We start from the raw sequence: 71074 nt of genomic DNA, 5'->3' as shown, positions 1-71074 counted from the left end.
TTCATACCACATTTGTATCATCTTTTTAATGTAGATAAAGCCCATCAATACACAAACTAGTACAAATAGAAGAAGTGATTAGAGTAGCATTTTTGATATCATAGGACATGATTATTTTCCACTTTATGAGATGAACTCTTTGAGTTCAAACCTCTTTTATAATAGTTGTTAATCAAAATATAAAGAACCATATTGATGCTTGACAACAAAATCTTGCAATTCTTTATTCTTTATTTTTACGATATAGCATTAGAGAGTTAGGCAATTGAGAATCAAAGAGAGGCCACTAAAATTAGGAAGACAAATTGTCTATTTTACTTGCTTGATTTCGTCATAGAATAAAATTTGATGAATTGTCTCATTAACAAAACAAAGAAAATATGTCAAGTCCTGCAATATTCAAACATCTAGATACATCTAATGAACTTATTTTGTCGTGACTGGTAGCACTTTTTATACCGCCAATATAAAAAGGTCTCCTGTAATACCGGTATACGTGGTACAATTCTTCCTAGCAATATATATTTTTTAATTTAAATTAAGTCCATTTCATATTTTTACCATGACTAGTCATGCAAAATCTACTTCTAACTTTGAAACAGATGAAGACATGGATAAGAAGATTAGCAATATTCCGGGGATGGAAGGCCTTTTACGGCGCCGATACCTGCCAAGCTTTTGCAGATATCCAATTGACCACCAATTACCAAATTTTTCATGGAAGAGACCCAGAGCTATTACTCGTGCTTCTACTTTAATAGTCAACACCTTCGACGGCCTCGAAGCCTCAATTCTCTCCCACATAACCACTCTTTTTCCCCAGGTTTACGCAATAGGCCCTGTCCACGCTCTTGTCAAATCTCGCGTCGGCGATGGCCTGTCATCCTCTGCCTCTTTACGCCAAGAAGACTGTCGTTGCATGGTGTGGTTGGACTCTGAACAAGTGAGATCTGTTATATATGTTAGCTTTGGCAGCTTGGTGATGCTGACACATGACTAATTGTTTGAATTTTGGCACGGCTTGGTCAGTTGCGGGAAACAATTTATATGGGTGGTGCGGTCAGATACGCTTTCGGGGGAGCAAGGAGAGCACGTGATTCCGATGGAGCTGGAGGTGGGTACCGTTTCCCCAAAGATAGGGGTCTTATAGTGGAGTGGGCCCCCCAAGAAGAGGTCCTGGCTCACAAAGCTGTGGGCGGGTTTGTAACCCAATGTGGGTGGAAGTCGATCCTTGAGGGCATTTGGGCGGGAGTGCCGATGCTTTGTTGGCCTCGACTGGCGGAACAACTGGTGACTAGTAGATGGATTGGTGAGGTTTGGAGGATTGGAATTGATATGAAGGACATGTGTGAGAGATCCATGGTAGAGAAAATGATAAGGAGAATGATGGAAGAAAGTGATGAAAGAGAGGAAATTTGAGGTCGGTAGAAAGATTTTCTAAGTTAGCCAGGGGTGCTGTTAGTGATGGTGGGTCTTCATACAACAACCTGGACAAATTTATTCAAGACTTGAGAAACTTGTGATGATTTATGATATATTAAAAGGAATGGCTAGGATGAAAGACTTTAACGGAATGAGTTTGATACCACGACACTCCAAACTAATAATATAACGTTGTGTACGGGCTAATTTGGTATTGCAATGTTTAAAAAAAAAAAAAAAAACTACTTATGCTATGCTATGAGAATAAACAGCTGTAAAATAAAGTTGTTAAATGTTTGGTAAACTTTTTTTCTTTTAAGTGCTTGTAACGAAAAAAATAATGTATGAATGTTTTGTAAACTTTGATATAAAATTTTTGTGAATATGTTAAATGACTAAAAATGATAGGTTATTTAATATGATATAGTAATTGCCAAATAGAATAATGCAGAGGCAACAAATTGTAATTTTGTAAAATATGTAAGAGTATACTTGCCATTTGAAAATTTCATTAAATGGGCATTGTTCATTATGCTTTAAAAAAACACTTTTATTAGAAGCATGATAGACCCTACTTCTGCTTAATTTTCTATGCCTTTCTATTGTCACTGACAACTGTTTTTTTTAAAAGTACCTTTTCTTTTACCAAATAAATTTGATATTCTAGATTTTTTTTAATAAGTTGTTGTTTTTAAAAACACCACAACCCCAAACCAATCTTAAAACTCATTTCACGTGACTTTGTCAAAGTGTTGTTAACGCTCAAAATTTGCAAGTTAACAATCTTAAAAAAATTACCTCTTGGTTGGCTTGGAATCGAAACTAAAATGAAATGGACTCGGGATTTAAGGGGTTCACCCCTTAGCGCTAGCGCTAGGCTATATCCACTATGATGCTCATATTATAATGATTTCAAAGGTTACAAATAGCGCTCGGCTAAAGTCGTATTCTATTTCTCTTCAGTCACCTGACACCTTTACTAGATTGAGGTTCCCACCCCTTTATAGCACTTATGGCTCGTTTACGTATCCGTAATCAAAATAGGAGGAATTGGATTGAGGAGGAATTTGATTGATGAGGAGGAGTTAGAATTGTATTCCAGTTGAAGCTGTTTACTTAAATGTTCTGGAATCGGAGTAGGAATGAAATTGAGTTCATATAAGTTGTTTACTAGTTCACCTGAATGAGAATATAAATCAATATAATCACTAAAATGCCCTCTTGATCTTTTTATTTTTTTTCATCTATATTTTTTTTAATAACATGTTCATTAGTTATTTTAAAATGGCCTCATCCACCTCCTTAGCACTGCTATGACTTTTTGCTTGTAACCTAGCCAAATTCATCTTCCTAGTTCCCACCCTGTAGAAAAATTTAACATTTTAAGAACCTAGCCAACAGTGTTGGCGCCTTGTTGTGTTGCTTAATGAGTTTGACTCAGTTGCTTTCCACCATCGTCAAGTGATAGAGCGCCAATGCCGAGTCGTTGCGTGTGTGCTCACTCTCTGCCCTGACGAGCACGTGCATCAGCAGAGGCAACGCTCCAAGCACTCTGATTGCCATCTTGTTGTCTTCCTCCAACGCCAAGCTGACTAGCCAAATTTATCTTCCTAGTTCCCATTTTTTCGTGTGGGTCCCACATGTTGTTGATTCCTCCAAATCGTAGTAAACACAAGAATTATTCATAATCGGATTAGGATTCCTTATTTTCATTCCAATTACAGGTGCGTAAACACACCCTTAGCATAGAAAGCCTTGGGCTCATCCGATCTGACTTTTCTAGCACTTGGTGCACCACTTACATTAACTAGTGTACTAAATTTTTTTTTTTTTAACCATTATTGAATATTCAATGGTTTAGAGACATTTGCTTAGTAGGAATTACATGTCTGCTTAGATCGATATGTGCCAAAGGACATGCTCATCCTTAACTAGTCAACGATTTCGTTCTGAGCACTGGCTTGACCACCTTTACGTCCCGTCGTAGACTCCTGCTTTTGATTGGTGATTGACACGTGGCTTGATTAGTGTTTGAGTAGGCTTGCTCCTAAAGCCTTGTGCTCTAAAGTTGTTAGTCTTTCCATGTGTCCTTGGCAGTCGAAAGGTACTCTCAGATAGACCAGGTTGGTAAGCGGTCATTTATAGCGTTCAGACATGCCCCTTTTGATTCTACTAGACCTTGGGCTTCCTATTCTCCATTGAGCTTTGACTTTTATTGGGCCTTTTGTGGTCTTTTTTTTTTTTTTCTTTTTTTTTTTTCAGCCTACATTATTTTGAGGGTAAAACAAAACCTTGTGTTAACAAGTGTGTCCCTGAATGTGATGGTAATTGTGAACTTGTTTCATAAAAGTCTCACTCGATTGCTAGGGTTCATATGTGTTTGCAAGCAAGGGCTAAAGGAGCACAGTATTGATGGAACAGTATCTTGTTAATAAAGTATTACATTATTTCAACTGTTATGAACTTTCCTAGTTTAAGTGTGATTATATAAATCCTAGATTAGATTTGATTCTAGTTATTTTTTCCTATATGGACTTGTATTCCTTGGGATGAAGGATTTCTTCTCCATCTTATTACTATAAATAAAGGCACTATGTATGGGGGAATAACACACACATTCCTCTATACGATTTTACAAACACATCTTTCTCTCTTTTCTCTCTTTGCCGCTGGCCCCCTTTCCTTTTGTCAGACAAAATAGGCTACAACACGTTATCAGCACACTTCTATCGCTGCCCTTAGGAATCTGACGAGGAGATTTTCTGCATCAAATTAGTTCATCCATATAATCACGCAATCAGGTTCTTCCAAAACAACAATTTTTATGTCGATCTTTTTGCAAACCTGATAGCATGAACATTCACCATAATGCATGACCCAACTTTATATTTTTGGAATGTTAGATTCTACATAAATTGTGTATGCATTATATCCATAATTGTTGAATTATGTGAATTTGATATTGCCATGAATTGCATCATATAAGTGCTCATGCATTAAATTATATAAATATACATTGAATTAATCTGAAATTGAAAAATTATAAAAGATTTCTTTTAGGGTTTCATCGACACCGACCCATGTCGATGGGCCACCCTTGAACCGAGAACCCACTCTAGAGTTACGGCTCCAAGCCCAAAACCCAGACTCGACACCCAGAAGGCGTTGCCCACCCTGACATCGTCGAGTAGCATGTCCTGCAGCCATGCCCAGCCACCTCTTGCTACTCCCCCGACAACCTGAAGTTGTCCCTGTCGAGTAGCATGGCCTGCAACCATGCCTAACCATGTCTGTAATTCAATTTTTGAAAATTCTAGGGTTTTTCCTATGTTGAGAGTTTTTCACTCTCCATTCAAATTATAGGTTGTTGTTGAACCCATGGCCTTCATTGTGACTTTTTGCACCACGACACAGCCACCTGAAGCAGTGGCACTAATCTTCTTCCCCGGCGAGCGCACCAAACTACGACTGGGGTGTCTTTGGTCCCAACTTAAGCCCAATTTGGGCTTTGATTTCTCGGCCTACATTTTTTTTCTTTTTTGGGTTTGCCTGCAGTGGCCCAAACCATTAGTTCGGCCTGTACGAAAAAAAGGGATTTTTTAAAAATTGGGCTCGCCTGAAGCGGCCTGGCCCAAAAAAAAAAAAAAAAAACCATTCCAGCCAAACCTTAGGCCTAGATCGCACGACTCAAATTTACTCAACCTACCCGTGGGCTTTGGCCCATGTTTTTGGGCCCCGAGCTTAAATTGTTTATTCTTTTAGACAACTTGGGTTTTATATTTTTTCACCCACACTTTAAATTTGGCTCGGAGTCCAAATAATTAATTCAATTATAATTATAAACCTGAAGTTCTATTTGCATATTTTCTTGTTGCATATTTTTATGTATATATTTACGTTTGTCTGCAGGAACATATGAACCTGAAGTTCATAATTATTTCGAAACCTGAAGTTTCTAAAAACATGCCTTGCTTGAAAACCTGAAGCTTTCCTTAAAAACATCACCCATGAAAACCTAAAGTTTTTCATGCGTATTTAAACCAATACATTTCTATTAAAACCTGAATGTTCTACTCCTATGTAAATGGATTGATATTTTTCTCCATTGCACTAACCACATCTTGTCCATCTATTTTGTGATAGGAATGTGTTGAATTTGAACAAACTTGACTTCACTGCTTTAGAGGTCTCTGGAAGGAACTACCTTAAGTGGGTCCAAGATGTGAAGCTCCACCCCACTGCAAAGAATTTGCATCCCACCATTGAAGATGAGACAGACAACCTGGTTGGCGAAGCTAAGAAAGCCACTGTCATGATCTTCATCTGAAGACATATTCATGACGCACTGCAAATCGAGTAGAGGTTTCACGAGCACTATGGGTCACTTTGGCTGATCGTTTTGATCACCAAAAGGACATCTTCTTGCCTGAAGCAAGGCATGACTAACAACATTTGTGCTTCCAAAGACTTTAAGTCTGTGAATGAATATATATCTGAAGTTTGTCAAATCCGATCACTTCTTAAGCTTTGTAACGAAACTTTGACCAAAAAGAATCTTCTGGAAAAAACATATTCAACCTTCTCTGCTACTAATATTGTCTTGTAGCAACACTATAGAGCTCAGAAGCTCACTAAGTTCTTGGATTTGATCTCTGTTTTACTTTTCGCTGAAAGATACTTTGCATCACGAAAAGACACTTTGCGCGACGCAAGTTACTTCTTCATCGCACAAACCCTGCTTTCACTGCCTTGGCGTGACGGTTGACGCGTGATGAAGGTTTCGTTAAGCTAATTTTCAAGCAACGTTTTTGACTTTGCACGACGAAAATACCTGTGTCGCGCAAACTGTTTTTTGTACTAGTTAAAGGTGTTCGATAGGAGAGCAGAACCTCGAGGGAGGGCTTGAATCTCCTCTATCATGAATCGAAAAGTTGGGTCGTCCTTTGGAAGTCTGCAAAAATTTAGTAGATCCTTGTGTCGTAAAAGATCTCCCATCTCCAGAATTTCGCTAACCATCTTTTTCATGTCCTCATCTGTTAATCATAGTAATTAAAATGACCTTTATTTAGTTTGATGTCCAAGTAGGGGTTAGAGGCAGAATGAAACCACAAAACACATAATCTTCTAATCGAAATGGATCTCATATATAAAGTGCACACTCTCTATTAGGCAGGGCATTATTTTTGGGTATTTAAATAATGTATTAAAAAAATATTCTAATGAACATGAATATAGTCTTTTAGGTTTGACGGAAAAAGAAAAAAAAGTCTTCAGTATGTCATTTTATTCCATGCATGTTTGTATTCATTCCGATATTATTCCAATAAAAGAACACATGCATGTTCATAAGACGACTATAATATGTGTATATCTCTAGAAGAGTTTTCTTTGAAATACTTTAGGAATGTGATATCTCAAAATTTTAGAGTGAAATCAATGTAATAATTATACTAAAATAAAGAATAATGCATACCTCCAAAGGGAAGCTGACCTTGTTGAATGAGGTCAGGAATGTAACAAAATGACCAGGTGCCGGCTGTGCTAAAGGCATGCTGAGCCATCATGGGAATCCCTGTGGATGCAAATTTCCACCTTCTCTTTCTTGGACAAAATTGCACCTACAAAACAAATCACACCTTTGGTCAAGGCCAAAATGCCTCACTCACCCATGATGAATGGGGGTTTTGGCCGAAAAATCTCCGATACTAAAGTTAGAATTTTGAGGGAAGAGTGTTTGGAGAATTTTGTAGAGTTTTGCAAGAGACTTGGAAGTAGTTTTTTGAGAGAATGGAGAGCTATTTATAGGGATATGGCCGGCCCTATTAGGAGAATAGGGACTGGCCATTTGTGGTATTTTTGGGGTGTAATTTGTAGTTAATTAGCCATTAATAGATTAATTAGTTAATAAATCCATTAATTGACTAATTGACATAATTTAAAAGAAATGTTTTAGGGGTTATGGAATAATTACCTTGTGGAGAATATAGGATGAGGATGGATGAAATAATTTTGAATTTGTTACCTATTTTGGGCACTTTTGACTTGGTTGTGGGATGATTGCCTGCTGCTCGCGCGTAGGAATCCCGATATGCCTTAAGGGTATTTTTGTCTTCTTCTATCCAAAAATCCACGTGTCGCCTTGTGATTATTTTTAGCTCCACAAATGCCCCCACACCTGTTGGACTGCTCGCAGAAAGGGGCGACAGGGGTAGAGATTTTCTTACTTTAGGAAACTTTAGATTGCTTCCTATTTTGATGTGGATTCATTCTTTAATAGGAAATTAGATCCTTCTAGGAAAGGGAAATAAATTTCTCACAAAGCCTATTTAAGTCCACCTTAAGTGGGTTATTAAAACAACTTTGAAGAGCGATTTATTCTACCCTACAAGAGAGAGAGTTTAGAGGATATTTGTTCCCCCTCATTTAGCAATCTTCTACATCTTACTCGTGCAAATGACCGTCTTTCGTTGATTTCTTCGTTTTCTCTGTGCCGCACTAATGTAAGAAAATTTTCATTTTTCTTGTCTTCTTTGTGGATAGTCTTGTTGCGGGGCAGTCGTCAGGGTGGTGTAACACGTCGGCTGGTAAGGGCCAGGAGTCGGCTTGGCATAGGCCAAAGATGTGGTTTGGCATGGGCCATTGCTTGTGTTGTTAGGCTTGATTGAAGCCAAGGATTGACTCAGCATGGGCCGAGGAAGTGGTGTGGCATGGGCAACGGTTTGGGCTGCCAAGTTTGGGATGCTTACCAAAAATGAGGAAACTGCTTGAGTTTGATTTCTCAACTGTCATAGATGGAGCAGTCAAGGATGGAGCTGCCAAGATCGGGGTTGCTGAAGATGAAGTGTCAAATGAGTGAACTGTTACGTTTAAAAGTGGCTGCTACTTCCTAACCATTTTTTTCCTCGTTGATCTTCAAGCATTCGATCTTTTGAGCTATGTGGCCTTCTTGCACTAGAGAGCTTACCCAGATGGGTGTCGGAAATTTATTTTACCCTCTCGCACTGGAGAGCAATTAGTTTACCCTCTCGCATTGGAGAGCAATTAGTTTATCCTCTCGCACTAGAGAGCAAACCCATATGGGTGTCGGGGAATTGGTTTACCCTCTCGTCACTGGAGAGCAATTAGTTTACCTTTTCGCGCTAGAGAGCAGACCTACATGGGTGTCGGGGAATTAGTTTACCCTATCACGCTGGAAAGCAATTAGTTTATCCTTTCATGCTGGAAAACACACCCTTGTAGGTATCGGGGAATTAGTTTACCCTCTTGCATTAGAGAACAATTAGTTTATCCTCTCGTTATGGAAAGCAAACCCTTTTGGGTGTCGGGGAATTAGTTTACCCTCTTGCACTGGAGAGCAATTAGTTTATCCTCTATCATTGGAGAGCAGACCCTTTTGGGTGTCGGGGAATTGGTTTACCCTTTCGCATTGGAGAGCAATTAGTTTATCCTCTCGCGCTGGAGAGTAAACCCTTTTGGGTGTCAGGGAATTGGTTTACCCTCTCGCACTGGAGAGCAATTAGTTTGTCCTCTTTCACTGGAAAGCAGACCCTTTTGGGTGTCGGGGAATTGGTTTACCCTCTCACACTAGAGAGTAATTAGTTTATCCTCTCACACTAGAGATCATGGAAATCATTATCGTGAGTGCAGCTGAGAAAAGCTAGACTGTTGGGACAACTGAAATAATCCTTAGCCTGCCCCCGGTTCTTGGTAGTTGGGCTGGTGTGTCATTCTAGTACTCGTTTACCCCCGACGTGCCATTAGGCTGAGCTGCTACATTTGTTAGAACAGAAATAGTCTTTATATCTAGCGATATATATGGGGTAGTCCTGTCTACTCGATCTTGTCATTAAAAGATGACTCGCTTATGTTGGTTATGTCTCATCGGAGTGTCTCGTCAATAGCTTCGCTGCGCAGGAAATTACGCAATCGCTAGGTCATGAGTCTTTCTATTTCTTCCTGAATTTGCCTTTGTTGGGGGTGGCAGAGCTCTCTGCTACCCCTGGTCGTAACATGCTAGTCTAAGCTATTCTTCCATGTGTTTGGCTCGTCTATGCCACCGTTGCGGTGGGTGTGGTATGTTCCTATCAGGCGAGCGGGTAACTCGCAGGCTACTGGTTGAACTTGAGTCGAATTAAGTGACTGTTTCTCTCCGTCCGCTGTGCTGCCTATTCCGATGTGAGGTGGAAGATGCTCCTTGCGGGCCTTGCCGCAAATGAACACTTCGCCTAGAAGGTTGCTCATGTTAATTATTGGAGTGTGGCCCCAACCGTGAGTGTATGTTTGTTCGTGGACCTAACTGAGAATGCACTCCGTTAAAACGCTCGGTTTATGACTGGTCGAGTGGTTGTTTGCCTAGACGCTGGTGGAGAGGTTCATCTGCCCTTGTCCTTCTTCGGGACACTTCATCCGGGACACGTTGAATCTCGGTGTGTTGCAATAGTTGATTCACCATGGTTATCTGTTGTGCAAGGGCACTCGTCAACTCTATAACTTGTCGAGACAGATGTTGTTCGCCATTTGGATTGGAAGAGCTTGGAAGAAATATGCCTCCTTAAGCAATGGAAGTGTGGTAGGCTCCAGGTACGAGATTTGAATTGGGAAATGTCAAATTTGCGGAGAAACGTGGTTAAAATGCCCCCGGCTCGATGGTTGGTCTGAATGGTTAAGATAGTCTTAGGCCGATTTGGGCTGCTTGGAATGTCGCGGAAGCAGGCTGGGCCACAGGAACAGGCTGGGCCATGGGAGCAAGCTGGGCCACGAGAGTGGACTACTCGGTGAAAGCAGGCTGGGCCATAAGAATGGGCTGCTCGGCGGGAGCAGGCTAGGCCACAGGAGCAGACGAGGCCACGGAAGCAAGCTGGGCCACAAGAATAGGCTGGGCCGCGAGAGCAGGCTGGGCCGCGGGAGTAGGCTGCTCGGCAGGAGCAGGCTGGGCCACGAGAGTAGGCTGCTCGGCGGGAGCAAGCTAGGCCACGAGAGTGGGCCACTCGATGTATGATGCATGCGGATGTGAGGCTTGGCAACGCGTTGGGCGTGGAGTGACATGGCTTGGGTTGTGAGCTGCCTTAGATGGCACGGCTCGGGCCGTGGTGGTGACACTATGCACCTCGACGCATGTGGCTACCATGGTAGCCACCGCGGTGGTTCTCGTGGTGGAAACTCGTGGTGGTGGTGCCGCTCCACCTATTGTCACATTTAGCCTCGTGGATCGCCGTGGTCCCATCTCTTGAGTGTTGAAATTTTCATTTGTTGAATTTTCTAAATTTCTAACCATTGTACTTCTCTTTTACGTTTTATCAAAGAATTTTTGCATATAAAAAATTCTAATAATAAGAACATACGAGAAATCTACAAATTGACAAGAAAATAGAAAACCTTGGATGCGAGAGTCTTTTACGAGTGTGGGACTCAACTCTCAATGAAAGCACCAATTTGTGGATGCAAATTTCCGTCTTCTCCTTCTTGGACAAAATTGCACGTACAAAACAAATCAGGCCAAAAAGCCTCACGCACCCATGATGAATGGGGGGGGCTTTGGCTGAAGAACTTTCGATGCTAAAGTTAGAATTTTGAAGGAAGAGTGTTTGGAGAATTTTGTAAAGTTTTGCAAGAGACTTGGAAGTAATTTTTTGAGAGAATGGAGAGCTATTTATAGGGATATGACTGGCCCTATTAGGAGAATAGGGACGGGCCATTTGTGGTATTTTTTTGGGTGTAATTTGTAGTTACTTAGCCATTAATAGATTAATTAGGTAATAAATCCATTAATTGACTAATTAACATAATTTAAAAGAAATGTTTTGGGGTTATGGAATAATTACCTTATGGAGAATATAGGATGAGGGTGGATGAAATAGTTTTGAATTTGTTACCTATTTTGGTCACTTTTGACTTGGTTGTGGGATGATTGCCTGCTGCTCGTGCGTAAGAATCCCGTATGCCTTAAGGGTATTTTTGTCCTCTTTTATCAAAAATTCACGTGTCGCCTTGTGATTATTTTTGGCTCCACAATCCCCATCTCCTCCGCCACGTCGATTGCAAAGTTCATACGATCATCTGTTATCAATACAACCCAAAGAAGGAGGACGGCTAATAGTAGTAGAGTCACAGGACTCGTCGTCGTAGTTGCTGCTTTTGGTTAGGGAGATAAGCAGGTCACGCAAAAGCGTCTTCGTTACGGATCTGAGTGACGAAATCATGCTGATGTGGATTAAGGGGTTACCGGTGCGTGGATCAGTGGGTGGCTGTCCGGGAGTGACCGGAAGTGGAGAGTTGGAAAGCGGGCAGAGAGGGCTTGGCGTTGGGGGATGTGGCGGTGGGGTGTTTTCCGTGCTGAGGAAGGTGACATGGATACCGGCATGGCAAAGCAGTTGTTCCGAGTTTAGCATTGGGGTGACGCGACCTTGTGCTGGGAGCGGTAACAAGAGTGTGTTTGCTCCATCTTCTTCATTGTATCTCGATCTTGATGGATGGGATATATAGTTTTCTTCTGCAAGGATTGAACAGATATGGATGCATGGCTTTTTATACGATAAAAAGGGTTGTCACGTTAATTATAAACCTTAGATTGTGTTATTATTGTAATCTTCTTTGGGGAAAGCAGTGCATTAATATTAATAATAGTAACACAATGCCAGATTTACTTTACTCACCAAATCTGTATGCATTTACTTCGTGATTTTGTAAAAATATACCTTATTTATTTGTCAATCCTTCTCACGCCCACATATTTCTGCCTTTTCATAAAAAAATTAAATGTTAAAGATCGACAATTGTGACATACTTATCGTTACTCTTTTATTGGCGACCCCACTATATATATGATTGCCAATCCTTTCTCGAGTTATAATTGAGAAGTCATTCCAACCTCATATGTGTATATATATAGACACAGTCACACAGTGCATGTACGGATGCAGATGGAGACGGAGCGATCTGAATCTGCAGCACACGTATTATTGTTGCCGTTCCCAGCACAAGGCCACATCACTCCGATGCTGAGCTTTGCGCAACTGCTAGGCCATGCTGGCATCCATGTCACCTTCCTCAATACAGAACACAACCACCGTCTCCTCACCCAACGCCATGCCCTCTCCGCCCGCTTCCCAACCCTCCACTTCGAGTCTCTACCCGATGGCCTCCCACCAGACTGCCCCCGCTCCATTCCCCCCATAATCGACATGGTCTCGTCGCTCAGGTCCGTAACCAAGCCACTTCTGCGTGATCTGCTCATAACCCTAACCAAAAAGGACGAAGAGTCGTACGGCTCCACCAGCACTCGCCGTCCTCCTTTGAGTTGCTTCATAATGGATGAGATCATGTGTTTCGCAATTGACGTGGCAGAGAAGGTCGGCGTTCCCGCCATGGCTTTCACCATCATCAGCGGTTGTGGCTACTGGTCTTACTCCTGCATTCCAAATCTCATCCAACAAGGCCACGTCCCCTTCACAGGTTACACACCCTCACTCTTCTCTCGTTTCTTTTCCAAATTTCTTTTTTACTTCAATTAAATTTTAAGAAAACTATTTTTTAATCCTTGTCTAAGATTACTTTTTGAATAAAACCTTGTCTAAGATTAAAAACTAATTTTAATCCTTGGCATTTAATTGTAATTTTTTAATATTAAATAGGTTGTAATAATAATTATTGAGTTTTTTGTTTGTAGGTTATATATTGATTCCCATAAATAATAAAAATGTTATTTATCATTGTTCCCACAATAAGAAAAGTAATATATTATCATATATTTTTCATTGTGCATGAATTTCTCCATATATATGTATATGCATATTACGTACATATGTATGTTTAGATACTATAGTTACATACCGACATATTTGTACAGATAGATTCATACCGAAACTTACGTACCGATACTTTTGTACCTATGAGTAAAATAAGGTGCCTAAAGTTATGTACTGATACATTCGTACCGAAACTTATGTACCAGTATTTCCATACCTATGAATAAAATAAGGTGCCGAAAGTTATGCATAACTTGCTTTTGTTTTGTTGTTGAATTTTTTTAATAATAATAATTTGAATTTTGAATGAATTTATATCTATTAATATAATTGAAGCACAAAAAAAAAAAAAAAAACATTAATTATGAATAGGTAAAGAATTTCGAATGGTAGGTTTATAAATAATAATAATGTCCTATAATTACTTAAATATGGTAAGTTTTAAAAATAAGGACTTATATTAGATTTTAAAAACCATTTAGGTTAAAATCTAAAAACAATCTTATTAAAATCCTAAAAATCCAAAACCCCTTAAATTTTTGCTAGAGTTGGACATCGTGATGCCACATGTCAAAACGATAAGACCATCTCCAACCCTTGGATTAAAAGCTAAAATTTTTTTGGATAAAAATTTAGGTTTTAACCCAGAAATTTGTTTTCTGCTCCAACCCTTCTGCGTTGAATTTTTAGTCTGAGATCATTAAAGAATGAATTTAGGATTCTTAAAGTAACCTTTTTTTAAATAATTATGTGACTACCCTAATTTAATTTTATGAACATTTTAACCTCAAAATATTTAGATTCCGATAAATATTGAAAAATTACTAAGCTGACACCATAAAACTCGTGGAACAGTATGAAAAAAATATGAAACACATACAACAATTTCTTTTAATTACTTTAGTTATTGAATTTAAATTTGGACCATTAGATTTTTTTTTTTTTTTTTTTTTTACTGTTGAATTTGTTCATATTAGATCTTAGCCGTTGGATTAAATGAATTTATAAATATAAACTAAAAAAATTACACATATATAATGGGCCAATCCCGCTAACCAAGGAGAATCTTGGCCTAAATTTTCCCCAGAAATGAGTTATGGGTTAAAACTCATATTTGCCCCAAGGGTTGGAGCAAGTTGGGATCGGTTTAAAACCTAAAATTTGAGTTTTACTCCAAATGTTGGGGTAGGTCTAAGGGTTTTAAGGCTACGTAACCCTAAAACAAAATCAGAATCGATAATGATATATATGTAGTGCTAGCTACATGTCTAATGAGCAATGTTACACTTATTATATTTTGTATACCACATTTGTATCACCTTTCTAATGGAGATAGAGTCCATTAATATGTAAGTGTCATCTCTATTAGAAAAGTAGTACAAATAGAAGTGATTAGAGTAACATTTTTTATATCATATGACATAATTATTATCCATTTAGTGGGATGAAGAGTTCAAACCTCCTTTATAATAGTTGTTAATCAAAATATAAAGTACTATATTGCTGCTTGACGACAAAATCTTACAATTCTTTGTTCTTTATTTTTACGATATGTCAATTGAGAGTTAGGCAAGTGAGAATCAAAGAGTGGCTACTAAAATTAGGAAGACAAATTGTCTATTTTACTTGCTTGATTTCGTCAAAGAATAAAATTTGATGAATTATCTCATTAACAAAACAAAGAAAATATATGTCGTGTCCTGCAATATTTAAAAACATTTAGATACATCAAATGGAATGAGGATCTTCTTTAGATTCTCTTTGTGAGGATTTCAAGGATTCATAAATTATGTACGTTCATTGTACATCGTGCCATCAAAAATCATTTAAAAATTTTTTTTATTTAAAATTGAATACAAATAGTACCTGACGAAAATTGACCGCATGATATACGATGAATGGATACGATTTATGGATCCTTGTTCCAATCAAATGAACTTATTTTGTTGTGACTGGTAGCATTTTTTATACCGCCAATATAAATAGGTCTCACATAAAGCGGTATACGTGGTACAATTCGTCCTAGCAATTTTTTTCCTTTTTTTTTTTTTTTCCAAATGAAGTCCATTTCATATTTTTAGCGTGAGTAGTCATGCAAAATGTACTTCTAACTTTGAAACAGATGAAGATATGGATAAGCAGACTAGCGATATTCCGGGGATGGAAGGCCTTTTACGGCGTCGAGACCTACCAGGCTTTTGCAGATTTTCAATTGACCACCCAGTTACTAAAATTTTCATGGAAGTGATCAAAGCTATTACTCGTGCTTCTGCTTTAATAATCAATACCTTCGACGGCCTCGAAGCCTCAATTCTCTCCCACATAGCCACACTTTTCCCCCAAGTTTACGCAATAGGTCCCGTCCACGCTCTTGTCAAATCTCGCGTTGGCGATGGCCTGTCATCCTCTGCCTCTTTGCGCCAAGAGGACCGTCGTTGCATGGCGTGGCTGGACTCCAAACAAGTGGGATCTGTTATATATGTTAGCTTTGGCAGCTTGGTGGAGCTGACACATGACCAATTGTTTGAATTTTGGCACGGCTTGGTCAGTTGCGGGAAACAATTTCTATGGGTGGTGCGGTCAGATATGATTTCGGGGGAGCAAGGAGAACACGTGATTCCTACGGAACTGAAGATGGGTACCAAAGAGAGGGGTCTTATAGTGGAGTGGGCCCCCCAAGAAGAGGTCCTGGCTCACAAAGCTGTTGGAGGGTTTTTAACCCAATGCGGGTGGAACTCGATCCTTGAGGGCATTTGGGCGGGAGTGCCGATGCTTTGTTGGCCTCGGCTGGCGGAGCAGCTGGTGACTAGTAGATGGATTGGTGAGGTTTGGAGGATTGGAATTGATATGAAGGACACATGTGAGAGATCCATGGTGGAGAAGATGATAAGGAGATTGATGGAAGAAGGTGATGAAAGAGAGCAAATTTTGAGGTCGGTGGAAAGATTTTCTGAGTTAGCTAGGGGTGCTGTTACTGAAGGTGGGTCTTCATACAACAACCTGGACAAACTTATTCAAGACTTGAGAAACTTCTAATGATGTATGATATATTAAAGGGAATGGCTAGGATGAAAGACTTTTATGGAACGAGTTCGATGTTATAATGCTCCAAACTACTAATATAATGTTGTGTAAGGGCTTATTTGGTATTGATGTGCTTAAAATAATATATATATATATATATATATATATATGCTTATGCTATGTTGTGAGAGTAAACCGTTGTAAAATAAAGTTGTTGAGTATTTGGTAAATTTTTTTATAAGTGTGGTTGTAACAAAAAAAAATAATGTCTGAGTGTTTGATAAACTTTGATGTAAAATTGTTGTGAATATGTTAAATGACTAAAAAAAATATATTATTTAATGTGATATAATAATTGCCAAAGAGAATAATGCAGGGGCAAAATATTGTAATTTTGCAAAATACGCAGGTGTATACATGCAATTTGAAAATTTCATTAAATGGGCATTATTCACTATGCTTGGGGAAAAAAAAAAAAACTATTATAAACATGGTAGACCTTGCTTCAACTTCACTTTCCATGCCTTTGTACTATCATTGACAAGAATTTTAAAAAAAAAAAAAACACTTTTTTTTTTCTTTTACCAAACACATTTGATATTCTAGATTTTTTTAATAAGCTATTGTTTTTAAAAGCACCATAACTCCAAACCTGCCTTAAAAGTCTTTTCATATGATTTTGTCTAAGTGTTGCTAATGCTCAAAATTTGTAGGTTAACAATCTTAACAAAATTAGCTCTTGGTAGGCTTGGAATTGAAACTGAAATGAAATGGACTTGGGATTTAAGTGGTTTACTCCTCTGCGCTGAGCTGAATCTACAAATGGAATTGAAACTGAAATGAATTGGACTCATGATTTAAGTAGTTCACCCCTCTGCGCGGGGGTTGCATCCACTATGTTGCTCAGATTATATCGATTTTAAAGGTTACAAATAGTGCTCGGCATATCATTAGACTCTACCCAAAAAAGAATTATAAGTGAGGTTACTTGAGTATTTGAGATGAGGATGGACCAACCAACTCAACCACCACCACATGTACTATTGTTTTTGTTACTGTTACAAGGCCATGTTATTCCAATGCTCATCAATAAAATAAACATTTTAGGCCCAGTATGATTCACTACCAATATAATCAATATTGTTTTAATTTAACCATCTATTATTAGATGTAGAATTTAATCATACAAGAAATCAGTTATATATAAAAAGTGAATGCCTCACATATGAAATGTATATCATTTTGTTATATTTTTGATATAAAACTTTTTCTCTAACATAAATGCACCTATTTTTTCATCTATTTATTTATTAGTAAACAAATAAATATCATACATATTCTTCACCTTGTAAAGTGAATATGCCCTGAAAACTTTCTTAAAAGTTAAAACTCCATAATTGCTATTGGGATTTTGTTATGTTGGATATGCATGGCTTTTGATAAAAGGTTGCCACATTATTATAACACAATCTAGGGTTCATAACGACTTTACAACCTTTAAATTTACATAAATCAAAGCCAGGCAGATCTTTGGACCCCGAAGATAGAATTACATTGTCAGTTAACTTAATTGAGAATTTGAGATGAACATGAAGCAACAAAATCAACCACTACACGTATTAATGTTGCCATTACTGGTAAGGCCACATCACTCAGATGCTCATCTTGGCACAGTTATTGTGCCACGCTGGCATCCACATCACCTTCCCCCCACACCAAGCACATCCATCGTCTACTCAACCAATGCTATCCCTTCTCTGCCCCCTTCCCAACCCTTCGCTTCGAGTCAATCCCTGATAGCCTCCGACGAATCATCCACGCACCATTCCCCCCATAATCGAGATTGTCTCGTCACTCAGACTCGTAACGAACCTCTTATGTGTGACCTCCTGATCCCTAACCAAAAAAGCCAACGAGTCGTACAACTTTACTTGCCTCCTTTGAATTGTATGATAACATATGGGAATATGCATTTCGTGGTTGTGTGGCAAAGGAGGTGGGGATTCTTGTGAGGGTAATGCTCGGGAGACCAAATTTTTTAATTAAATTTTGTACACCAAATGATGTAGATGTTAATGATTGGATGATTACTTAAGTATTGATTAACGTGCTTATTTTCTATCATTAACAAATCATTTGGTTTAAAATTTTGGTCTCCCTAACATTATTCTTCACGTATGCCAATCCTTAGCGTTAGTGGCTTCTGGTCTGCTTCATGCGTTCCCGACCTCATTAAGCAAGGTCAACTTCCCTTTGCAGGTGAGCTCTACCATGCATGCATCATCATGTGTCAATCAATTTGGAATCATACCATGCATACATTGTTATGTGTCGACAGGGCTAGCCCAGGTCCAGTGCAAACAGACCGCCTGTTCAGGGCCGAAAATTGGGAGGGAGCGTTCTGTTCACCATCATTTCGTCTTTCGGTCTTCGACTTGGACGCCTCGTAGCCTTGGTTCTTTAATATGTATTCCAATTCCAATAATCAAATTCCATGTTTCAAGCCTGAAGCCTTTAATTTAACTAGAGGATTATAAATCATCAGTTCTTTAAGAACAGAATGTCTTCCAGATTTTTCAGAATTATATGCTTGTACCGTTGTTCGAATTCCAGAATTTCAAAGGAATTCAAGTTCCAAATTTTCAGTTGGTCGACTCAGCCCAGTCCCCCTTTTCCTGGTTTTGCTTCCTGCTTCCAGCTTCGGAGTTCGGACCTTTGGTCGTTCCTGCTACTTCAGTGCGTCCTGCTGCCAGCAGGACAGTCGGCAATCTACTGAGGTTGATTGAGCCTCGCACTGGCCCCCTGCCACTGCCAGAAGGCCCAGACAGACCACTGAGACCATGGATCAGAAGGCCCAGATGACATTAACATCACTTACAAAGTTTCAACTTTTTAAAATATGCGTGTATGCCTATTTATGCTTATTGAACATGGATCAGAAGACAATGCTAGGTTTTAAGCTACTTTATTAGCTATTTATGCTTTTGTGTGTTTGTATTCATTAATTTGTTGATTTATTGATACCGTAACAGTAGACAGAAAGCATACCAACCCACCACCCTAAAAAGGTGGGGGAAAAAATCATACATAGAGATTCATGATGTTAAATTTATCAAAGTTGAACAATGGCAAACCCTGTTCATCATTAAACCAAGCGAGGAAAACGAAATCCACCTGCAGATTGCTTAAGTTTGTTGCAACCTACGGAAAAAACAGAATTCCTTCTTCCTTTCTAATATTTGTATATTAGTATAAAAACCCCGCCAACTATAAGTTTATGAAAGGAAAAGCCGATTACTGCTCAAAGAAAAGATTAAGATAATAGTTGGAGTAATAAGAGAAGACTAGGCAGACAAAACTGGTATAAAGTTTATCAGAACCTCAACTCTGTTATCGAAACTATGCAAAGTTATCAATACTAAAAAAATAGCATCACCAGAAGCTGAAACGAAAATCTGCTAAAGAAAATTAAACATCTGGTCAAATGAAGAATTACACATCGAAATGAAGCGTAGACAAAGTTATCAATACTGTAGCAAATGTTCAAATTAAGACTAAAACCCTAAAATTCACACTCACAACGCACAACACCATCAACATCTTAATATTCGATTTAACACTAAAACCCTAAAATTCGATTTAACACTAAGACCCCCAATTTCTAATTTAATTTTCCAAATTGAATCTAATTACAATACCAAAATCTTCAAATTAAGGCATTAAAGCTTGATTCTGACCTTAGAAAGAAGAAAAATAAATAATTAAGCTTGATTCTAACCTGGGTTGGCTGGGTGCAATCGGGAGAGGATGAGGAGGAAGGCTACGGGAAGAGAGAGACCGAGTGAGAGAGAGGGAGAGAGAGGGCGATATGAGCGAGAGGGAAGAGAAAGACTGAATGAGAGAGAAGGATGAGGATGAAGGATGAGGTCTATACTTGCTATGTTGTTGTGAGGTATCCAGTAGTGAAAATTTAAAAACAATGCCTATTTTTTACAATTGCACCGCCAAAATTATCACAAATGGCGCAATGCAGGTATTACATTTTGACGTCACACAAAGTGTTTTTGCGCAACAACCACATTGTAGCGTCGCACAAGGTTTTTTTTTAAAAAAAATTATTATAAAATTTACTAAAAATGTAACTTTACTCTCTTCAAATTCAATTTTTTTACATAAAACCCACAATAATATATTTTTCTAACAAAAACCCAACCCGAACTACAATAAATTTAAAGCTACTTAATAAATATACATACCATTCAATTTCTTAAGTGTTATACGTACAAAATAAATTAATTTAAATCTACTTAATAAATACATAGTGAAATTGATGGGATACGCATTATACGAAACTAGTTGCAACGACCCAACCGTCAAACTTGTTTGTATATATTTCGAGATCGTATACACCAAAAATTGAAAAAAAAGCAAACATTCAAAGATCAAGTGACGGGACAAAACTTTTCGACGATTATAAACAAAAAATCACGATTTAACAGTTATTTTAAATCCGATTTTGATGATTTTTTACAACTACACTCCTTTAGCCAATATGAATACAAGGAATTAATTTGATCATCAATTTAAAATATTTATACTAGTAGATACAACTAAATCTTATGCTATACTTAATGAAAGTATAAATAAACTCTTTTAAGTGTTAGTGAATGTATCGTTTTGATGAGATACGCATTATACGAAACTAGTTTCAACGATCCAACCGTCAAACTTGTTTGTATATATTTTGAGATCGTATACGCCAAAAAACGAAAAAAAACAAACATTCAAAGATCAAGTAACCGGACAAAACTTTTCGACAATTATAAACGAAAAATCACAATTTAACGGTTATTTTAACTCCGATTTTAATGATTTTTTACAACTACATTCCTTTAGCCAATATGAATACAATGAATTAATTTGATCATCAATTTAAAATATTTACACTAGTAGATGCTACAAAATCTTATGTTATACTTAATGAAAGTGTAAATAAACTCTTAAGTGTTAGTGAATGTATCGTTTTGATGGGATACACATTCTACGAAACTTATTTCAACGATCCAACCGTCAAACTTGTTTGTATATACTTCGTGATCGCATACGCCAAAAATGGAAAAAAACAAACATTCAAAGATCAAGTAACATGACAAAACTTTTCAATGGTTATAAACGAAAAAACACAATTTAACGATTATTTTAACTCCGAGTTTGATGATTTTTTACAACTACACACTCCTTTATCCAATATGAACACAATGAACTAATTCAATCGTCAATTTAAAATATTTACACTAAGGGATACCACAAAATCTTATGTTATACTTAATGAAAGTATAAATAAACTCTTATGTGTTAGTGAATGTATTATTTTGATGGGATACGCATTCTATGAAACTAGTTTCTACGATCCAACCGTCAAACTTGTTTGTATATACTTCGAGATCGCATATGCTAAAAATGATAAAAAAAGCAAACATTCAGAGATCAAGTAATGGGACAAAACTTTTCAACGGTTATAAACAAAAAATCACGATTTAATGGTTATTTTACCTCTGATTTTGATGATTTTGTACAGCTACGCTCCTTGATCCTATATGAATACAATGAACTAATTTGATCGTCAATTTAAAATATCTACACAAGTGGATACCACAAAATCTTATGTTATACCACAAAGTTGTAGACTTTGCGGGACAAAGGTGTGCATTTGTCGCGCAAAATGGCTTTGCATGACATAGCTGCACCTTCATCACACCAAATAGTTTTGCATGAAAACTAAGCATGCACTCTCAATAAACATACACAAATAAGTTATCAATCAAGTAGTTAAACAAATTGAATCCATAACTCAAGAAATTCCAACTGAAGGTAATCAATTTATATTGTAAGCATAAACATGGTTTTGAATCACCCCCTAGCTAACTAGGGATTTAGCCTCTCATGTTCACAGAAAGAGAAACAAAATTGAAATTAAACATAGAGAGCATAAGATTGATTACACCTAAAACGCCCAACAATTCCACTTTGAATTTCTGCACGTCAAGCTCTTCTTTCTTCTTCTCCTTGCTGCGGCAGAGAGGTTTTTGGGGGTTTTTGGATGTGGTTTTGGTTTAGGAAGGGAGTTAGGATGATATGGTGGTGCGGCAAAGGGTGTGGGTGGTGTATGGAGGTGTAGAATGGTGGTTGGAGTAGAGGAATGGTTGCGGCAGAGATGGGAGGTTGCTGGAATGGATGGAGAAGTGGCGGATTGAAGGTATTAGGGTGATGGTGGCTGCGCCAAGGGAGTGGGAAGTGGCTGAATGATTAATAGAATAAAGCTAGGGTGCGGCTAGGCTTAGAATATATAGGGTTTCAGAAATTAAAACCCTAGCTTATTTTGGTTAACTAAAATTAAGTCAAAGGCTTCTAGAATTAGGAAATTAAATCAAAAATTAAAAAGGGAATTGGCTGCAATGTGCGGCTAGGGTTTTATTTAGAAAGGGACATGTGTTTAAGTGCATAAAATAGGACATAATTGCCCCCCCTTGCACGACAAGGGATGGGGAGAAGGGGAAAGGTGCGGCAAAGGTTTAGTGGTGGTCTAGGGCCTTTGTTTTGTGTCCTAAAGTGCATACAAGGCCTTCAAAGTGGCTGGAAAATAAGGACTTTTAAGATTAGGAAAGGTTACCAAAATAGGAAACCTAGGCTTAACTTTCCTACTTCAAGTAGGAATCCTTGTTGGAGTAGGAATCCATCTTCAATTAGGAATTCATATTTCTTCAAGTCTTCAACTCCTTCATTCTTCTTTTACTCCAAAAGACTCCAATTTGCATCTTCTTGCACACTTTGGCCTTATAATTTTGTATATACTTCTAGATCGCTTACGCCAAAAATCTCAAAAAATAAACATTCAGAGATCAATTAATGGGATAAAGTTATATTTTAAAAAACCAAATGCCATCCAAAATCCAATCATATCCCCTCTGATTTCTTTTCACGCCAAACGAAGATGGACAAGCCATTCCATTTATATGTCAAGCTAGAAGAAAATGCATCCTATTAGGAAGATATTCTTAATCTAATATATATTTTGATTGTTGACTGTAAAATACATGAACAAATTATCCAATATATTAACCCATATGTTCACAGCAACTTTATTTACAAACACAAACGAACAATGTATAGCAACTCTATAGTCATAGAATTGTTAGCAGAAAGCTAACCAGACTCTGTTTCTTTACATGAAGAACAAAGTCATCGATCTAAAGCAGAAAAGTACGGAGCTTGTTGGGACTTTCTTTTCGGAGTTTGAGAATTCTCATCCTTCCTTAAGCTTGATGGTGAAGTTTATGGCATGAGCTCCAAGAATCGAATTCTTTCACTGCTTATTTTGTTCTCTGGAAAACAAAATATTGGGATTATGCATGCCGTTTATGTATATCTTTCTTGTACAAAGTCAATACGGCTGATCTTCACTCAAATAAACTAAGACTTCATCCTAAAAACTTCATTTATAACCAAAGTGAAAGGTAAACCTGAAGAGATAACAAAAAAAAGATGGGAAGCAAGAGGCTTGGTGGAAGCAACTTTATGGTACTAGTGAGGTTGCATATAAAGAGTCATCTAGAGACGGGGATGGGGGTGATGATGAGGGCAGGGAAATGGAGAGCATCCTGGAGATGCCGGTGGGGCTGGTTAATGAGTTAACTTCAGTGACTTCTTCATCATCTAAATACACAACATCCTACATTGTCAGCTGGTGGTATTCTATAATTTCCCTAAGGAACCGATTCTCACTTGCATAAACTGAATTCTCGTTAGCTAATCAAGCCTTCTCTACCAGAAGTGTCTCCAGTTGAAGGCAAATCTGATACAGTCCTATATACATACACGTCAGAAACATTTCTAAATTACATTTATTGATCTAAGAAGAAAACACTAAGAAAAGAACATACAGCAGTTTCTAGATTATGGGGAGTTGCAATCATAAGCACTTGTCCTCATTTAAACAGCTCAACTACAAAACGGAAAAGACTAAATCAACTGAAAATGGAAAAAAAAAGGTCTACAATGTATACAGGTCCAATCACGAATAAGATATTAGAGAAAAACTAAATTATTTTGACAGCTACAATATCATAAGGTTTAGCATATTGTTAACCAGGAGCTCTTAGTCAAGAAAATTACAAATAGTTAGTCAATAGTCAGGGTACTGATGCCATACCTTCAAGAAGCAAGAGCGCATGTCAATCGTTGAAATCATGTTAGCTCTCTGTCCCAAACCAAAATTAGGAGAATTCTCCCAAAAGATATAAGGTAATTCAAGTGGTATCTTGCTCCATAGACAATATCCTCCTGCATTTGCTGTCAAGCAAAATTGACAGTGAAGAAACATTTATTCACATAGTTTAGACAAGGGCATGACATTCCTTCAAATTTGTACATAAAAATCCTGTACAAAACAAATTTAGTAGTTTTAGTTTGAATTCTCAATTCAAGGTTACATATACAAATCAAATCGCTTACCGGATAGGAATAGATCGAGGAAGGGAAAGGATTAGAGAAGGTTTTGAAAAGAGATGAGGAAGGGACGTAGCTGCTACAACTGGTTTACAGTTTTTGCCTCCCAAACTAATTAAGTGATTTTAAAAAAGTCGTTGACTTTGCGGGACGTAGATGCACCTACGTTGCGCAAAGTTAGGAAAAAATGGGTAAAGTTTTCTTGGTTTGGAGCCAAAATCTTGCGTGACGCATAAAACGTCGCGCAAACGGCCTTTGCGCAACAACACTTTGTGTGAAGAAGACTAGTGTCACACAAAGTTGTTTTGTGTGATGCACAAAACGTTGCACGAAGTGCCGTTGCGCAAAGGCCGTTTGCACGACGTTTTGTGTTTTGCATCGTGCAAACATACTTTGCGCGAAGAAATTTTCTCCGTTGCGCAAACATGTTTTTGTATTAGGGTAAATATCATACATATGCCCTAAAAACTTTCTTAAAATTTAAAACTTCATAATTGCTATTGGGATTTTGTTATCATGGATATGCATGGGTTTTGATAAAAGGTTGATGCATTATTATAACACAATATGGGCTCATAACAATGTTACAACCTTAAAATTTACATAAATCAAAGCCAGGCAGATCCTTAGACCCCGAAGATAGAACTACAGTGTCAATTAGCTTAATTGAGAATTTGAGATGAAGATGGAGCAACAAAATCAACCATTGCATGTACTAATGTTGCCATTAACAGTGAGGCCACTTCACTCTGATGCTCAACTTGGCACAGTTAATGTGTCACGTTGGCATCCATATCACCTTCCCCTACACCGAGCACGTCCACCGTAGCCTCAACCAACGTTATCCCTTCTCTGCCCCCTTCCCAACCCTTCGCTTCGAGTCAATCCTTGACTGCCTCCGACGAATCATCCACGTACCATTCCCCCCATAATCGAGATTGTCTCGTCACTCAGACTCGTAACGAAGCCTTTTTTACGTTACCTTCTTATCCCTAACCAAAAAAGCCAGTGAGTCGTATAACTTTACTTGCCTCCTTTGAATTGTATGATAACATATGGGAATACGTGTTTCATGGTTGATGTGGGGGAGGAGGTGGGGATTCCTGTAAGGGTAATGCTAAGAGCAAATTTTTGAATTAAATTTTGTAAACCAAATGATGTAGATGTTAATGATTGGATGATTACTTAAGTATTGATTAACGTGCTTATTTTTTATTGTTAACAAATCATTTAGTTTGCAAATTTGATCTTCCTAACATTATCCTTCCCGAAATGGCTATGCCAGTCCATAGCACAGGTGGTTTCTGCACTACTTCATGTGTTCCTGACCTCATTAAGCAAGGTTAGCTTCCCTTTGGAGGTGAGCCTTACCATGCATGCATCGTCATGTGTCAATCAATTTGGAATCATACCATGCATGCATTGTTAAGTGTCGACAGGGCCAACCGAGGTCCAGTGCTACCAAGGTGTCTGTCCAAAGCCTAAAATTGGGAGGGAGCGTTCTGTTTACCATTACTTCGTCTTCCAATCTTCAACTTGGACGCTTCGAATTCTTGGTTCTTTAATATGTTTCCAATTCCAAGAATCAAATTCCATGTTTCAAGCCTGAAACCTTTAATTTAATTAAATGATTATAAATTGTTGAAATTCTTGTATTAATTGTAAATATTCGTTGATTGATGTTGTGACTATTTTCCTAGTATAGGACGTTGATTGTAGGACTTGATTATGGGATCTTGTCTGCTGTTATAATTTGTCAAACTTGCCTTGTAAAGGTTGTTGCTAGTTTGTATATTAGGGTTGTACTATCTTCATATTCAATCATCAATATTGGAGTATAATCTGTTTGCACATACATACATGTTCTGCTATTTTTCTTGGCATCAAAGCACCTTAATGGTGCCTGAAACGCTTCCCTCAATCTTGTCGTTCAACATGAGTGACGAAGAAACTCCTAAACAAAACCAAACAAGTCACAACCCGCAACAACAATGGACATCACTGATGCATTCTACATTCATCACTCAGATCATCCGGGTCTACACCTTGTCTCCAAACCACTGGATGGTGACAATTATTCCACATGGAGTCGTGCAATGACAATCAGTCTAAGTGCTAAGAACAAGCTCGATTTTTGTGAATGGTTTGATCCAAGCTCCACTAGAAACTGACGCCAAATATTCCCTTTGGAAACGATGCAATGACATGGTCCTCTCATGGATCGTCTGCTCCCTTGGCAACAATTTGATGAGTAGCGTCCTATATACGAATTCTCCTGCTGAGATATGAGAGGATTTAAAGAAACGTTTCTCGCATTCGTAAGGCATACTCTCTGCTTTTACAAGAAGAAAAACAAAGATAAGTGGCTAAAGACGGTGAAAGCAGCACTGCACATGCCATGAACGTATCTAAAACCATTGGGATCAAGCCTCGCAAGACGAACAACGGTGGAGGTAAAGATTTTCATTGCACTTATTGTGATGGCAATACTCATACAATTGAATATTGTTTCTACCTTCATGGCTTTCCTCCTGGACATAAATTCCACGGAAAAGACGTAAAGCCTCCAAACAAAAATAGGCATGCAGCGGCCAATAATATCAACAAAGAAGAAGCGAAGTCGACTTACCACCAAAGTCCCTGATGATTTGAAATTTACAGCGAATGAAATCAACCAAATCAAAGCCATTCTTCGAGGGGATGGTAAAAATCAAGTTTTTGCAAATGCAGCAGGTATTCCTAATGCCCGATATTATTCTTTTTCCACAAATAATCCAAATTCTTGGATTATTGATAGTGGTGCTACAACCACATTTCTTTCTTCTCCAACTTAAATGAAGAAAGGAACCCACCTTATTCCTATGTCAATATGCCAAATGGGTTACAAGCAACAATTTCTTGTCTTGGGTCAATCAAGATCACTCCCAATTTAGAACTAAAAGATGTGCTTTGTGTTTCTGGTTTTCGAGTAAACTTGATGTCTGTTAGCAAAGTTACTCGGGGTTAGAATTGTTTGATCATCTTCTTTCCCACCTTTTGTATCCTACAAGATTTGGCAATGAAGAAGATTATTGGATTGGGGAAGGAGCATGATGGCCTGTATTACCTTGTACCAGTCAAAGAAGACGTTATATTTCGACAGAATAAGCTTGGGGTAGCTGCTGCCTCTGCATCTATATCAGCCAACATATGGCACCAGCAGCTCGGGCACCTTTCCAATGGTCCAGCCCATTTTTTATCTAGTTCCATTCCTTCAGTTTCCTTTAATTTTGATTCTCATTGTGATGTCTGTCCAATAGCCAAGCAAACAAGGTTACCATTTCCTTTAAGTTCTACTTCTAGTTCAAAACCATTTGAGTTGATATATTTTGACATTTGGGGTCCGCACCGTTTGCCCTCTTCCTCAAGTGCACGATATTTCTTAACCATCGTTGATGATTACTCCCGATTGACTTGGCTATTTCTCATGAATTTAAAATATGAAACACAAGAGAAAATAAAAGTGTTTTTTGCATATGTCAACACCTAATTTCAGTGTCAAGTCAAGCAAATTCGAACCTATAACGGCGCAGAATTTCTATCTATGCGCCTCTTCTTTGACAAATTAGGGACACTTTTTCAACATATTTGTGCCCACAGACCACAACAAAATGGTGTGGTTGAGCGTAAACATTGTCACCTACTTAATGTTGGTTGAGTACTTCATTTCCAGGTAAATCTTCCACTAAAATTTTTGGGAGAAAGCATTCTCACTGCCACTTACCTTATAAATCGCACACCCACCATAGTTTTATCCAAAAAAACTCCCTATGAAATACTCTACAAACACACACCAACATATATGCACTTATGGGTCTTTGGGTGTCTTTGCTATGTGACACAAACATCACCCAAACACAAATTTGATGCTTGGGCTCGTAGATGTCTCTTTGTTGGATATCCTTCCGGTCAAAAGGGGTATCGTCTTTACAACCTTCAACATCACCAATTTTTTACTAGCCGTGATGTGGTGTTTCATGAACACATTTTCCCTTTCTCTCACCTTACTCAAGACACCCAACCTGATGAACTTATGCTTGTCTTGCCACTAACCACATCCAAAACCCCCTTATTAGGCCCAGACCCATCTATATTTCATCTAAATCCACCATAAAAAACTTTACCTAGCCCCACCGAGTCTCCTACTTCACCTTCTACCCTTCAATAACTACCAAACACCTTACTTGACCATTCTCCATTCACGGTCTCCCCGATCAACCACAAAATACTTCACCTGAAATATCTTCACCATCGTCGATCGTGTCCCAACCGAATTCTATTGATCTCCTTAGCCTCACAGACAACGTCACACCACCACTTGCTCTTGGTCGCGGTTTACGCCCCAAGCAACCTTCTATCTTATTGAAGGATTATGACTGCTTACAGGTCACCATGTCAACTTCTAAATCTACTTCTTCTTCGTGGTCAGGTACTAGATATCCATTATTCAATTACCTCTCATCTTCTCATTTATCATAATCTCACCAAATTTTTGTGAACAACATAACCCGTTGTGTATAACCTACTTCCTTTGCACATGCCAATCTTGATTCTCATTGGCAGGAAGCAATGAAGTCTGAACTTGCTGCACTCGAACAAAACAACACATGGACACTCACTCATCTGCCCTTTGGAAAACGTGCCAAAGGTTACACTCAGATTGAGGGTTTAGACTATTCTGAAATATTTTCACCTGTGGCTAAACTTACTACCATTCAGTGCTTATTAGTCGTGGTTGCTCAATGCAAATGGCCTCTCAACCAGCTTGATGTACAAAATGCATTCCTCCATGGTGATTTGGAGGAAGAGGTTTACATGTCACCACCTCCCGGTCTTAGTCGATAGAGGGAAATGTTGGTCTATCGACTCCATAAATCACTTTATGGCCTAAAGCAGGCTTCTCGCCAATGGTTCTCTAAGTTTTCTTAGGCCATTCAACTTGTGGGTTTCAAACAGTCGACATCAGATTACTCATTGTTTACATGCATAATTGGGCATTCGATTGCAGTTGTGCTTATATATGTTGATGACATAATCATCATAGGGAATGATCATAAGGCTATACAATGATTGAAACATTTTCTTCATGGTTAGTTCCACATTAAGGACCTTAGACCTCTCAAATATTTCCTTGGAATCGAGGTGGCTCACTCACAACAAGGTATTTCTATCTCATAAAGGAAATATATTTTAGAAATATTGGATGATGTTGGATTGTTAGGGGCATGTCCGATTGATTTTCCCATGGAGCAAGGTTTGAAATTAAGGCCAACCAGATGGTGAACTGTTGAAGGATCCAACAAGATATAGAAGGATCATGGGACGACTTATTTATCTCACAATAACAAGGCCAGATATCACATTTTCTGTTCAAACTCTTAGTCAGTTCATGAACCAACCTCGCAAGCCTCATCTTGTAGCTGTTATACGAGTCTTAAATACCTCAAGGGACTCCAGGACAAGGGTTATTTTTTTTTTTCATCTGAAGATGCATTGCAATTGAGGGGTTACTATGATACTTCATGGGCATCATGTCTGACAACTAGAAGGTCTGCAACAGGTTATTATATTTTTTTGGGAAAATCACTCATCTCCTGGAAGACTAAAAAGCAACATATGGTTTCACGTTCGTCTACATAGGCGAAGTATAGATCAATGGCTACAATCACTTGTGAACTTACATGGCTTCGTTATTTGTTACAAGACTTAAAAGTGCCTCATGCAGCTCCAGCTCATGTTTACTGTGATAATAAGGTTGCTTTACATATTGCAGCCAATCCAGTATTTCACGAACAAACAAAACACATTGAATTGGATTGTCATTTGGTTCGAGAAAAGCTACAATCAAGAATGATTGCAACAAGGTTTACACCTTCAAGGCACCAATTGGCCGACATATTTACAAAAGCATTGGGGAATGCAACGTTTCATTCTCTGCTCAGCAAGTTGGGTATTCACAACATACATGCTCCAACTTGAGGGGGGTGTTGACATTCTTGTATTAATTGTAAATATTCGTTGATTGATGTTGTGATTATTTTCCTAGTATAGGATGTTGATTGTAGGACTTGATTATGGGATCTTGTCTGCTGTTGTAATTTGTTAAACTTGCCTTGTAAAGGCTGTTGCTAGTTTGTATATTAGGGTTGTACTATCTTCATATTCAATTATCGAGTATAATCTCTTTGCACATACATACATATGTTCAGCCGTTTTTCTTAAATCATCAGTTCTTTAATAAAAAAGAATGTATTCCAGATTTTTCAGAATTATATGCTACATCGGTGCTACAGAATTCCAAAATTTCAAAGGAATTCGAGTTCCAGAATTTCAGTTGGTCGACTCAGTCCGGTCCCCCTTTTCCTGGTTTTGCTTCCTGCTACTTCGGCGCTTCCTGCTTCTGCTTCCAGCAGGACATTTGGCAATCTGTTGAGGTTGATTGAGCCTTCGCACTGGCCCCCTGCCACTGCCAGAAGGCCCAGACAGACCACTGAGACCAGACCCAAACAGCCAACCCTTAGCCCCAGAGTGACACATTCTGCCCAGATTGTTAGAATTTTGGTATGGTCAACAGTGGCAAGCAATTTCTATGGTCGGTGCGATCAGATATGCTTCGTGGTGAGCAAAGAGAGTTTGTTATTCCAGCAGAGCTTGAAGTTGGTACAAAAGAAAGAGGGTTTATAGTGGAACGGGTTCCACAAGAAAAATATTTCAAAAAAAATATTGTAAGGATTATTGTGAGGACGGAGAGACGGCGTAATTCCGGTGGAAGTTGAGGTGGGTCCTAATGAAAGTGGACATGGAGGAATGGGCTCCACAAGAAAGAGGTTTTAGCCCATGTCACTGTTGGTGCGTTTTTGACCCACAACTGGTGGAACTCGACCATGGAAGGAATTAGGTTTGTTTCATACATTTTGTTTTCTTACAATTGGAACCGCATGCGGTAGGGCTCTGAGGTCCAAACTTACTAATATTTCTTCTTGTCTTAATTGTACTGTGCTATTCTATGAATGAAAGTTATGAAACTCAGTTTCCTACCCAAAAGATTTAATTGCCAATTGGAAAGATTATTGGGATCACATGTAACACTAGTGGAAATGAATTCAAATTTAACAAAAAATTATTCACTTATAGTTTTATCAACACTACGTGAGCATGCTCCGATTAAGCTTGGTTAATTAGCAACTAAAAATCAAATCAACTGACAAGTTCAGTTTTGTTCGTTCCGGTTCAGTTTTAAGTAAAAATGAGCACGGCAACTGGAAAAATCTGATTCAATACTTTTCTATTGAGTTTAGATTTGAGTCGGGCAATATGAAGCCAATCTCTTCTTCAAGTCTATCAATATAACACGTTAATATCTATATTGTATTTGCTTCCTTATGGTAAAGACTGCTGTGTAAAGGCATATGGGAGCTTGACTGCAAGACCCACCCGTCTCGCAAGGACGAAAGTCAGCCTTAGTGATCCGACGACGACAGTTTACAACACAGAGCAACCCGGGACATTGGGCAAAGAGCTCCTCGATCATTTTTGGGATATAAAGATGGAGAAGCAACAACAGCAACCACATGTACTTGTATTGGTTCGTTTGTTTTTAATGTACTAATTTACAAATTTATTTGTAAATTATTTGATGTATAAGGCATTGGGATAGCGTAGCCTTAAGGGTGTAATGCGTGAGTACATACTACATGTAACCCTGTGAATTCGAAACAACCAAACACAGAGTATTTGATGTATGTGTATATCAACGGTTCTAAGGCTGCCAAGTATCAGTCGATTAAAGACTAGTGCTGTTACAATGGCCAGGGATCTTCTGTTCTCAAATTTGTGTCTTCGTCCATGTCTTCTTCTAATTTTTCAACAAGTGTCTTTTAGTTAACTCCCAATTTAACGATGTCACGTTCATTGTCAAAAAATTAGAAAGAGACATGGACAGAGACAAGTTTGGGGACAGCAGATTTCTTGTCTGTTAGAATTGCTGTTAGTTGTTGTAACAAGTGTTGTTAGAATTGTTAGCTGCCAAATGCCAGTGGAGATTAAATACTAGAGCTGTTAGAATTGCTGTTGTTGTTATAACAATTGTTAAATCGTTAGCTGCCAAAAACAGAATTCCTTAGTGAGCAAGAGATGTACCGACTATATAAGTGTAATCTTAGCTCATTAGAGCTCAATGAAATACAGACCATTACCTTCTCTAACTAAAACTTTCTTTGTTCTCTCTCTCTCTCTCTCTCTCTCTCTCTCTCTCTCTCTCTCTCTCTCTCTCTATGTTCATTTCTGAACCTTCATCTATCTTCATCTTCATAGGGTATACCTGTAACCCTATGTGTTTTTGCAGGGTAAGAGTTCCTTTTTTTTCTTTTGAGTTCAAGCAACTTCATTTTTTAGTTTCTTATATTAGCGATTAATGATTGTAATGCAAAGGGAAATATTTTATTCCTACATTTTAATCGTGCTAGGTTGCTTGTTTTTTGTTTCTTGTTACATTGGAAGGTTTGGTTAAAGAAAATGTCTTCTTATAATTGAAATTGTCTCATTTGAAGGAGGTAGATTGTGTTGAGAATGAGTTTCACATTGATGGGAGGAGGGACCTTGTATGGGCTTATAAGAGGATGAGTTACTTCTCATATTGTCAATTGGTTTTATGATGAAATCTCAAATTTCTTCAGATTGATCTAAAACCTCATGTAAACATATTACCAATTAGTTTTATAATGTAACCTCAACTTTCTTCAAATTCACCTAAACCTCATGCAAACATTTAGTCCAAGACGCACTTACAAATCCTTCTTTTTCTGTTTTTAAATAATCAGCCAATAGCCTAACTCTTCATTGCTTGTACTTGTTCTTAATGGTGCTCGGTCCTTCATGGCCATGTTTTGAAAGGTTATAGTTAAATACTTGCACGGTAACTTAGATGCTATACAGGCGCTGTATTGCGCATAGACTAGCATATATACAACGGCACAAGATATAATTTGGTTTGAGGAATCTCCAGATATGATTTTCAATCTCCTTCTAAAGAATTAGTCATATGTTGTAATATTTGTGCTGGCATTTTTTTTTCCTTCGACCAGATTGAATCACCAACAAAAATTTAAATGAAACCACTTGATAATGCAACCTATCCTCTTGTACATATTTTCGACATTGCTAATGAATATCGTGCTTCTTCCTGTCTCACTATCAATAGGCCTATAATTAAGATTCAGAGAAGCTCTGCACTTTGCATGCACCAAATTTTCTGAACCGGGCAAATATACACAGAATTGGTCGTGGGTAGATGTATGTGGACATGGAGCAACAACAACAAAATTCACACGTACTTTTGCTGCCCTTACCATCACAAGGGCACTTCACTCCCATGCTAAGTTTGGCACAGCTGCTCTGCCACGCTGGCATCCATGTCACCTTCCTCATCACCGAGCACAGCCAGAGTCTCTTCACCCAGCGCGAAGCCCTCTCTGCCCGCTTCCCAACCCTCCACTTCGAGTCTATGCCTGACGGCCTCCCACCGGACCACGGACGCAAATTTTCTGCCCTACACGAAGTGGGTGCGTCGCTTAGGTCCACAATTAAGCCGTTTCTGCGTGAACTGCTCATCTCCCTAACCAAAAAAGACGACGAGACGTCTAATGATGGCTCTACTCGCCGGCGGCTTCCTCCTTTGCGTTGTATGGTAATAGATGGGATATTTATGTGCTTTGCAATTGATGTGGCTGAGGAGGTGGGAATTCCCATATTTGCCCTTCGCACAACAAGCGCTTGCAGCTTCTGGTGCTATACATGCATTCCCGACCTCATTCAACAAGGCCAGCTTCCCTTCCAAGGTCATCACTGTCACTCTTCTTTCCGTTCTTTTCTTTCCTTATAAAACTTTAATTTCATAAAATTTTGATTTATATGTATCCTTTCAGAAAATTCTCATGGTGACTCTTTTCTTTAATTTCTTGTATTTTTCCTCAATGTTATGATTTACATGTCACTTTCTTAATTTATATGTAAGAGAAATCTAAACTGTGAGAAAAAAAAAAAATTGAACTAAGCTAAATAGGATACACCTCTAACAGAAAATAAAATTGGGTAGTAAGTATACTAATTTAGGTACAGGCCAAGAATTATTATTTTTTCAAGAGTTATTTTTGTTTCGGTCCGTAATCAACTTAATTGTTATAATGAACCCTTATTTATTTAAATACTTTGATCGAGGTCCCTAACATTATTTAAGGGATTTAACTCCTGCATTTATGCATTAAATATTCCACAAATTATGAAATTTAAACAAATTCAAATAATATTTTTACAATATAACAATTACTTAAAAATCAATAATAGAGTAATGTTGTTCTTCACATAGTTCTAGCAAAAAAATAATGTACCCACGTAATGATTAATATATTTTAAAAACAATTATTGATATACTTTAAAACATAAAATAAAGGGAAATGTTATTAACACTTCAAAAATCTTATTATACACTCCTTCCAAGTGTATTTTTCTTTCTAAATATAGAAAGTTTGAAGTGTAGAATGAGAATTTTAGAGTGCCAATAACAATTCTCAAAATAAATACATATAATTAGCTGGTTTTCACCAGTTCAGATGTATTTTGTACGCTTGCTACTACAGTACCAGTTTTTGCTGAACACGATATATGCTTGTCATGTTAAAACAGATGAGGACATGGATCAGCCGATTAGGGATATTCCGGGGATGGAAAGTCTTTTGAGACGACGGGATCTACCGAGTTTTTGCAAAATGCCAATCGACCATCCAACTTTTAAATTTTTCGTGGAGGAGTTTGAGGCCATTACTCGAGTTTCTGCTCTCATACTCAACACCTTCGACGACCTCGAGTCCCCAATACTCTCCCACATCGCCACTCGCTTTCCCAAAATTTACACCTTAGGCCCTTTCCATGCTCTTCTCAAATCTCGCATAGGAGACGATCTATCATCCTCCGCTTCCTCCTTGCGCCACCAAGACCGACGTTGCATGACTTGGCTCGACTGCCAACAATTGCGGTCCGTTATTTTCGTCAGCTTTGGGAGTTTAGTAAAGATAACACGTGTCCAGTTACTTGAGTTTTGGCACGGTCTAATCGACAGTGGCAGACCCTTTCTATGGGTAGTACGGTCGGATATGCTTTGGAGTGAGCAAGAAGCGCACGCGACTCCGGTAGAGTTAGAGGTTGGTACTAAAGAAAGGGGTTTTATAGCGGAGTGGGTCCCACAAGAAGAGGTACTGGCCCACAAAGCTATCGGAGGGTTTTTGACCCACAGCGGCTGGAACTCGACCATTGAGGGCATTTGGGCGGGAGTTCCAATGCTTTGTTGGCCTCAAATAGCAGACCAACCGGTGAATAGTAGATGGGTTGGGGAGGGTTGGAAGATCGGGCTCGATATGAAGGACACGTGTGATAGGTCTACGGTGGAGAAGATGGTAAGAGCATTGATGGAAGAAGGTGATCGAAGCGAGCAGATTTTCAAGTCGGTGAATACGTTTGCGAAGTTGGCTCGCCATGCTGTTCGTGAAGATGGCTCTTCGTATAAAAACCTGGAAAAACTTATTGACGACGTAAAAAAGTTGTGATGTGAAATCATGTGGTGTAAAAGTTCGGTTGCTGAAGTTTTTATGTCTAGGGAAAGCTCTTGATCTCTGTATTGAAACATGTGTGCTATTTATGATTGCTTCATGAATTAAAAAAAAAAAAAACTCAACTTATGTCAATGTTTAAAACTTTGTTGTAGACCCAAGCGCAAGTAAGTTGGCCAAAATCGCGTCCTCTTTCTTTGATAGTTTGACACTTAAATTTGACTCCATCTTCTTATGGTAAGGTTAGATTTTGCTCAATTAGAATAAATAAAGTCGTAATGATCTTAAAGTCATGTATATATGACTAAATATATATATATATATATATGTATATGATTAGGGTAGTTTATAATGGAAGGGCTATCTTTATATTAGAATGTGTGTTAACAAGTGTAATGCATGTTCAAATAACTTTGTTTATAAGTGAACAAGATTCAAGATTGATAGAGAATAAACATAAACAATGTGACATCAAAGAAATACTGGAAAAGAAAATTCTCATCTTTTTATAAAGAGGATTCTCTCTCTCGAAATTTCATCAAATATGCCTTAAGCACTATAGAGATATTTTCACATCGCCATCCCTCTCCAGGGTCCAACCATTCAATTTTGGCCTATATAAATACAGCTATCCGCCCCATCTTTCTTAATTTCACAGCATTGAAAAGTTACATATACTTAGCTAGCCCTGTTTCTTTTTCCAATCACCAAAACACATTACATACAAAGATATCATGTCATTCATTCCTAGTAACATCTTTGTTGGTCACTACGATCCTTTCTGCCACAATGTTTGGGACCCATTTGAGGAATTTCATTATGGAGGCCCAATGATCATCCCACACCATGCTTTCCCAAGTGAAGCAACCTCCTTCGTGACCTCAATGACCGACTGGAAGGAGACCTCAGATGGGCACTTAGCACTCAAGGTACATCTTCCGGGGTTCAAGAGGGAAGAAGTGAAGGTGGATGTGGAGGAAGGTAGGGTTCTTAGTATTAGGGGCGAGAAAAAGGTGGAGAGAGAAGAAAATCACGACAGTTGGCACCGCTTTGAGAGGAGCAGTGGCAAGTTCATTAGGCGTTTGAGGTTGCCTGAGAATGCCAAGGCCGAGAAGATGAAGGTGTTCGTGGAAAATGGAATGCTCACTGTCACGGTTCCTAAGGAGAATGAGGTTATTAAGTACTCTCCTCATACCAGAGTGCACTAGAATTATTCTGTATGTATATTGTAACTTTAATTATTCCGGGGAGGTGGGGGTGGCCGGTTGCTTCCCCTTCACTTGTGTGTGTCTTACGTAAACAAATAAAGTGCATGACACCATTGTAGCTTTGGTTCCATGTAATGAAACAATAATTTAATTAGTCCTAGCCACAAAATTAATGTGTGAGAGTGCTCTTTTCTAACTTGATTTTAATTAGTTCCTCTCCCTGTGCACCTAATCCTCCTGTACGTGTTCGATCCAATGTTTAATGAATATCCTACTTTTTCTCACAACTTAAATTTTGAATGTGATCACTTAGCCAAAATTAATATATCGTTTGTTGATAATAGTTCATGTAGTTAGTTTTATCCAAATACTTGTGCAAAGCTATCTGCTGTCATCTATTTGTAAAGTAGGAGAGACTTTTCAGTGTGACGGGAATACGGTCCGGTAAATCAAGTGTAATAATATAATTAGTTAAAAAAAATCAAATTTCCAACTAATTGTATTATTACACTTAGTGTACCAAGCCATGTTCTCGGCACACTTGAAAATTTTCTCATATAGTACAAGTAGCATCTATCTCTTATGTATTTAAAAGGAGTTGTATCGTTCATCGTTGTACAGATCAATGAAAAGCAAAGTTTACAGGATTCATAGTTTATGAAATTATTAACAACTAAATATTAATTGGCTATTGACATGCTACTTATACGTGTCCTAATATCATTACTTCGTAACACCTACAACAATTCTCAACGATAATTTTGCAAGGATTAGCATCTCTTCTAATCAATTCTTTTGATTTTGTAAAAGGCCAACGAGATAAAATTGAGAGAGAGAACCCAGTTTATGTAAAGAAGACGTGCATGTTGAAGAGCACTTTTGGTAACTCACTGGTTATATATATGTCTTTATCAATCCTGAATCTTGCAAGCTATAAATTAAGATTGCATGCTTAGAGTGCACAATAAAAACTTTCTAAATTAAACGAAATCTTAATGGTCTCCTAATATGAGAGTTTGGCACAGATCGAGGGCTAAATTTATTCTTAACAAAACACTACTAGAAATTTGGCTATAAGCCACCCTTTTCATTTGGTGGCTATTGTCAAGTGTTGCCACTCAAATTAGTGGCAAACCTCTATGGCCACCAAGCACCCACTAAACTAGAGAGTGTGGCCTATGTAGATGACTCTATTGTAACAATGGCTACCAATATTACATTGGTGGGTATGTGAATAGTACAACTGTTTTATATTTTATAATTATTTCTAAAATTCTCATTGTCCCTCTTATTAGTGGCTAGATTTGAGACTAACAATGCCACCCTAATTCACATTGGTGGCAAAGTTCAAAAATAATATTAAAAAAAAAAAGGATGCCCCTGGGGGCACCCAGATTTGAATATAATATTTTTCTTTTTTTTTTGGTGAGGAAACAAATTGTAATATCTTTGATATAAGAATATACTACAAATTTGCATAATTGATCTTTTATACAATTTTGAACAAATGTTGGGACTCAAACTTTGAAAAGTGTTTGAACACTCTGTTTCCAAAGAGCTTAAACATGTCATGCCAATCTTACATGTGAACTTCGCTACTGTTGAGAGAACTGACCCATTTAACTGCTGCATCAACGTTATTTTTCTGATCACAACCTACGGTCAAGGTTACAAGATACTTTGGCTTGACAAGTAAGTCCTACAAGTTCCACCTCAAAAAGAAAAGGCTAAGATTAGAGAACAGGTTTGAAAAAATAATCCAATTCTTAAACAAAACAGGACGTGTTATTCATACTAAAGTTAAGAGCAGTAGATGCACACCTCACTGGGCAGACCCCATAGTCGGCGAAGATAGAAATCCGACTCAGATGCAATGATACCAGGCGCCAGGCTTTCTGTCCCTCGAGGATTAGTTGGAACCCAAATCTGCTTTCCTCTCAAAATGGATAGAAATCAGTGCCAGCGCAGATGAACAAATTATCCTATCCTACTCTCAATCTCCCAAACATCACCATCTAATGATCAAGGCAGCTACAAAACAGAAAATTAAAAAGTGAGTTCTAATTGAATTCATTTACATATACCCTACACCATTAAGACTTAGTAATAAACAAGAATGGAGTCGCGGCCTAAAATCAGCCAGTGCAGATGAACAAATTTCACCAGAGTAAATCCAACAAAATCACAAATCAATACAAGCATCTCTAAAGAATTCAAATAACCAAGAGATGGGTGAAGTGAGCCGATAAGAAACCAATCAGCAAAATTCAGATTTGGAAAAACCCGAATCACTTAAAAGCCCACTACATTTTAAGATCGACTCCCAAAATTCAAAAACACAATCAACAAGCAATCAGTAAAGCTATTTCTCAAAATGTTAACTCCAAAAGTTATACAACTCCATTCTTCATACGTAATGCTCGAGTCAAGAATTGATGATTACAAATGCCAAAGTAAGTTGTCGACCCTTAATTAACAAAAATTGTAGTAGCTCTCAGCAGCTATTCTTACCCTTTTGCAGCAGCCTTCTATAGTACTCTCATTTTTCCTCAAGCATTTAGAGCATCTAGCAAACATTTATCAACACTGATTCAGAGATAAATTTAATTGTATCAACCAACTCAAAGAATACATAAACACAACGAAGAATTGATGACTACAAAGTGTTAACATTTGCACATACATCAGAAAGGGCATTATCGCTTGGATTTATCCTTTAAGAAAACCGATGACAACTGTAACGTAAACTACCAAACACCAAATTAAATACACGAACATGACAACCCCAAACATAAACAAAATTCTATATGAATTCAAAATTGTGTTAGGGCAAAAGAACCCCAAACGTAAACAAAATCTCAAACCAATTAAAAAAAACCACAGGCCAACACGTGCACTCATCTTTCCCTTTCCTTCCCCTCTTTTGTTACCCCCATTCCATTAACTCTCTTCCCTCAGAATTATATAAACAACAGCAGGAAAGATTAATTCGATAATGAAAAAAAAAATAACTTAAGAAAAAAAAACCCAATTACGCATCAACTTCATTTTTATATAAAAGAGATGAAATTATTGGAGATACAGAAGCTTGGTTAGAGTGCAGGAGCAAGACTGAATGAAATAATGAAACTTAAAAGAGAGATATTACATGGATCAATCGTCATCATACGAAACATGGAAACTGGTCGTGCAGCCCCACAACAATTGTAGAACTTGGCAGCGTATGGTGGATTGTCGGGTCCCAATTCATAGTACCTTAAATTGAATACAGAAAAATAAAACATCAATCAAGTAAAGCTATCATTTCTAATTATCAAATATACCAACCCGTAGAAAATATAGAAGCGTAGTTATAACAGAGCAATTTCTCTCTCCCTCCCCTCAATATTTCCAGTCGACTGTGAAATCGAAAAATAGAACCCAAAATGCCCAAAAAGCAGAAGCTCAAAGAAAAAAAAAAGAAAATAGAAAATAAAAAGGCATTAGAAAAGGTAAAGTCATTGAATTTTACACAAAATTACAGAGATCAGAACTCACACACAAATTAATTTCAGGATCAAACACTAAAGTACGAAACTTTACCTTTTCCCTTCTCAAACCTGACATCTTCGAGAGTTACCTTTTCCAAGTTGTCGTACATCCTCGAGCCTTTGCGTTCATATGTGCTTTCTCAATTTTAGTGTAAACCTACTCCAAATCGGCCAGAAAACCAAGATTGACTTGAATCTACTGCCGAGGGGTCTTCATTGCTGCGACCCTATCCATGAACTTGTTGCAGTTGATTTTCGTCTTCTCCTCCCTCCCTCCGCCCTCTCTACAAACCGCATGCCTTCCCTTCATCGAATGCCTATCTTTCTCTCTCCCTCGCCCACGATCTCTCTTACTCTCTATCAGCCGCATGCCTTCCCCTCACCAAATCCCACACTGAGCCGTCGATCCCATCGAAAGGGTTAGGGAGCTAGGGTTAGGGAGGAGGCGAGGAGTTGAGCTCAGGGAGGGGAGAGAGAGAGAGAGAGAGAGAGAGAGAGAGAACGGCTAGGTCGAAAATAGGGTTGTCCCACTTTGTATTTATTTGGGGGTGAAAGTAATGTAGAATAAGATTATTAAATGAGAAAAATAATATTTTTGACAGAAAAAAAAAGGAGAAGAAGACTGAAAAAGAAAAAAGAAAACAGGTCCCAAAGTTTAAAAAAACATGTAAAAAGTCTTTGGTGTCAAAAAATTTATAGTTTGACAGGTGTTATAAAGGTTAAAGCCACCAACAAAGGATGTTAGAAAGGTTAAGGCCACCAAAATTTGACAATGGTGACAATTTAATTCACAAATGCACAAAAAAGTATTTCGCTATTTAACAGACACCAATCATTCGCGGAACCGCTCGATTTCATCACTGATCAAAGCAATAATGGCCAAGAGATGCGATTAGGGTCCAAGGCTCTGTCCTTCTATGGGTTTTGGCCTCTCTGTCTCCCTTTTGTATTTGACTTGCATTCGTAGATCCTGAGAAGCAATATATGTCCCAACTTTGAAAACAAAAATATTAACCAGCACCACTTAGGCATCAACAAAATAAATAATGAAATAAAAAAGTAGAAGAAAAGTAATTTTAAGAAATAAAGTTAGTTAACAGACACTAATCATTGGTGGTTGATTTTTTACGGCCACTGATATCAGTGGCATCCCATTGTAAAGCCACCAAAAAATAGTAAGAGTAGCAACTTTATATCTATGGCCACCAATTGCAAAGGGTGGGTAAAAAATGGTGTGTAATGAGCATAATTCTAGTAGTGAAATCGTGATCAATAACGCAATGGGCACGTACGATTACATTGTGTCCAATCAATTCTCTCTTAATTAAGGAATCTCAACGTGGGCATGAAGGTCTTACCAAAAAAATAATAATTATAAGTGTAACTGTTCTTCTATTGAAACCCCAAGGTAGTTGTGTGCAAGTTTTTTATTTCAACAAAACTGTATGTAAGTTTTATTTTCGATATTCGGGTCAAAAACTCATTAATGCATTTTGAAGTACTTGGTTTATTAGATCTTGAGTTTTAATGAATTTTTTTTTTTTTTCCGTTTCAGCAATTTATGAAAAAATAAATCAAGGAAAAATCTATATGAATATACCGGCTACAAGAAAAGACCTCATGATGGCTGAGACTACTAGTAGTGCATGTGACTAAGGACTTGGTGCCAAATCATGAAATATGCAAACATGTTAATATTCTATAATTGCATACCTTTTTAAAAGGCTTTGAAGGCTTTAATATTAGTTTTGGTATGGCAGCTTTCGTGCCACAAAATTGCTTGGAAACAGTCATACTATACTATACTATACTAATAGCACAGCTGCACATGTATTAAATATTATGGATCCTGTCGAAGCACACCTCGTCGCAATTTTGAATCATGTACACTCATAGGCATGGGCGGATCTATTAAGGGACCTGGATGGTCCCAAGACCATTGGAAGCTCAGATAATTGACTGTAAGGACTTCCAAGGACCACCTAAGTCTGAACAGTGGTGGAGGGGAAAAGCAGCGGCTGCACAAATATTTTGGCTTTCTGCCAAACCAAAAGAAGAGAAGAAGATTATTTACTTTTTAAACAGCATCCTAGGTCATGACGTCATGTGGAGCATTAAGTAAAATGGTGAGTATTGATGTATTGTTTGAGAATACCATCCTAGGTCACGTGGGAGGCTAAGAGCGTCACCATTTTTATTAAAACAAAAAAAAAACACAAAATAAAAAGTGTTCGACTTTCAAACAATTCCACTCCACCCAAATTAACTCCCTAGTCCCTAATCCCCGTTCCCTAATATTCCCACCCCACCCAACCGAAGGCCACCATCTCTTCTCCGTTCTCTTCTTCAACCTTCACATACCCATACATTTTAAGATTAACTTGATATTTATATTCATTCAATGCATTTAAGAAGTGACTTTTCTCAATTGTAAGGGATTAGTGATCTTGCTAAAAAAAGGGTAAAAAAAGAATTGCATCAAATTGTTGTTTATATTAAGATTAAGAATAAAAAGTTGTCGTTGATCGTTTAATGTTTCAATGTTATTTTCATCTAATTTTTTGAGTTTTATATTAGGACCACCCGATGTTAAAATCCTGGATCCACCACTGCTCATAGGACAACTAGTTTTGTAAAAGTTAATTGAGTCTCAATGTAAAAGCAAATTTGGAGAATCAAATTTGCCATGCATGAACATTACTTGCTCACCAAAGTTCTTAGAAGCAGCCTGCAGCCAACCGTCTCCTGCTCCAATTTTTTGCTAATACATGTGTCGAGACCACAAGGCTTTGCTGTCTTTGTGTTCGATGTCTTTTTTGATCGGTTTTGCTTCATTATGACAAACTCAATGCTACTTATTTTGATGATAATAACTTAACGAAAGTTTAGTACATCCACTTTTTGGATCTCCTTTTCATTCTTGTCCGAATCATTCTTCAATGTAATATAATAATTTCAATTATCTATTTTTTTTAAGTTACTCCTTAAAGATAACTCGATAAAAAATAAATCAAATTATAAATCTTTTAGTGATCTGTGAGTTATCTAATAAATAGACGAACAATGTTATTCATTTAACAATAAATAGACGAACAATGTTATTCATTTAAATATTGAAAATTTTCACAACATTAATTCAATGGTAACTAATTTGGTCAATTTTTAGCAAACTTGATCATTAAAGGGTGAATTATAAAGTAGACAGTTTTGACAATCAAGCAACATAGAGCAAGAAGATTCGGACAAGAAGATTAGTAGCATCCCCCTTGTTGAAAAATAAATATAATCTAGAGCGGCCAGTTGTCCCTCAGCCATTGTAATCACCTCCAAATTAAGTCCCAACAACATTGTTTTCAACACCTGTCTTGTCTGTAATCTATATAACACCAAAACCTGCCAGAAAACCTTGCGATGCCCAAATCGCAAGCAAGGAAAGGATGGAGCCTATGATGAACATGAACATGCAGATGAGCTTCCACTGGGGCAAGGAGGCTACAATCCTATTCAAAGGCTGGCCTAATGAAAGCACTGCCATGTACATATTGGCTTTACTTTTGGTGTTTGTGCTAGCCTTTACCGTGGAAACTTTGTCTGCCTGGCCTAATGTCAAACCTAGAATGAACCCAATCGGGGCGGGTCTCGCTCAGGCCTCCGTTTACGCTGTTCGAATTGGGATGGGGTACTTGGTCATGCTCGCTGTCATGTCATTCAACGCCAGAATCTTCATAGTAGCCGTGGCAGGCCACACCTTCGGGTACTTTATAGTCAAGGCCGTAACTCTTGCTCTTGCCAAACCAGCTGCTTCCCCACCCTAGTTGAAATTTGATTTTGTTTATACCTAGTTGATGATCAGATATAGTTTTACCTTTTGTCAATGAAAGAATTTTACCTTTAATATTCAAGAAAATAGTTTTGTGTACTTCCAAGTCCTCCATTTATCCGAAAATAGAGCTTTGATTCATCATTTGTAGGGCTACTTAAGCAAACAATAAAGGAGGATCTGTCATGTATTGCAAGGATCTATTAATTTTCACATAAGTCTATACTGTACAACATCTTTGTTGAGAAACCTGCAGATGAACATGAAGAGAAAGTTTCCTTATTTAGTAATAGCAGTTAGATTCAAATGTACAACGGCTTGTTTAGTTTTTATTTCGGGAAAGAAGAATAGCTGTGCTTGTTCTTATCCCTTTGTTGTACTGTCTTGCTGGATCCATTCCCAAGTGGAAGGATCACAGCACCTGATGCTCTAGAGGGCTGAGATTGATCCCCGAAAAATCAGATATCTCCAAGCCCCTATATGCTAGGGTTTTGTTGAATGAAATTATCACTCTCTCATTCACTCTAGCCTCCCTGCATCTCCCTGCATTTCTGTTCTCCCTTCACCATTTTTCAAAAGCTAAAATCTTGTGAAATTTAATAAAAAATCGATCATGGCCTGGTACCATTTCAACAATCTTCTCCTCCAAACAATCAATCATGAAAAAGTTTTCACAGAGAAAAAAAAATTGAGAGGTACTATTTAAAGATCTAATCGTCATAGTTGTCTCTACTTGGTCAAAATATGTCAAGCTTTGACTCACATTGATGCGAGAATGATCTATATCGTGAACCGACCACTAGAACTGAGACAAGTGCATCTACAGTTCTTTGTTCATGAAACCTAGCTAGAAATTCATGCCCAGATCCTTGAATTTATCCATACCCTAATCCGTGATTCAAAACTAATTAACTATAAATCAGAACAATGTTATATTGTTTATTAAAAGTTCACAAAAACACAGCACTAGCACTGCTGCACTGCACTAGGTGGCAGAATAGTGTTATCGACAAGCTGTATTGTTAAGTTATTAGATTCCCTGGTCCTGTATTGTTTGGCGGGTCGTTTCCTTATTAGTTCCTTCACCATATATTATATCTCTCATTTTCTTTATACGTGTCCATTCTTTCACTCCACTTTCTAAGCACAAATCAATCTTCTTATTTCCTTCTCCAATATAAATTTAATCGACCAACAATGCTCGCTCTCTGCCCAAATATAAGGTTATATTGTTGGGTAGTGAATATGAACGGCATGTAATAAAGAATATATTTTTTCGGTTTTGAAAAATTGATGTTCTAAACTGTTGAGGAATGAGATTTCAACTCAAATGCACAAAGACAAACACTTGCTCTAACTGACCTAACTCACATCTATCATATAAAAATAAACTTGTTAAAAAGTTTTAAATTCAGTTCGACAACGTAAGTTGCAGAATATTTTGAGAAATTTAAGATAATGAAACAGTGAAAATTTGAAAATTACCTTAAAAATCATATGAAACAAACAAAAACCAGGTAAAATAAAATGAATTGAGTAGTTTTATTCACGGACATTTTTATTTCCAACACACTCTTATTAATTTTTAGCTAGTGATCTTCTTTAATTCATTTGATCTTACGGTCAAAAATTGAGATATGGCCCCTCCGCCCAAGGGTGGTGATGAGCAGCAGCCTCACATATGCGGCAAAGATGTCATCATCCTCTTCCACGACTGGCCTAACAACCACCTCGACAAATATGTCTTGGCTCTCTTCTTCATCTTCCTCCTCGCTGTCGCCATCGAGATATTGTCCGTTTTGCCCAAACACCGACCAAGCACCAAACCCTACCTATCCCTCCTCGGCCAGACCAGCGTCCACACTTTTCGTACTGGTTTGGCTTACCTGATCATGATCTCCGTCATGTCGTTCAATATCAGAATCCTCATCGCCGCCCTGGCCAGCCATGCCGTAGGTTTCTTCATCGTTAAGGTTCGCGATCATGGCCACCTCCCCGACTAACCCGAACCAAAAATTTGATTTATCTTCTTGTTGTTGGTCAGTGCTTGGGTTGGCTTCTATCTTTTTTGGTTGGTTTGTATAATTTTATGAGTGCGCTGCTTCTTGTTGTGGTTGCTTTTTTTGGCCTAAGATTTCTTTGAGCTTGTTGGGTTGTGTTAGCTAGTCAGCTTGTGGTTCAATTGGACTTAATATTTGTATTGCATAAATTTCTGTTCAAATGAAGTAAATAGTTGGACAGCAGTTTGGGAGAGATGAACAAATATAATCAGTAGAATATGCATTAAGGTCAAATGAATAATCTTACAGTAACAGCAACCGTCGGATGCCGAGATCTCGTTCGTGATTGGTGAGGTACACTCCTGGAGCTCAGTCTGTACCTTAGCCAGTTGACTTGATGATTCTTTTTGATGCTGTAAAAACCAAGATCGGTTCGTCGTCAACGATTTTTGGAGCTCTTCAGAAGAACAAAATCACTAAAGAAGCTAATCTCCACTGTTCGTTAGTATAGAAAGATGAATTATTTAACGTTGTTTACACTTGACTCTTCTTCTAGAACCCGTCTATAATTATTTGAGACGTTGATTACAAAATCGTACATCCTGGCCGCCCAAGAGCTGCAAGTAGTCGTTTAGGCCACAAAAAAGACAACCAGGACGATCTAGGTACATCCTCTGCAGTTTCATGAGATTCGTCTGAATTATCTCCGTCGGAATCCTCCTTATCATCATTCTTGGGGTTCTCAACTGCAGGCTGATCTCCATCTTCAGTTCCAGCCTCTGCAATTTCCCCTGGCTTCTTGTCAAATAGCCCCTTGAATTGCTTCCGCACCTTCTTCTCAACTTCCTGATTATTAATGGCGAGACAAAGACAATCGCATAAATAATTTTTACTCCACGTCTCAAATCATAAACAAATTGTCGCTGATCAACTCACCTGTTCTTTCTGCTTAACTTTTTGAAGAGCAGCTGTAGCATCAGGTTCAGTTGACTTGTCTAGTTTGATCATCTAAAAGCATTGGAAGGGATTCGAAAATGAATAACAATAATTTAATTATCAAAAATATCACTGAATTATTGATAAGCATTACCTTGTTGAAGTCACTCTTTGCTTCCTCGAAATCTCCAAGAGTCATGTAGGCCATACCTCGACGGTAAAGAGCCTTGACGTGTCCAGGGTTTGCTTCTAAAACCTAGAAGTTCCATCGGGAACACATTACAAACCAAAGTGAAGGAATCAACTTCAGACTACATTACCAATTATCCAGACCCCTTATCTTTTAATATGTACGTATCAAGACATACCTTGTTGCATGTCTCGATGGATTTTCTGCATTCTCCCATCTTCAGGAAGCATGCGGCGACATTCAGATGTAACAGATTCTTAAACATCCAAACAAAAAAAGAACCATTTATCAGTTCATCGACATGTAGTTATCAAACATACAGGTTGTGCAACTGGACTTCAGAGAATGTGAAGCGAAGATGTTCAGTATTACAAGACTCGAGAATAAAACAATTACAGCTTACTAATCCCATCTAGGTAAAATTTAAATAGAGAATAAGACACCCAAAGGAGAAATACAAGAAGCAAGTGGTTACCCTTGTATTGGCAAATATTTTCCCCTCTTCATCATCTTGTGGATTAACATGATTAAATTCCCGAAGCACCTGTATAGAAGCCATCCAACGATACGATCTTATGACAATAAGGTCACAATGGACACTTTTTTTTCATGGCATAGAGCAGAAAGTAGAGATTATGATTTGACATTGGATGTAGTATTATCATCCATTCATAAAAGTGAAATAAACTCAGTTATACTGAAACATGGAACTGAGAACGGCAGTTAGGTTCCAGAAATACGACTCTCAAATCACTAGATAAACTGTGGCTGAACAGTGAACACAAATCAGTTTTGTAACAAGCAGCAGTTTACTTGCAATACAATTTAATTAATAAACAACCGCAGTAAGAGAACATCCTTCATCATGAAGATAGAACTGGCCTACACCTACAAAATACTCATAATCTAAAGGTAAAGCATGCATGGAAGGGCACACTACCTTGTCATACTTTGCCTTAGCAAGTTCAAATTTTCCTTCTTTGAATAGCCTGTTCCCCTGAGACGAATATAGCATCATAGTTTCAATTCCCATGATTTAAAGTTCAAATACCCTACTATTAAAATGTTATATATTGCTAAAAATCAAACTTTATGCCACTGAAACAACTGAATATTCAGAAGATGAGCATGAAAGCACGAAAATGTGCACACAAAACTTTGATGCAATGAGATTATGTGTTAATACATCAGTAGCTGTTGATAGTTTGATACCGCAACCACTAGAAGTTAATAATACATACTGTGTTTCTAATCTTCTCTGCTTCATCCATTATGCTTTGAAAATTTAAACCAGTCCAATCCTGCAATGAGTTTGAGAATAAGGTTGAATCACATGGCTAGCATACAGCTTGACAGTAGGAACCTAGAGAAGAAGTAAAAACCTCAAACACATAGTTCAGATAAATGTCCAGCTAACAAAAAGCATATAAGCATGTGTATAAATTGTTTATAAAAGCATGGGTATAAATAGTTGAGTCGTAACTCACATCAACACCTAAACCATTTAGAGTGTGCATAATTACGTATACCTCCATCAAGGACTATTAGAGGTAATCCTTAAGACAAAGTACACAACCACTTTGAAGTTACTTTAAGCTGAAAGCTAATTCTCAAAGGTTAAAATTTCATCTCATATTGAAGTAACTGCTTCACAGAAAGTTAACACTAACATGAACGATTAAAATGATCACCCAGAAATATTCAACAATTAACCCAAACAAACTACAAACAATATCAAAAACAATTATTTTATTTTATTTTTATATGAAATACACAAACAAATAAATAAAACTTCAAAGAAAGGAAAACATAAGATTACCTTTGGCATCTCAAACCCAAGAAGCTCAATTTCCCATTGAATATGAGCACCTTCAGGAACATTAGCAGGCCTATGATATGGAGACAAAAGCAGTGTTACACTTGAACTTGGAAAACTATAGAAACACTGGCAGGAGACTTCCATCTATGCGTCTGTGTGTTATATTTTAGGATACTGTTTATTACCAATTACAACAGAAACTACAAATAGTAAGTAAATATTCTCAAAATAACCTAGGAAATTTGTCGTATGCATAATCAGGAGGACATGTGACGAGAGCTCTCTCTTCAGGCAGCATCAAACGAACACACATTTCAAATCCCTCGGGCACCTATCATACAACATAAACCTTTCACTGCATTGAATTTCTGATTAACCACCATTCACATAGAACAAGGTAAACAACTAGCTCCAATTGCATCAAGCAAATCGGACTGACCTTAAAATATGACCTTAGAGTACGCATACAGACACACACGCGCGCGTATTGCGCAAACTCAAAAAATGAAGACTTCAAACCAAACATTCTTCTTAAAGCTTATGGACAACTCACAAGGCCTTCTCCAGAACAAAACTCCAAAGGTTGACCATCGTTATCAACTCTTGTATCATAGAAGATTGTCTTTTCCTCGTTAAGAAGCATACCCTTATAATGGACACGTAGTAGGCTGTCATGAAGAGGGCAATCCATAGGAAACTCACCTAATTATTCAAGAAATATAATAGAAACATTATGCTTCATGCATATAACATATGCAGATAAAAGATCCGTGAAAAGACCATAAAATCCACCATTTGAAAAGACCAGAGTCAATGACTCAAATGGGAAAATCATGTAGCAAGCCTCGATCCATGTATCTAAGAAACCCTAAATTCTCTGGGAACATAAAATTCTTGAACCACACCTTTTCCATCATGAATACGACGTTTTATCAGGCGCCCATCACCAAGCATGTCGCGCACCTGAAAATACAGAACCATAGAACTAGATCAGAATTTGACTTCCCCATAAAGCCATATCCTTGCCAACTTTGCTATACAAATTATTACAAAAGAAAACAAAGAGACATGGAGAGGGAACTTGAGTTATGATAAAGACGAACTTTGCACACCTGAATAAAGTGGGCAAGCTCCACTTCAAAATGAACTTCCTCAACACCTTCTACCACAGGAAGGAAAGGAGATGGAGTTAAGTACTGCTTGGTCACATATATTATTGCCTTCTCTTTCCGTGTCATTGTACCAATTCCCATCTCAAGACCTTTAGGTACCTAGTTTATATTCAAAGACATTGGGGTGAATAAAACATAATACATTAGAGTAATATCAAAATTGACTGTTTCCCCACTCAACATAAACACTTTTGTGGCCTGATTACTTCTAGTCTTAATGTATTTTACTTCTAGACTTAATGTATTCTTTAGTGTATGAAAGAAGAAAATTAGCACCAAAAATGCGATTTAAACCCATCAGATAAGTAACAGCTAAGAGCGATGTCACCTGAAACAAAACAAATGAACAAACCAACACAAATAAAGAAGATAATGAGAAATCGGTTACCAACCTCTGACTTTCCAAAATTAAAGAAAAATGGCTCTCCTTGAGTATGTGAAACAAGCACGTTTCCATCACCTGTCTTTGCTGAAATCCTGAAAACAATCATATACCTCCCTTAGAAAGTTTCCACCTATTCATACTTACATGTCATTACAGCAATAGAATACTTATTGGGAAGGGGAAAATTGGTCTTTACCAGGCTTTTACTTCATAAGGTTCCCTTGGCGATTCCCAACCCTGACCTTCAGTTATTACCTGCCAATTTTAACGGGCAATCTATTATGAAAAATGACTCAAATTTGGAGTAAAGTAAAGAAAAATTTGTCCCTACACAGATTATAGTGATTGACACTATTAATCATAATCGAATAAATATTCTGAAAGCGTTTCTGAGTTTAACAGCATGCTCCTAAGTCAAGCGAATGTGCAATATTTTATTATTTCCCGTACCTTCTTTACCACTCCCAAGTCATCACCAATAAGCTGAAAATTAGCCAAAATGAAATAAATAAGATCAGAACCAATTTGAGGTCAGGAAGACGATGAGTACTGTAGTTGATCACCATAATCAATTGTACTTCAAGCATTTTCAACCATAAAATTTATGTTTTGAAATTCTCGCCTTGGCTTTAAAGAAATCGATCATCTCAATTTCAAAATGAAGTTCATCATCCTTGGGAAAGCCGCTGGGTGCTGAAACAGGGCAATCGTCCTCACCATAGTGCACTTGAGGTTTCATTTTGAACTGATACAAGGAAAAATACAGTCTTTAAAGCATATGAGCCAAAGGCACACATTCATAGGCAAAAATAAAGCTTACTAAACCAAGAAGATATTACCATCGCAACTTCACCCTTCAGCATTGTTGGAATTCCTTCGAGTAATCCCACTATGATCTTGCTCTTCCCCAAAACATGTCGTATAGGAGTGCCCTTGCCTGTTAATAAGAGTTTAATCAATTCAATGAACATAACAGAGCATTTTAACATGGAAATTCATTTTACTCAAAGCGAAATAAAATTAGGTTTCGACAACTTTAGAAAATCATAGAATTACCACAACACAAAAACTAGTTCAGGGGGAAAACATATAAGAAGTGTTATTTAGAAAGTCCACTAATCTCTATACATATTAAATTGTAGTTAGTAACATAAGACTTGCCTCCATATTCCGATCGGGACGATTCAACAATGACTCCGTCCAATGTTCTAACAGTGGAATGATATACAACCTGCAAAATGCACAATGCAATTTAGCTTTCGCCATTTCCTTCCGTGACGTTATCCACCAAAATTCTTAATTTGACACAGTTCAATTGCAGTAATGGCTTATCAAAATGCAACACAAGCTCTAACCTGATAACCATCTGAAGGTGTCGAATCGCCTCCACCGGGCCTCATCACCGCTTTCATCAAACCTCCGGCCGCTATCTTCTTCCTCCTATCGTCACAAATCAAACAAAATCAATGAAATTCAAATACAGCATTTCACTGATAATTTCCACACAAAAAAAATAATAAAAAAAAAAACCAAAATAATTGAAAAAAAAATACCGCTTCTCATCTTCGGAAGGCTCCTTCGCCTTCTGCGGCGGCGCGACCACCTGCTGGACACCTTCTTCAACAGCCATCGCCGATCAACGTCAAAACCCTAGCCCTACATGAAGAAACAAACTTCCTCTCAGCTCAACCAGCAAGAGCGGGGATTCCGTACACTCAATTACCTTCATAATTTCACTCCGCTTACCCGAAATTCGGACGATCGAGGACGATTCCAGACCGAGTTGACTCACGAGTCGTGATTTTCAAAGCTTCCAGTTCAGCAGCCTCAGTTGATATTTTTACAGCTTTCCAGTCCCACTTCTAAACAAATAATCGAACTACTCGAATGGAAGACGACGCAGGGCGAATTTTGACCGTCGGTAACTGGTACCTGGATTTACCATTTACTGAGGGGTTGCTGGGTCCTAGAGAGGATACGGTGGTGACTCGCACTGAGGATTGAATCCGGAAGGTATTTGGCGCCACATGAGCAGCCTAGGCCGGCGGCTTGTAAGCTTGGTTATATATTCGACATGTGGCAGAATGATGGATAATATGGTTACATGTGATAAATTGTTGTTCACCTACTTATCCACCGAAAAGTAAAATGTTGTTTACCTAACTTCTAAGACTTGCTACTTAAGATCTGTCGACAATATTCAAGGTCCGTAGATTTCTTTTTTTTTTTTTTTTTTAAGATGTCAAGGTCCGTAGAAGTATGCGAAAGACGAACTTATAAAGCGCTGAATGATAATTATGTATGTACTATATAGCAAGTCCTTAATTTCGTACTTGCCTAGTTCTGTGGCGAAGTCAGGAAATATTGAGGAGAGGGATAAAATTTAAAAGCGCAAAAGGTTCAAAAAAAAAGGAGTCAACCTTTTAGATAATAGACAATATTAATGTCGTTCATAATTTATCAATATAAACAAATTACATGAAAACATTGCATAATAGGCTTATTATTAGTAAAAACAAAATCATATCCCTTAATGTAAACAACCAAGCTATCACTCAACCATTCATCCCCTATTTTGTTAGGCAATGGTGTTTTGACAAAATTCATAGCAAAAAATGCTCTCTCCACCCAAGTCAATGTTGTAGCTTTCACACCTCCTATTCTTCACCAATTCCTTTGAAAAATCACTAATTTCTTTCAATGATGAAAACTCACTATGCATCTTCAAGTCATGAATATAACTATCAAGCTGAATTAGAAGATTTTGAGGTCCATATGATTAAAATCTTGAGGATAAAGTTGGGAGAAATGATCTACTTTTTGTTGGTCAAAAAATGCAAAATTATTCATCGGGCTCAAACATGTCATACAAAAAAAGCAATTTGATATTTACCACATTGAAGATATCATTCAATTCTTTTAAGTTGCATATAAAGAAAAATAGACGTCCACACGATAGTAATTGAAGTTCGTGAGTCTTAGAGCTTCATGCTTTAATTCTCTGAGTACGAAATACATGTCCATCATATTAGGAACATTAATATCATTTTTCTCACACAATTTTTGTTCATCATGAAACAAGTCCTTAAAATTATTATCTCTCTAGGATTAAAAGAAAATAAGATGAAATAATTTTAAATTCTGAAAATAATAACAAGAATTAAAAAGGAACAATAACAAACATCAACCTGTTGTTGGTCTTTAGTCTAAACAAATGAGATAGAGGGAAGAGAATTGAAATGGTGGGCTGGTTTCTTTGAGCAATAATGTTTAATCAACTAAACCAACGGTAGTGCGGTTGGAAAGTAAGCCCACATCAATAAGTTAAAAAAAAAAAAAAAAACTAAAAGAAACCCACCAGTTCACACCGTTTCATTAAAGGGAACAGAGCTTTATAAATAATAGCATATGACGATGTCGTTTGGTTTTTAAACAACATTAGGTCGTCTTCTTCCTTGAAAACATTAGAACCTAGCAGAGCATTGCAGCGCACCAGCCCAAATACCAGCATGTTTGGAAGATCGGAAAGGAGGAATCCTCACTCTCAGTGGAGATTTCCAACGACTGAAGGGGTAGCCGCCCCTCCTTGCACCTATGTAACTTCGCCTGCCTTTATTTCTCTTTTATTTTATTTTAAGGGAACTAGGGAAGTAGTTAAATTGTATTTTAAATAGAAATAGATTCACTCTAGATTTGATTGTCCGGAGCTCAAAGATTTGATAATTCGGACCACTCAAATTAAATTTGACAACCGTTATTAACTCATTTCGCTAATTCATCTCACACAAATCAGAGGTTCTGATTTCTCTTTCATACAAGATTAAGTGATGATCGACTTCCGATTCCAAGTACGTACTCCATAGATCATAGTCATGCATACTCAAGGATGACATGTATGAGTGGTGGAATGGATAGGATTCTGTCAATCATTTTGCAATGCTTCTATCAAATCTCAATCGACGTTATACTATTTCAAACCAACCTCATACACGCAATAATACGTATGATGACACCATAATTAAAAGACTGGAAAATAATTAAAAAATTACTCAATCCAATTATCTTAACATGTTGTTAATTAATCCTAATCAAAGGTTTTATAACAGTTGCAAGTGGCTATTTCCTACAGTAGTGGAAAGGTGTTCAACTCTTGCATAACGGTGTGAGTTCAAACTCCGTTGGTGATTAATCTAATATATAATCGAACAAAATTCATCGTTTGGCCAAAAAAAAAAAAGTTTATAATAGTTAAGATATCCACCTACACAATATTGCATGCATCACCATGCCGAGTTGGCCTCGGTTTCCATTGGTGTAACAAAGATCAACAAAAATGGGGTTTTAATCGGGTCGCTGGTTGAAAAAACCGTTTGAATTCGACATTTCTTAAGTCTCAACAAAATTATTCTATTTATTAATGAGTATTATTTTTACTTACATGTAAGTTAAAAATTTTAAATTTAACTTACATAAACAACACGACGTATTATATTTTGTGTTAAGTTAGTCCTAAGTATAATACTCCAAGAACACGTCCTAACAAATTGAAGAAGCTTTATTTTATTTATTTTTTTGGTAAACAAGAAGCTTTATTTTGTACGTTTACTCATGCCATGCATGGAAGACTGCAGACTCTTTTGCATTTTGACCCACCAAGTGATGAATATTATACGTCCATCGGGACAAAGCTTACAAAAAAAAGAAATCGGCAAAGGTCAAATTTGAAGTCCAATATAGCAGCAAGAGGATCCTCTTCTGAGTTTAAGATAGGGATCTTCCAGACCAATTCATCCGGACCATTCAAATTTAATTCAACAGCTCCAAACATAGGAATCCTCTAAAAGTTATAATAATTGTAACCGTTGGATTAAATTTAAACGAGATGGGATGGCAAGAGGATCCCCATCCTGAGCTCAGGAGAGGATCCTCTTCTCCAATATAGCAAGTGCTACAAAACAAAAGTATTAACCAAGAATGAGGATCCTCTCCGGATCCTCTTTGTGAGGATTTCTGAGATACTTCAATCACATTCGTTCATCGTATATCGAGCGATCAGAAATTATTGTAAATGTTTTTATTTAAAATTAAATATAAACAATATCGGAAGAAAACTGACCATGTACGATGAACAGATGTGATTGGAGGATCTGGAAAGGATCCTCATTCATTAACCAAAAACATGACATGGTAAATTGAGTTGATGTAATTTTGCAACGATGATGATATATTTAATTAAAGGGCTGGTTGGATAAATCAAACTCATATCTACGTGATTGAAACTTATGACTTCTTACTTACAAGTAAAGAGAAATCTCAAACAATAACATGATGTCCCAAATTTCCGACTTAATACTTTGCTTGCCTTCCATTCTGGATTGGTATAGATTACGTTACGGTTGCATATAAAGGTATAAGTATGTCTTTGGCCTAATTTAGATTTTAAATTTTAATGCAAATGCATCAGATTTAAATGCAAATGCAAATCTCAGCAAACAATTAAGACGGATAAAAACTAATAAATTGTCGTAGTAGATAGGGGTGGACATCAATTCGACCAAATCAACCAAACCGGCTAAGCCAAACTATAGTGATTGGAAAAGTTTGGTTTCGAACAAAGAAAAAATGGATGTTTTGATATAGACGCCTTGTTTTTAAATATGATAGACTAAACATCTATTCCTTTTGCAAATTTGATTAAAAATTTTCCCTACAATTTTGGTACTTTAATTTTATTTCATTAGACGTCTATTCATGTTAGCATTCCTTTTTTTTCCTCCTATTTTTATGCACCTCTTATTATTATGATGATTTAAGATTTTTTTATTTTTTATTAAAATATTTATTTTAGTAAATTAAATATAATATAACAAAACTCGTTGTTAGGTACATTTGGCTATATCGGTACGATTGATTATAATGATACATTTAGTTACTTGGTACATTTGAATTTTTGGTCTGTTTAGGTTCCTGGTACATTTGAATTTTTGTTACGTTTGTTTTCAAAACATAAGTTTTATTACTTTTTGTCCTAATAACGAGGAATTACTTTAATTAATTTCTTTTTATAGAAAGAGTCATTAATCAACAGACAATAGTTTTTCTATTAATTCAAAATTATATGATTTATCATTATTATTTAGCATTATCTACAATAATAAGGATTTATCTCCAATCAACTAAAAGTTGTTCGAGAGACTTATCTATCAAAAAACAAGACTATCTAGAACATTGTGTATGAATCAAACATATTTGTAAACATTCCTAAAAGATGAATATTCATTTTAATATAGTTTATAATTGGGTACGTTTTAATTCGGGCTTGATACGTTTTCATTTGACATTGGTACGTTTCATTTAATGTTAGTACGTTTCCATTTGGCGTGGGTGTACATTTAGATTTGAAAAGTTTAGGGCCTGTTTGGTAATGTATTTAAGTCGTAAGATTTAAAAATTTTAAATTGCAAACCAATCAAGTTTTTGAGTCTTAAAAAAAATTGTTTTCGAGAAATGTTCTTAAAAAATGTTTTGAGAAATGATAAAAATTTTCAAATAGGATACCAAATAGCCCCTTAAATTTTTAGACTTAAATATAGTTGAAATTATTTAAAATATATAACAGATATTTAAATGTAAATTAATTTCAATTAATATGAAGTAGTTCAAGTCTGAGTATCTTAATCAAATGTTTCAAAAGTGTAATCAAAAACTCAAAAAGCATAAATGCTTAGTCTACAAAAGTCTAAAATGAGGTATCTAATTCTAATTTTCTCAAGAAAAAATGGGAACATGCTAGAACCAAACCGAACCATTATGAATTGGTTTGGTTAAATTTTTAAGCTTTTGTAAACCAACCTAAGCCTAAATGGACCAACTACTTATATATTGACTTTTTTATTTTACACGTGTTATCTTTGTATTAGTTTTAAAATGTTGATTTTGAAGATGGAATATTGAAATTATTATTCTTTGAGTTAAAACTCTAGTAGTTAATAAATTTTGAACATTTACAACATTGAGGTGAGTAATATTTTGGCTACACAAAAGATGAGTAAGAGTTCTTACTCAAAATTATATGTTGCCAGTCAAAATTTATGTTTATGATCAAAATTGTTCATATTATAAATTACTCTATAGATATCACATATGCAAAAAAAAAAAAAAAACTACAGTTGTTTAGTTATCGAACTGTACAAAAACAAATGAAATGAATTGGTGAAGCATTACAAACGCTTATGTATTTGTTACAGTAGATTGATTAAACAACTTTCGTTTTAATTTATTTTTTACATAAATGATATTTATAGGTGAATTTATAATATAAATAATTCTGATTATAAGCACATATTTCTATTATTCAAATATGAAAAATTTTGAGTAAAAATTCTTATCCTTTATTTATTTATTTTTATTTTTTTGTCGAACTTATTCTTTGTTGAGTAACCAAACATCGTTGCATAATGAGGTTGTGAAATATTCAAAGGGGAGAGGGAAAGATGAAAGAAGGACTCGCGGAAAGCACGTAAGACCGAGTCAAACTCACATCCGGCGGAGATGGAAGAGAAACTAACGCACACATACCCAGTACCCCAATCACCTACTCACCTCCCACCACCACCACTACCACTAACGACACATCGACCGACGAGAGAAATCTCAGTGTGAGCATCACCATCACTAACTATACATCAATCGTGAAAATTTTAATATGTCAGAAACACGTTTGATATACTAAATGTCACAATTTAAAAAAAATTTGACGTTACATTCTAAAAGAATTTCTCAACCGACGTGGGCCCATTCTAAACAACCATCCGCACTGCCCTAAGGGCCAATCACGCGCGTGACACCCCACGACGAGTGGTTGTGCGCGCCATGTGAATTCATTTCAAATTGCATGGCTCTCCTGGCTGCGACGTGGTTGACCACCACTTCACCATCACATCCGGAAAACAGTGGCTTGCTGGGATTTTAAGCGGGTCCCGCTCTTAATTTTTCATAACAAAGAACCCTGTTCACTCTCCGAATCTACGTATCCTGAGCTTAAAGATTAAATGATGCAGACCATTAAAATTTGAACTAACGGTTACAAATAAAGATCTTTCTAAAAGTTATAATAATTGTAATCGTTCGATTAAATTTTAATGATCCGAATTATTTGATCCTTAAGCTCAAGATCTAGGTTCAAACGAAGAAAAAGTCGAACATACTAAAACCAAATAAGAAACACGTTACATTTTTTATTGAGCCAAATAAGAAAGTGAGTACATGATTAACCGGTAGTAAGTACTTAAGTTTTATCCATTTTCATACACCTTTTTGCTCCACACACATTTTTTATTAATGACGATCACATTAAATAAATCAATAAAATCGACTGTCATAACCAAACGACAACGCGTAAAAAACAAAAAAAAAATGTGAAAATCATTTTATATATTAAAAGAGTTCACGATGCGGTGATCTAACTAATAATGCAAAATCATGTGGTATCATGAGACTTTGATCCAATCGCGTAATGTCATAAAAGGGTTTCGGTCCACCGATGTTAGGTTATGAGACATTTTTATCTAATAATACAATATCATAGAAATAAGTTCACCTTTGAGTGTTGAGATCAATTCATATAAAACTGAGTTCACAATTATGCAGCTTCCAAAACCACATACTAAAATCAAGTGGCTGTTCAGTTTAATAAAATAATATTATAAACGCATGTGGTTTAAAATTTTGATTTTCGTAACATTATCCTTATATTATCGAAGAGGATTCTCTATTCTTCTAATCTCTTTATCATTTCATGCTCTTTTATTTGAACAGTTACAATTAAGAAATGTCAACATCTTATATTGATTTTTTTTAAAGATAATAAGATAAAAAGTAATATATGAGAAGAAGAGATGGAACTCATGGAAGGGAATGAGGATAAGAAGGTAGCTAATCCTCTTCCTATGTTATCAACCAAAAACTCGTTTCATAATCCGTCTCCTACTTCCCCAAAGTCAAAACACAAAAGCAAACCAAAAACCGGCCACATGTGTGTACGCCACGTGTAAAAAGCAGGCCACGCGTTGGTCCCACTAGTTAACATCTCGCGACGGCCCTATCGGTGGCGCTGCTTCCCTCTTAAGCAAACCCTCTGTCACTCTCAGAAAATCTCTCAAACGTCACCTTTTTCTCTCCACAACCAAACTAATTTCGTTTCCCTCGCAACGTCAGTCTAATCAAATGTTAATTAATTAACTAAAACTTTCTTTAATTAACAACTAACACAAACATAATTAATGGGTTAGTCACATGAAACTAAACAATCCAGCTTGCCGGACTTGGGGAAAAGCAAAAGTCGTTTTTAGTAACAAGCATAGCTTCTTCTAGATCTTTATGAACTCTCACATAAATTAATAAATATGCTTTTTGGTTTTTTTTTTTTTGGTAAAATAATATGCTTTTTGGTTTTAAATTTAAGAAAAACTAACAAAAAAGATTTAAAAATTTTGAATTTTAACGATATAGATAAAATATAAAATAAAATAAATAATATCAAGATTTATTTTTTAATGTAAAAATATAATTTTTATTAAAATAAAAAATACCAAAAATTTTTCATTAAAATTTCATATCCGACTTGCATTGAACCAAGCAGACAAATTTAAATGCAACTTGGAACCAAACCCAAATCGCACAGCCCCAAAAAATAATGGCATGAGTCTCAAACCCCTAAATACCGTCACATGTCGATAATATTGAACTGAATTCAGGTCACATGTCGATAATATTGAACTGAATTCAGATAAATTTACACGTACTATGGCACGTGTACTTCGATATAATGATACCATGACGTCTCATGATAACAATACTAACAAAGAAAGTTTACACATTCTGTATTATTGATTTTAACATTTAGTATTAGTGCAAAACTGATAACAATACTAACAAAGAAAGTTTACACATTCTGTATTATTGATTTTAACATTTAGTATTAGTGCAAAACATCATGATAATCATATACACGTATCATGTAAATCACGAATAACTCTAAATAATCAAAGAAAACAGTGGAGGTTGCATTTACATACAATCTTCTTTTATTATTAATACTAATAACTGTAAATAATCAAAGAAAAACAGTGGAAGTTGCATTTACATAGAATCTTCTTTTATTATTAATACTATTTGCACTTGCATAGCCATGGTGGGTGGACTGGATTAGGTTGGAATCCAAACAAGGTCTTCACCCTTTACAACTTTCACTGATAATTTTCTGGGATCCCAAACATAACGTTATCCCACGGACTAATACAAAACAGGGACAACAGTCCAGTCAAATATGACCACCAGAACAAAAGCTGCCTGCTGCTTCTGCTTTTCTGCTTCTGCTTATGCTGCTATGGCAAATGCAGCAGCTTGTACCATATCCCCTTTTGATCAAAGTAGACATTTTTATTTTTCACCCTAACCCTAATCCAAAAAACATTTTCTTCTTCTCCAACCTGTTTTGCTGTCCTGTCCTTCTCAAAAACTACTATTTTCTTCTGTACTAAAACCTCCTACTATGGTAAAATAAAACCCCTTAAAAACCTATTGCAAACTTGCATTTCCTTTCTTGCTAAACTCCTTCCAATTTGCTCCCTAAAATTCCCAAAATTCAAACAAAACCCTAGTAAGTCCACTCCTGGGGGAGCCTAATCTCGTTGCTCGCTGCCGGCTGCGGCCAAATATTGCGCTTCTGCTGCAAAGTGGCGGTTCTGGTGGCAGCAGCCTTACTCCGAAGCTGAAGAGCAACCTCTGTAAATTTAAAGAAACAAATGAGTACACGAAACCCAAATTATAAACATAAGACTGGCATCAGTAAAACCGTTAGAAAGTAAAACAAGAGAAACGGTGTTAACTTTTACCGTAATCAGAGTTCAATCTGCCATTAAAACGACGCTGAAGCTGGGGCTGTTGCTGCATGTCGTCAATGTTCAAGTTCAGAGCCTGCACAACTCTAGCTGGGAGTAGAGCTGTGGAACACACTGTACCAAAAAATACATGAAAATTTTAATGAGCCCACCAAATCCAATGAAAGAGTTGGACCAAATTAATGCCTTTGAAGAACATTGTCCAGATCTGAAAAAAACAGAGCCGGCAAAATTTAATAACCTTCAACATCTCAACCACCCAGCACCCAAAAAACCCAGAGAATCATTAAAAAAAACTTAATGATCTAACCCACAAGCTTCAATGGAACAAGAAACAAATTTTATTTACTGGGTAATTGGATCTTTCTAACTGGGTTTTACTTGAGATTGGACTTATCTAAGTGGGTATTACTTAAAATCGGATTTTATAACTGGGTTTTACTTCAAAAGTGAAATAAATACGTTTGGAAGTAAAAAAAATGGGGGGGGGGGGGGGGGGGGGGGTGGGGGCCGGGGAACGAACCTTGCTTCTTGCGGGGTTCGAATTGGGGGCCGACTTGGCGGGGTAAGAAGACGCCGGTGCCGGAACGCTCAACTTTCGCAGATGGGTTTTGGTTTCCGATATAAACCGCTCTGAATCCGGACCCGTTTTTGTTGTACTGTTGCTGCTGCTGAGCTTGTTGCAGAGGCGGCCATGCAGATGGCGACAAACCCAGAGGCCGAGCATTGAGAATGTTGGGAGTGTTGTTTCTTGCTCTGGTTTGGTGGTTTAGGTGGGGCTGCGGCTGAGTCTGCGCCGGAGGATATCGAGTTTGTGCTCCCCAGACCGCTGCGTTCTGCTCCTTCATCACCTGTTGCTGCCTCAACAGCTTAAACTGCGGAAAAAATGGAGCGGAAAACATGAATGTGAGGTGTTCGATAAAAGGCCCCAGAGATATTTGGATACATGTTCAAGAGTTTTAGTACCTGAGCGGCTCGCAAGTGCTTGTGAGAAAGCGATTGCTGGTGGTAGTAATAAGCAGCATCTGGGTGGTGGTTGGTGGGGACCGAGACAGGGAAAGGCTTTCTTGGAGGACCCAGGAGGCCTGTGCTTTGGTTGATGCGCATCTTGGCTACTTCCCCTGCAGCCGCATGCAGCAGATCCCAGGTGGCCGGCGGCGACTGGGCGTTCGGGCTTCCGCGGCTCGAGCCCTGTCCGCAACCGCAACCGCTGCCAACTGCGCAGAGAGTCGACTGGGGAGAACCAGAAGCGACCCAACCCTGCAAATCAGGCAAAAAACATAAATCTCAAATAAAATCAGAACCGCCATTAAAACGTGTCGTCTAGAAACAAAACAGAAAGTATTATTTTTTTCTATTACCTTTGGCTTCTTGGAGGCGAAAGCAGAGTCGGGGTACTTGAACTCGTCGTCGAGAGTGGAGCGAGCCATTTGGCGGGTCAACCCAGCGAGGTAGTCTTCCTCGTCGCTCTCAGTCTCGCTCGACTCGACCGGCGAAATGAAATCCGATGAAACCCCAAAAGTGCCGCCGTAAGGAAACTCAAACGGGAACAGAGCTTTCGGAGCATCAGTATCAAACCCATACCCGCCACTTTTATTGGTCTTTGAGTTGAGCTCCATGGCCGGTGCGTCGTCGTCGTTGAGAATCTGGGTCGGGAGCCAAAACGCAGCGTCTAACGTATCGTCCATCTGGGTAGTCCTTGAAATAGCAGAACAGAGAGTGAATTGGAGAAAAAAGTAGAGAGAGAAAGTGGGGTTTGATGGGTCTGAGATAAGGGGGTTTTGCTGCTCGGTGAAGGTATAATAATGGCGAGCCCAGCTGTGTTTGCTGGTGCTACGTAGAGACTAAACAGGCACCCAGCAGTATCGAGATGTAGTGGTTAGTGAGAGTGAGAAAACAGAGGAGGTGGAGGAGGAAGAAGGCAGAGAGGATGTGAGGCTTTATTGAAAGTTGGGACGAAGCCCCAGAGGCCTTTTTAACAGTGACTCGGTTTATTAAATTATTAAATTTGATTTATTGAGGGGGTGTGGGGGGAGAGAGAGAGAGAGAAGAGAGAGAGAGAGAGAGAGAGAGAGAGTGTGTGTGTGTGAGAGTGAGGAGAGAGAAAAGGGAGGAGGAGCGAAAAGTAATACGGCGAATGGGAATGGCAAACCAAAAACGCAGCAGCAGTAAAAGAAACGCATAGACAGCAGGGCTCTCACGCGGAAACGCGGGCGTGGGAAACACGCGGAACTCGTGAAGGGGAAAGGTGAAGTAATTTAGGGTTGATTTGGTATTGCTGTGTTTTAAAAAAAATTATTTTTGCTGTGCTATGAGAATAAACTTATTTTTGCTGCTTCACGCTTTCAGCTTTTTTCACAAAAAACTATGAAAATAAGCTGTTTTTAAGTGTTTATCGAACACTTTTTTTATAACCACTTTTTATAAAAGCACCTTAGTACCAAACCAGTACTTAGTTTTATCAAGCGAGAAGGACTTATATGGCACGAGAAATTTTTCATTGTGACGAGAATACACATATCTCATTATTTGTATAGTAACACGTGGTGTATCATCCCATATTCCGATCACATTAAATAATCTATCATGTAACACGAGACATCATTATGACAATAAATCCATACCATACGAGATTTGATACTTGTTTGAGTCCAACAGGGGGAAGAGCTTTAGCACTCGGCAACCAAATGACATCTCTTATAATATGTGACTTGTTATAAATAGGCAAAAGTTAAAGAAATAACCTTTGCTAAAAATAGGAGCTAGGCTGTTGCAAGATATTACACAAAATGATTGCAGATTAAAGAGAAATAAGAGGATATTAAAAATATTCTAACTTATCTTTCTTTTCTTATTGCTTTTGTATCATTTCTTTTGAACACTCCTAGTGCTCTATTTATAGAGCAACTACTTTGAAAACTTACAAAAACTTTACTATTAGCATATAAATCTTTAATATATACATGTGGGCAAACATACCCACTGTTTATAATACTCCCACTTGGATGCCCACATATCAACATCAGTTGCCTTGTTAAAACCTTGCTTGAAAAAATCCAGTGGGAAAAAACCATAGCGAAGGAAAAAGAGTACAACTTTACCAGGTTTGTTGATATGATGTTGAGCATGCTTATGTTGCCTCGTTAAAACCTTGATAGGAAAAACTCAATGGGAAAAATCCTAATTGAAGGGAAAAAAGTACAACATGCATGTATTATAGATGCTTCCCTTGAATTGTATCTCCCCCTGATTCCGCATTCTTCAAATTTGTAAGTTGACGTAATCCGATTCCCTGTACTAACTTCTGAAATGTGCACTTTGGTAGAGATTTGGTGAATAAGTCTGCCAAATTTTCATTGGAATGAATTTGTCTGACCTCAATCATTTTGGCCTTCTGAAGCTCATGTGCACTGAAAAATTTTGGACATATATGTTTAGTTTTATCACCCTTGATGAATCATTCCTTCATTTGGGCAACACAACTGCATTATCTTCATGGATGACAGTTGGATTGTCTGTTTTTGAAGATAGATCACATGAATTTCGGATGTGATGGATCATTGATCTTAACCAATAACATTCACGACTTACTTCATGTAAAACAATTATTTCCGAGTGATTGGAAGATGTAGCAACTAATGTTTGCTTTGTTGATCGTCATGAAATTGCAGTATCTCCATTACTGAACACATATCCATTTTGTGAGGAGGCTTTATGCAAATTAGAGAGGAAACCACCATCTGTATATCCAACAAAAATCTGGTCATTTGTGGATTTCACCGAGTAGAAGAGATCTATGTCTGTTGTTCCACGAAGGTATCGCAATACATCTTTGATTCCTTTCCAATGACGAATTGTTGGAGCAGAGATATACCTTGCTAACAAATTGACTGAAAAAGCTATATCTGGTCTAGTACGTTGTGCTAAATACAATAAAGCACCTATTGCACTCAAATATGGTACTTCTAGACCAAAGACCAGTTCATCATCTTCTTTTGGACGAAATGGATCTTTCTTAATATCCAAAGAACGAACGACCATTAGGGTGCTAAGTGGATAAGTCTTGTCCATGCCAAATCGCTTCAGTATTTTTTCAATGTAAGCTGATTAATGGACCAAAATTCTATTAACACAATGCTCGATCTACAGGCCGAGACAATATTTTGTTTTCCCAAGGTTTTTCGTTTCAAATTCATTTTTCAGATATTCAGCAGTTTTATGAAGCTCTTCAGGGGTTCCAACGAGGTTCATATCATCGACATATACCGCCACTATAGATAATCCAGTATTTGATTTCTTAATGAACACACAAGGGCAGATGACATCGTTGGTATATCCTTCTTTAATCAAATACTCACTGAGACGATTATACCACATTCATCCAGATTGTTTCAGCTCATATAATGATCGCCTTATTTTGATTGAAAACATACCTCATGGTTTAGTAGTTGCTTCAGGCAACTTAAGTCCTTCTTGGACTCTCATATATATGTCAGTATCTAATTCTCCATATAGATATGTGGTGATGACATCCATAAGTCGCATGTCAAGTTTTTTTGAAACTACAAAACTTATTAAGTAACAAAACATAATTACGTCCATTACAGGAGAGTATGTATCTTCATAATCAATTCCAGGTCTTTGTGAAAAACCTTATGCAACAAGTCGTGCTTTATATCTTACAATCTCGTTTTTCTCGTTGCGTTTCCTTGTGAATACCCATTTGTAACCCACGGGGTTTACACCAGGCGGGATTTGGACTACTAATCCAAAAACACTTCGCATTTTTAAGAAATTTTATTCCGCCTGGATTGCATCTTTCCACTTAGGCCAATCTTGTCTCTGTTTGCATTCTTCAACAGAACGATGCTCAATGTCATTGCTTAATATAATTTCAGTGGCTATTGCAAATTTCATCGATTATTATTTCATTTCGATCCCACAATTCATTAGTACATGCATAATTTATGAATATTTCTTTGTTTTCATGTACTTCTGTCTCTTCAGGGACATATGTCTCATCAAGAACATTTTCTTTTTCTGGAAGTACAGAATTATGAATTGTGAATTTATCATTCATTTTCTTTTCCTGAATGATTTCATTTGGGTTCAACTGTGCTCTCATCTTTCTCTTTCGAGGGGCTGAATTTTTTGAACCTGGGGGTTTATCACGCTTCAAGCGTGCACTAAATAAATCATTCGCTGCCACTTTATTTTGTTCAATAGAGACATCAACTCTTACAAGTGCATTTGCAGCTGGTATATGTGACTTTGTCATTTTTTAAGCATCATTAATTGCATCTGACATTTGATTAGCAATACTTTAAATATGAATGATCTTTTTCACTTCATTTTCATATTGAATGCTTCGCGGATCAAAATGAGACAAGGTGGGAACAACCCATGTCAGCTCTTGCCGTTCTTTTGGAACGGTATTTTCTCCCCTTAACGACAGGAAGATTACCTCATCAAAATGATAATCAGGAAAATAAGCTGTAAACATATCACCTGTCAAGGATTCGAAATATGTAATTATAGATGGTGAATCAAAACCCATATAAATTCCTAGTGTACGCTGAGGTCCCATTTTAGTACGTTGTGGCGGTGCAACAAGCACATAAAAAGCATAACTAAAAACTCGTAGATGTGAAATGTTTGGTTGATGTCCAAACACTAGTTTTATTGATGAATATTGGTGATTGGCTATGGGTCTCAGTCGAACCAATGATGTAGCATGTAAGATGACATATCCCTATGCAGAGACTAGCAATTTCGTTTTCATGAGCAGAGTGCAGGCTATTAATTAAAGCAGCTTGATAAATACCTCTACTAAACCATTTTGAGTATGGACATGAGGAACATGGTGTTTAACATTAATGACCAGTGCCATACAGTAATCATCAAAGGTTTAAGACGTAAATTCACCAACGGTATCAAGTCGGATTGACTTAATAGGATGATCTTGGAACTGTGCTCGCAACTTAATTATTTGAGTAAGAAGTCTCGCAAAAGTTACATTTCGAGTAGACAATAGGCAAACATGTGACCATCGGGTAAATGCATCAACCAGAACCATAAAATATCGAAATGGTCCACAAGGTGGTTGAATAGGCCTACAAATATCCCCTTGAATTCTTTGCAAAAATGATGGAGATTCAACATCAACCTTTAGTTGTGATGGTCTAGTTACCAACTTCCCTTGAGAACAAGCCTTGCAAAGGATATCATTTGAGGTAGTAATGTGTCTGCTTAATAATAGATGTCCATTAAAGTTGGTAATGATCCTACGCATCATGATGGATCCTGGATGACCAAAGCATGTAAAATTTTGAATCCATGAACTTCTGGTTCATGACCCTATGTACCTCAATTGTCTTTATGTATGTATAATACAATCCACTTGATAAACCATGTAACTTCTCCAATATACGCTTCTGTGTATCATTAGAGGTAATGCATAAATATTCCACATTTTCTGCACTTTTCGTTTCAATGTGGTATTCATTTAGACATATGTCTTTAAAACTCAATAAAATTTCGAGTAGATTGAGTAGCGTACAACGTATTCTGTATAAACAATATTGTTCCATTTAGTAACATAATCTGGCCTTTTCCTGAGCCTTCAATTACATCTGATTACCCTGATATTGTTGTTACTTTTACTTCTGTAAGTATCAAGTTCGAGAAATATTTTCGATCTCGAAGTATTGAATGCATGGTTACGCAATTTGCAAGACAAAAATCTCCACCATTGCTCTTATTTTGAAAATAACCATAATTTTTATCCATGTTCTCTGAGTAAAGAAATTACAGTTAAAAAGCAGTTTATTCATACTAGAATACTACTTTTATTGAATTGAAAATGCGAGCATTAAACCACAAGTACATATAATAAGAGTACATTAAATATAAATGATTCAATCAGACCCATAAACTTCATTTCCTCTTGCAATAATAAAGTCTGAAACATCCAGGTGGGTTGTGTTCAACTATCCTGATAAATTGGACGCTGGATCAGGTATTTCCATTGGTTAAGCATGGTCGAGGAAATTGGTCTCGACACCCTTCTCCTTGAGGGAGGCTTGATACAAATCCACCAGATGTTTTGGGGTACGACAGGTAATCGCCCAGTGCCCATTACCACCACACCTATGACAAACTCCTTCAAGATTTCTAGGAGTGTTCATATGAGCCTTGCCTTTCTGGCGATTTGCATTCTTAAAGCTCGGGCTTGTATCTTGCCTTTCCCATTCCATCGGCATCGCTTGTGGCTATATCATCGTTTGTAATTATTGCCACGAGAGGATGTGGTATTCCCTTCAATGGAAGCAACATTCACTTCTGGGAATGGTGCAGATCCAGTAGGTCAGGACTGATGATTCTTCATCAGAAGCTCATTGTTTTGCTCGGCTACAAGGAGTACAGATATCAGCTGGTTGTACTCAGTAAAGCCTCTTTTTCTATACTGCTACTGCAAGAGCACGTAGAAGGCATGAAATGTGTTGAAAGTCCTTTCCAGCATATCTTCCTCAGTTATTGTTTCTCCATAGAGCTTCAACTAGGAACTAATTCTAAACATTGTAGAATGGTATTCAGCCACCGTCTTGAAATCCTGGATCCTTAGGTGAGCCCACTCATAACGAGCCATTGGAAGAATCACCGTTTTCTAGTGATTATATCTATTTTTCAATACCTTCCAGAGGGTTTATGGATATTCAATTGTGAGGTACTCGCTCTTCAGTCCCTTATCAAGGTGGCGACGGATAAAGAACATAGTCTTCCCCCGATCTTGAGAGGATGTACTGGTATCCTCCTTGATGGTATCCTTAAGATTTCCTGCCTCCAGATGGATCTTGGCATCCAGTACCTAGGTAAGGTAGTTTTTTCCAGTAAAATCCAGGGCAACAAAATCAAGCTTTGCAAAGTTCGTCATTTTCTTTTCTAAAAGAAAATTGAGGCGTGTAAGAACTTGCAATAATATGTATTTTGGAGGAATATATTGTTAGAACTTTTGGTTCTTACAAATTTTGATCTTCAGGCCAATATGATGAGTACTCGAAACTTCAGGCTCGAGATTTACATAATTAATGAGAAGGGCGATTATACCGCACCATTCTCATCTAAACAAATATATGATGGGTGATTATTCCGCACCACTTTAAACATCAAGAAAATTTAAATATGTAGATCAGGGTGGACGACTATACCGCACCACCTAAAATTGCGATAAAATTTAAATATGCAGACATAACAATCAGAATTATGACCGTTGGCCATGTGTCAACATTTGGACTGTTGGATTTGAATATTTTTCAAATCCAATAGTCCAGATTAATTTACTTAATAAAAATTATTAAATTTTTTTTTAAAATTATTAGTTTTTCCTATAAATACCTAACCATCAACTTCCATTTTTACACCACATTTCAATATTTTCAACACATTCTACCAAAGCTTTCATATACTTTTTGTGTGAAAAAAATGGCTACATGGAAGCTCATCGAAGATGTTACGTTGTCTGAATTTTGGGTTCAAATTACTTATGACCTGATTACGAGTAATGAGATGGAGTTGCAAGAAATATGGAGTAGAATTACGGAAGTGTTTTGCGCTAGACTTGGAAAAGACGCTAGAAGTAGTCAAGGTCTTCAAGGGTGTTGGAATAAAATCAACATATCCTTCACTTGTTAGAAAAACGCTCTCTCGAATGCTTCCACTAATTTACGTAGTGGGACAAGTTTTGATACACCCCGATCGAGATCAGGGCATGCTGGCCGTC

General features: G+C 37.4%; 7 protein-coding genes, 1 long non-coding RNA gene and 1 pseudogene across 12 annotated transcripts; 6 read left to right on the top strand and 3 right to left on the bottom strand.

Moving 5' to 3' along the window:
• Positions 1–1649, top strand: part of LOC108866535 — a 2102-nt pseudogene extending 453 nt beyond the window's left edge.
• Positions 1650–12341: 10692 nt separating this feature from the next.
• LOC103938692 (7-deoxyloganetic acid glucosyltransferase-like) lies at positions 12342–16202 on the top strand. Its single transcript, XM_009348721.3, has 2 exons — positions 12342–12873; positions 15289–16202. Exons 1-2 carry the CDS (start codon positions 12342–12344, stop codon positions 16200–16202), a joined length of 1446 nt encoding a protein of 481 aa, XP_009346996.3.
• Positions 16203–34023: 17821 nt separating this feature from the next.
• Positions 34024–36495, top strand: LOC125472183 (7-deoxyloganetic acid glucosyltransferase-like). The gene is made up of 2 exons (XM_048573311.1): positions 34024–34570; positions 35415–36495. The coding sequence occupies exons 1-2, from the start codon at positions 34024–34026 to the stop codon at positions 36329–36331; spliced, it is 1464 nt and encodes a 487-aa protein (XP_048429268.1). The 3' UTR covers positions 36332–36495.
• Positions 36496–36941: 446 nt separating this feature from the next.
• LOC125471747 (18.1 kDa class I heat shock protein-like) lies at positions 36942–37696 on the top strand. The gene has a single exon (XM_048572456.1). It carries the CDS (start codon positions 37069–37071, stop codon positions 37540–37542), a length of 474 nt encoding a protein of 157 aa, XP_048428413.1. The 5' UTR covers positions 36942–37068; the 3' UTR covers positions 37543–37696.
• A 1241-nt stretch (positions 37697–38937) lies between these two features.
• On the bottom strand, positions 38938–41604 carry LOC103943741. 5 transcript variants are annotated; one of them, XR_007254506.1, is made up of 6 exons: positions 41125–41604; positions 40691–40797; positions 40226–40277; positions 40054–40128; positions 39364–39573; positions 38938–39241 (listed from the first exon to the last, which is right to left on the bottom strand). It is a non-coding gene; the product is annotated as an uncharacterized LOC103943741 (long non-coding RNA). The 5 variants fall into 5 exon arrangements; XR_007254507.1 differs by lacking the exon at positions 40226–40277 and having other exon boundaries at positions 38938–39254; positions 40054–40108; XR_007254505.1 differs by lacking the exon at positions 40226–40277 and having other exon boundaries at positions 41125–41601.
• Positions 41605–44449: 2845 nt separating this feature from the next.
• Positions 44450–45107, top strand: LOC125471744 (copper transporter 2-like). The gene has a single exon (XM_048572452.1). The coding sequence runs from the start codon at positions 44510–44512 to the stop codon at positions 44885–44887; it is 378 nt and encodes a 125-aa protein (XP_048428409.1). The 5' UTR covers positions 44450–44509; the 3' UTR covers positions 44888–45107.
• A 1330-nt stretch (positions 45108–46437) lies between these two features.
• Positions 46438–47100, top strand: LOC125472592 (copper transporter 6-like). The gene has a single exon (XM_048574240.1). The coding sequence runs from the start codon at positions 46530–46532 to the stop codon at positions 46893–46895; it is 366 nt and encodes a 121-aa protein (XP_048430197.1). The 5' UTR covers positions 46438–46529; the 3' UTR covers positions 46896–47100.
• A 47-nt stretch (positions 47101–47147) lies between these two features.
• Positions 47148–53371, bottom strand: LOC103949412 (peptidyl-prolyl cis-trans isomerase PASTICCINO1). The gene is made up of 21 exons (XM_048574233.1): positions 53141–53371; positions 52948–53050; positions 52750–52834; positions 52556–52625; positions 52234–52331; positions 52017–52139; positions 51845–51877; positions 51591–51649; positions 51402–51486; positions 50950–51108; positions 50743–50800; positions 50391–50539; positions 50071–50168; positions 49838–49907; positions 49260–49319; positions 48959–49015; positions 48494–48562; positions 48197–48274; positions 47983–48084; positions 47829–47900; positions 47148–47738 (listed from the first exon to the last, which is right to left on the bottom strand). Exons 2-21 carry the CDS (start codon positions 53022–53024, stop codon positions 47478–47480), a joined length of 1863 nt encoding a protein of 620 aa, XP_048430190.1. The 5' UTR covers positions 53025–53050; positions 53141–53371; the 3' UTR covers positions 47148–47477.
• An 8090-nt stretch (positions 53372–61461) lies between these two features.
• LOC125472584 lies at positions 61462–64285 on the bottom strand. Its single transcript, XM_048574229.1, has 5 exons — positions 63657–64285; positions 63262–63555; positions 62819–63170; positions 62290–62409; positions 61462–62179 (listed from the first exon to the last, which is right to left on the bottom strand). The coding sequence occupies exons 1-5, from the start codon at positions 63981–63983 to the stop codon at positions 62052–62054; spliced, it is 1221 nt and encodes a 406-aa protein (XP_048430186.1). The 5' UTR covers positions 63984–64285; the 3' UTR covers positions 61462–62051.
• Positions 64286–71074: the final 6789 nt, after the last annotated feature.

This window comes from the organism of the source record quoted next, unplaced genomic scaffold (assembly GCF_019419815.1).
Source record: "Pyrus x bretschneideri cultivar Hongxiangsu unplaced genomic scaffold, Pyrus_bretschneideri_v1 Contig11, whole genome shotgun sequence".
NCBI lineage: Eukaryota > Viridiplantae > Streptophyta > Magnoliopsida > Rosales > Rosaceae > Pyrus > Pyrus x bretschneideri.
The sequence above is the reverse complement of the archived record's forward strand: the minus strand, read 5'-3'. Positions and strand labels throughout refer to the sequence as shown.

What these genes read in the sequence shown, in the direction of transcription:
- LOC125471747 (XM_048572456.1), top strand. Translation starts at nt 37,069, where the DNA reads ATGTCATTCATTCCTAGTAACATCTTTGTTGGTCACTACGATCCTTTC.
- LOC125472584 (XM_048574229.1), bottom strand. Translation starts at nt 63,983, where the DNA reads ATGGACGATACGTTAGACGCTGCGTTTTGGCTCCCGACCCAGATTCTC. An exon ending in AGCACTTGCGAGCCGCTCAG is followed by an intron (nt 63,171 to 63,261) that starts GTACTAAAACTC and finishes TTTTTTCCGCAG; the next exon opens with TTTAAGCTGTTGAGGCAGCA. An exon ending in CGAACCCCGCAAGAAGCAAG is followed by an intron (nt 62,410 to 62,818) that starts GTTCGTTCCCCG and finishes TTTTTGGTACAG; the next exon opens with TGTGTTCCACAGCTCTACTC.
- LOC125472183 (XM_048573311.1), top strand. Translation starts at nt 34,024, where the DNA reads ATGTATGTGGACATGGAGCAACAACAACAAAATTCACACGTACTTTTG. An exon ending in AGGCCAGCTTCCCTTCCAAG is followed by an intron (nt 34,571 to 35,414) that starts GTCATCACTGTC and finishes ATGTTAAAACAG; the next exon opens with ATGAGGACATGGATCAGCCG.
- LOC103949412 (XM_048574233.1), bottom strand. Translation starts at nt 53,024, where the DNA reads ATGGCTGTTGAAGAAGGTGTCCAGCAGGTGGTCGCGCCGCCGCAGAAG. An exon ending in ACTTGGGAGTGGTAAAGAAG is followed by an intron (nt 51,650 to 51,844) that starts GTACGGGAAATA and finishes TAAAATTGGCAG; the next exon opens with GTAATAACTGAAGGTCAGGG. An exon ending in CAGAGAAGATTAGAAACACA is followed by an intron (nt 49,016 to 49,259) that starts GTATGTATTATT and finishes TATTCGTCTCAG; the next exon opens with GGGAACAGGCTATTCAAAGA.
- LOC125471744 (XM_048572452.1), top strand. Translation starts at nt 44,510, where the DNA reads ATGGAGCCTATGATGAACATGAACATGCAGATGAGCTTCCACTGGGGC.
- LOC103938692 (XM_009348721.3), top strand. Translation starts at nt 12,342, where the DNA reads ATGGAGACGGAGCGATCTGAATCTGCAGCACACGTATTATTGTTGCCG. An exon ending in AGGCCACGTCCCCTTCACAG is followed by an intron (nt 12,874 to 15,288) that starts GTTACACACCCT and finishes ACTTTGAAACAG; the next exon opens with ATGAAGATATGGATAAGCAG.
- LOC125472592 (XM_048574240.1), top strand. Translation starts at nt 46,530, where the DNA reads ATGGCCCCTCCGCCCAAGGGTGGTGATGAGCAGCAGCCTCACATATGC.